Source organism: Phoenix dactylifera, chromosome 2, assembly GCF_051530095.1.
Source record: "Phoenix dactylifera cultivar Ajwa chromosome 2, Ajwa_hap1_PhDact_Kaust_v1.1, whole genome shotgun sequence".
NCBI classification, from domain to species: Eukaryota; Viridiplantae; Streptophyta; class Magnoliopsida; order Arecales; family Arecaceae; genus Phoenix; species Phoenix dactylifera.
The window spans coordinates 52,358,250-52,423,371 of NC_143191.1; the positions used below are offsets into that span (position 1 = coordinate 52,358,250).

The 65,122-nt window shown below is 43.4% G+C and overlaps 2 protein-coding genes across 4 annotated transcripts; one reads left to right on the forward strand and one right to left on the reverse strand.

Annotated features, from left to right (window-relative positions):
* Window positions 1-10,709: 10,709 nt before the first annotated feature.
* On the forward strand, window positions 10,710-21,326 carry LOC103723468 (ubiquitin-like-specific protease ESD4). Of its 2 annotated transcripts, XM_008814380.5 has the most exons (9): window positions 10,711-11,730; window positions 14,897-14,973; window positions 15,093-15,186; window positions 15,346-15,444; window positions 17,083-17,175; window positions 17,281-17,400; window positions 18,593-18,696; window positions 20,452-20,524; window positions 20,796-21,326. In XM_008814380.5, exons 1-9 carry the CDS (start codon window positions 10,840-10,842, stop codon window positions 20,856-20,858), a joined length of 1,614 nt encoding a protein of 537 aa, XP_008812602.3. In that variant the 5' UTR covers window positions 10,711-10,839; the 3' UTR covers window positions 20,859-21,326. The 2 variants fall into 2 exon arrangements, with proteins under 2 accessions (XP_026655903.3, XP_008812602.3); XM_026800102.3 differs by lacking the exon at window positions 17,083-17,175 and having other exon boundaries at window positions 10,710-11,730.
* Window positions 21,327-22,522: 1,196 nt separating this feature from the next.
* Window positions 22,523-44,807, reverse strand: LOC103723469 (kinesin-like protein KIN-13A). 2 transcript variants are annotated; one of them, XR_015975815.2, is made up of 13 exons: window positions 44,205-44,807; window positions 43,420-43,641; window positions 40,295-40,471; window positions 37,798-37,902; window positions 33,496-33,573; window positions 33,262-33,343; window positions 29,558-29,720; window positions 28,199-28,531; window positions 27,768-27,986; window positions 27,071-27,665; window positions 26,908-26,973; window positions 22,923-23,228; window positions 22,523-22,815 (listed from the first exon to the last, which is right to left on the reverse strand). XR_015975815.2 is itself a non-coding variant. In XM_088716954.2 (12 exons), exons 1-12 carry the CDS (start codon window positions 44,403-44,405, stop codon window positions 23,046-23,048), a joined length of 2,424 nt encoding a protein of 807 aa, XP_088573080.2. In that variant the 5' UTR covers window positions 44,406-44,807; the 3' UTR covers window positions 22,523-23,045. The 2 variants fall into 2 exon arrangements, 1 of the variants encoding a protein (XP_088573080.2); XM_088716954.2 differs by having other exon boundaries at window positions 22,523-23,228.
* Window positions 44,808-65,122: the final 20,315 nt, after the last annotated feature.

A 65,122-nucleotide genomic window follows, 5' to 3' on the forward strand; every position in this document is an offset into this window, starting at 1 on the left:
TGACTCATCTTGGCTGGTCACAGTAGTCAGTTGCACCGGGGGGTGGGACCTCTCTAATGGCATGAGATGTCGCGGGGTAAAGATGGGGTTGGACCCAATAACTGTCAGGTGAGGGACCTAATGACGACTTTGCTTTTGCGGGTATATGGTGGGTCTGACTTAACTAAGGAATGAGGCCAATAACTATCAGGTGAGGCTTCATGACTTAGAGACCAGGTATCGCTGCGATTTGTTTGAGAAGTATTGTACAAGAGTTGTACACTCATTGGTTTATGTATCGCCAATAACTGACAGGTGAGGTGGCATATAGACCAATGGGACCGCATCACCCCACTTGAAACCCTAGTCGCGAAAAAGGTTTCCGTTCTCCACCCAGGGAGTGTGAGAGTTTTGTAGAAATAGTGGGAGCATATTTGTTTTAAAAGTTCTTAAAACAAATTATATCAAGTACAAAAATTTAACTCGAATCTTTACTCTCTGCAGATCACAATGTCAGCTTCAAATTCTTTGATCCGTATTCTTGAGACCAACCGACTAACCGGTACAAATTACAAAGATTGGCTTAGGAACCTCAAAATCGTTCTAAATTGTGAGAAACTAGGCTACATACTCGAAAGAGATATCTTCAGACTACCAGCACGTCCTACTGATGATCAGCGTGAGACGCATCAAAAGTGAACGGATGATGACGTTAGAGTCAAGTGCTACATCATGGCATCCATGTCCAATGAACTTCAATGCCAGCATAAAAATATGAAGACTGGTAGGGAAGTATTAGCACACCTACAAGACTTGTACGGTGAGCAGAGTCGCACAACTCGTTTTGAAGTGTCCAAGAGACTCTTCAAAGCAAAAATGCGAGAGAGGCAATCTGTCCATGATCACGGTCTGACTATGATCAAGGATCTAAAGGAGCTTGAGAAGCTCGGTATGAACATGCACAAGGAATTGCAAGTAGATCTGATCCTGCAGTTCCTTTTCGATTCATTTGGACAGTTTATAGTAAACTACCACATGAATAAGATTGAATGCACTAAGATTGAACTATTAAATATGTTGGTAACAGCTGAGGGGGCCTTGAAAGGTTTAAGGGGCAATGTCCTTGCTGCTGAGTTGACTTCTGGTTCCAAGAAAAAGTCTACTTGGAAGAAAAAGAAGCCAGCGAAGAAGCAGAAGAAAGACAAGAAGCCAAAGAAGGAAGTTCAAAAGAAAAAGGCTAATGACAAAGAAAAATGTTTCCACTGCAATGTCGACGACTACTGGAAGAGGAACTGCCCTTCGTATCTCGAGAGCCTGAAGAACAAGAAGGTAGACACACCTTCAGAAGGTATGTCAGACTTGCTCGTAATTGAAACTAATCTTATGGTTCTTCTACTTTTATTTGGGTTATAGATTCTGATTCTAGTGCTCATTTGTACACTGCTATGCAGGGTCTAAAGAAAAGTAGAAGGCTGGCAAAAGGTGCGGTAAACCTTCGGGTTGGCAACGGGGCAAAGTGCTGTTGTGGCTGTGGGCACCTATCCTCTGCAACTACTGTCTGGTTTTAGTTTATTACTTAGAGACTGTTACTATGTACCTGCTGCTAGCAGAAATTTGATTTTTGTTTCGTGTCTAGCACAGGACGGTCATGTTTTTAAATTTGACAAAGACTGCTGTTCTATTTATTTCAGAAATAAATTAGTTACACGTGATTTTATGATTGACAGTCTCTATAATTTGTATATGGATGTATCTATAAATGTGTTTGAGCAAGAAGTGAGTGCCAAAGGATTCAAGAGATCCAGGGATGAGATAAACCAGAAGTATTTGTGGCACCTCAGCTTGGCCAAATTGGAGAGGACTGAATGAACAAAATGGAGAAAGATGGGCTTCTCGGCTCATTGACTTCCGAGTTATATCCAGTTTGTGAGTCCTGTCTTCAAGAAAAAATGGCTGATTGCCCTTTGTAGGACATGGGAAAAGGACCACTGAAATACTTATCCTGGTACACACTGACGTGTGTGGCCCATTTGATGTGCTTGCCGGGGGTCGTTATTCATACTTCATTACCTTTACCGATGACTATTCACGATATGGGTATGTGTATCTTATAAGACACAAATCTGAGTCTTTTGAAAAGTTCAAAGAGTTCAGAAATGAAGTAGAAAAACAAACTGGAAAACCCTTTAAGGCTCTTCGATCAGATCGAGGAGGAGAATACTTTAGTGAAAAATTTCGGAACTATCTCAAGAAGAATGGCATAGTCTCACAATGGACTCCTCTAGGTACACCTCAACTCAACGGAGTGTCAGAAAGGAGGAATCAGACTCTATTGGATATGGTCCGATCCATAATGAGCTTCACTGATTTACCTATATTTTTTTGGGGAGATGCCTTACTTACCGCAATTTATCTACTGAATAGAGTCTCCTTTAAATCCGTTCCTACCACACTGTATGAGATATGGCATGGTAAGAAGCCGAGTCTTGGTCATCTTAAGATTTGGGGATGTTCGGCCCACGTCAAGCGACTACAGGCGGACAAGTTAGAGACTAAGACCATAAGTGCTCATTTTATCGGATATCCTAAAGAGTCATTAGGATATAATTTTTACGTCTCAGAGGATCACAATGTGTTTGTAAGCCGACATGTCATCTTCTTGAAAAAATAGTTTATCCTTGATAGAGGCAGTGGGAGGAAAATTGACCTTGAAGAGAAAGTCTCTGAAAAGCAACGAGTCATGGATCTTATAGAATCCATTCATGCAGAGCCAGTACACGTTGTCCCTCCTCCACCTCGCAGATATAGTAGGATCTCCTATCCTTCTGATAGATACTTAGGTATGCTTGAAGAGGATACCAAAGAAATGTTCCTAATAAGAGATAGGGAACACATACAGGATCCCAAAACCTACGACGAGGCGATATCATATATCGATTCCGAGAAATGGCTGGAAGCTATGAAGTCAAAGTTAGACTCCATGCATTCCAACCAAGTCTGGACCTTAGTGGATCCACCAGAAGGAATTGTACCTATTGGATGCAAATGGATCTACAAAATGAAGATAGGTTCGGATGGAAAGGTAGAGACCTATAAGGCAAGACTAGTGGCAAAAGGGTATAGTCAGCGTGAAAATATTGACTATCAGGAAACCTTTTCACCTGTAGCCATGCTGAAATCCATCCGAACATTGCTTGCTATTGCAGCATTTCATGATTATGAAATTTGGCAGATGGATGTGAAGACTGCTTTTCTGAATGGATATCTTGATGAAAATATCTATATGGATGCCTTTGGGTTTTACTTCCAGTGATGGAGATTACAAAGTCTGTAAGCTGCAAAGGTCCATTTATGGACTAAAGCAAGCATCTCGGAGTTGGAACACTCGTTTCAATGATGCAATCAAAACGTTTGATTTCATAAAAAATGAAGAGGAACCGTGTGTTTACAAGAAGGTTAGTGGGAGTGCTGTCGTGTTTCTCGTACTGTATGTAGACGACATTCTCCTGATAGGGAATGATATTCCCATGCTAACCTCGGTCAAGGTCTGGTTGTCAAAAGAGTTCTCCATGAAAGACCTTGGGGAAGCATCCTATATTTTGGGGATTAAGGTCTATAGAGATAGATCTAAGAGGATGCTTGGTCTATCACAGAAGATGTACATAGAGGAGGTGCTGAAGAGGTTCAGCATGGAAAACTCCAAAAGGGGTCTTCTACCCCTTAGGCATGGAATTTATCTCTCCAAAAAGATGTGCCCCAATACATCTGAAGAGACTCAACGCATGAGCAAGATTCCATATGCTTCGGCAATAGGGAGCCTCATGTATGCCATGCTGTGTACACGCCCTGATATAGCCCTTGCAGTGAGTGTCACTAGCAGATATCAGTCAAATCCAGGCGAGTGGACACCTGTGAAGAACATTCTTAACTACTTGAAGAGCTAAGATTTGTTCTTGGTCTTTGGAGGAGCATCATAGTTAAAGATAGAAGGGTACACAGATTCAGACTTCATGACTGATATCGATGATAAAAAGTCTACATATGGATATGTGTTCTTGTGCAATGGTGGTACGTTAAATTGAAAAAGTTCTAAACAACCGATCATTGCTGATTCGACTATGGAAGCTGAATACATCGCCGCCTCTGAAGCTGCTAAGGAAGGCTTCTGGTTCAAAAAATTCATTGCAGAGTTGGATGTAATGTCATCAGATGCCATAACACTCTACTGCGATAATAATAGCGCCATAGCTCTTGCTAAGGAACCAAGGTCTCATCAGAAGTCCAAGCATATAGAGCGGCGTTTTCACCTCACACGCGACTACGTTAAGAAGAAATATGTCGAGGTACAGAGAGTAGACTCCGCGAACAACATGGTGGACCCGTTCACTAAGCAACTAAATCAGCAAAAGACTGAAACCCACCTTGAGATGATGGGACTTAAATATATGATTGATTAGCTTTAGTGTAAGTGGAAGATTGTTAGATGTATGCCCTAGAAGCCAATCTGGCTGGCACATTATTAATTCTGGAATATAATTTTGTACTTGACTTTATTATTATTGAATAACAAAAGGCATTTTTTTATTCATATTGTTTACGTGTCTATGAATCGTCCAAAGAATTAATAAGATGATAATGCATATTCTTAAGAGTTAAGAATTTGAGCCATGTATCATTGGTGATTAATTTCTAAATACTCCTGATCGATGGATCATCACGAGGACGATGATCGATCCGATAAGATCAGTGCACACATCACTTTCCTTATAGATGGACGAGTCTCGAGTCCACAGTGTGAGACACTAAAGTGATACTGCAGGTACTTGTTAAAGAACAAGGGTACTGAGCGTGACCAAGACAAGAAGTCGCTTGGATGTCTATCCACTCGTCAGTGACTTGCTTGATGTTGCAGTGGTGTGACTGGTCTTTTGACCTGCGGTGCTTCGGCTACTCACAGTAAGGTTATTGTAGTTTGACTGCACGCATACATGGTCTCTAGCCATATGGGTCCATGCAGTGTAGATTGGCTGCAGTAGGTTCACTGTATGAGTAGGATATGCACCTATAAGGAATCTATCAATCTTGATAGATAAGGAGAAGTTCTATGTGATTTATAAGACTAAGTTCATAAGACCTCGGCCGGGGCAGTAAAAGGAAAAGAGTTTTCCGCTTCCGAACTCAAGTCGAATAAATCTACACATATGACAGACTGTGAGGTTTGACGAGTTATCCATGACCTTAGTCTAGTCGGAACTTATGTATAGAGGGACTGTATTATACGATAACTGCACCTAGAGGTTCATTATTCTGTTCTACTGGGTTGCCACTATATACTTGTGAGACCCTGGAACTGGGCCTGGTCCACTTGACCGGCCCAGTCCCAAGTTTTGGCCTCACGTGCGGCGCACGTGAGGCAACGGGATGGAGGGATCCATCCCGAAGAAGAAGGAGCCCCTGTTTTAGGGCTCCTTCTCCTTCTCCTTCTTCTTCTCCTTCTCCTTTGAGTCCACCGAAGGAGACCGCCACACCCAAGGAAGAAAGGGGGAGGGTCTTCTTCGCGTTTCCGGAGAGAGAGGAAGAGGGAGAGCCGAGAACACGGATGACCCTTTTTCCTTCATTGAAGCCGGAAAGGAAAGTCGTCGGACCTGCGTCGGGGCTGAGGTAAGGCCTTCTCCTCTTCCTCTCTTGGTGATTAGCCATGGTGTATGGGGGTTTTGAGCCGGCCGATCGCCGGATTTTGGCCCAAAACGGGATGTTCTGCTTCGGCTGTATGCTTTAGCCGTCGGCATGTTCGCTACCAGGGGTGGTCGGGCTTGCTCCGCCGCCTCCTGCCGTCGTCGGGGCCGGCCACCATGGTTGCCCCGGAGTCTGACCGAGAGGGAAGAAGAAGAAGAAGGGGGGGTCACGGGACCCCCTGTTTCACCGAAGGAGAAGAGGGGGGAGTCGGGAGAGAAAAGAAGAAAGGAGAGAAAAAAAAAAGAAGGAAAAAGAAAAAGAAAAGAAGAAAAAGAAAAAAAATGAATAAGAGAGGGGGGTGGTTTACGGGTATGAACCCGCACTCGGGGTGCTAGGCACTCCTACAGGGCCACCCATGGGAGGATATTAAAAATTTAAGTCTTTGTATATATATATTGTGATGAATTTTAAAAGAAGAAAATGGTTTTTGAATATTAGGTTCTGCGAGGGATTTGCGGAATTAATTAGATTTATTGTGGATCGCGTTCGCAAGGTAAGTGATGTAACCTCTTTTCTAGATTTATCAGCAAACTATAAGTATGTTTTACGAATCGAATTATTCGTGATTTTGAATTTGATGTATGGATTATATGTATATTTTTAGAATATTGTATGACTCTGATTGAACGTATTTGCTTCTGATTTGAATTGTGTTTAATTGCTCTGACATTGTACTTTTCGGCTTGGAACACTGAACATAATGTAAAAAAAAAGATAAAGACGTGAAATAGATTCAGACTTGCAGTCGGCATAGTTTCTAGCTGTTGAGTTGAATCTGATAAATTGAAATAACATAAGATATGAACAATATTTGGTTTTGACACTGCATGTTTTCATGACTGAATTATAAAATAGAGAACTAATTGAACTTCGACCTGGCTATGTTGAGGACCCCGCCAATGGGGGCAGATACGTTGGCAATTGATTGTCCTGAAGGACTCACCGCAAGAAGAATAGTCGGTGTTGATGACCCTGCCACAGGGAACATGTGGTCATAGTTCAGGATTGACAAGAAGAATTGAATATGTGAAAGAATCTCGAAACCGTGAAAAGAATCTTATGAATTTAAGACATATTTGACTTGTACTTTGGAACTGCATTTATATTTATTTTTCATATATTACTGCTTGATTTATCTAGTTAGAGTGTTCATTACTTACTAGGCTGTCTACCTCATTATACCATCTCTTGTTGTTTTACAGATTCCGAGAACTAGACTATTGGGGATTCAAAATGGGAGGGCGACTAGAAGAATTATGGCCCAAATTATCTTAGATTAGGGTTATTTAAGTTGAATTGATTATTATGGACATTTATCATGATTATTGGACTTTGCAAGGTTTTGTCATTTTAAGAATTAGGTTCTGCATGTTGGCCAATTATTGTTTCGCTGCGTATTTAGAACTGTGAGACATTATGACTTGAATCAGTCAATGGAATAAGATTGCATTTATTCAGTTAAATCAATTCAGATTTATAAAATTGAGATGTTTGGTGAAGATGCCTTACATGCTCGTGGGGAGAGTTTCCTACGGGTGTGTGGCGGTTGGTGCGACCCCCCGGTTCGCAAATCTCGGGTCGGGGGCGTGACAATACTGCTAGGTGTCACTTGTGGATGTTGGAACTCACGAGCATTTACCTGATGATCGTTAAACCCTGATGAGTAGAACTGAAAGTGTTTCAGTCCACTGAAAGGTGTTTCAGTGATATTGAGATGGAGATCTCAATATGTCTCATTACTAGTCAGATTAGAACCTATGAGGTTACACACATTAAAGATTCTGATTATTAGGATTGTCGAATTGTGATTTGGAATCACAATGTCAATTGTCAATAAGATTGATGTTCGAAATAACCCACTAAGAGTTAGTGATTTAAATGGAAGAATTAAATAATTATAATTAGATTATAATTAAGTTTTTTTATTGCTGATTAATTGAGTCAAATTATGTTGGGTCTGACCCAACATAATTTGACTCAAATTCTAGTCAAGAGTTGGCTAGATCGAGTCCCCAAAAATTCTGCCTAATTCAGTCTTTTTCCCTGAATAGAGCCTCCCTCTTGATGCCTTATTTTGAGGAGTCAAAATAGGCAAGAGGGGGCAGCCAAGAGGGCAAGGAGGGGCGTGGCCCCCTCTCCTTCTTTGCTATGAGCCGACACCAAGAATCAAGGGGCCGGCCAATATAGGAAGGGCGCCAGGAAACCTAGTGGGACTAGGACTCCTGGTGCCTAGGGTTTTTGAGCCCTATATATGAAGCCCCATGCCCCAAGCCTTTAAGAGAGTTCTTTTTCCAGGCATGGGGTAGCAAGGAGGTATTTTTGGGGATTTTAATCAGCAAGAAAAAAGGAGAGAAGGGAATCAAAAACAGTGAAAGCGTTTCTTCTTCCCTTGAAGGCTGTACAAGGTGGGATCCTTGTGATTTCTTCTTCCTTCTTCTTCGATATCCAATGGAGGCTTTTGCAAGGAGCTAGCACCCCGGTGAAGCCCCATCTCTGATCTTCAGCAACCTCGTGTGGATACTTGTAGAGGCCAGACGTTTTTGCGGCTACAAGAAACCAAACCACGATCATCAGTTGCGGTGTTCTTCTACCCGCACAAAGGTGAAGATGAGAGCTTTATTTGAATTTTTAGATTTCTGATTTGCTGGTAGTTTAACAATTCATAATTAATTATTAGATCTTAGTTTAGTCCCCATCTGAATTCAAAAAGGTTATGAATCGTTCTGATTCAGAAAACTTTTGAAATCCACTCGATCCTGTTCCGGCGTATGCGATGCACCGAGCCCGGTATGCGGATTCCGCCGCGATCGTCGCGCCGCTGCGGGGCAATCCAAGAGTCGTGGCATCAGAGGCAGTGCCGTCGACTGCTCAAACGGCAACAGTGGCGACACCGAGATTTGGAGATGTCGGATAGCCTCCAAGACCTCCACGAGGTGGCCATCCATCATCGTTTCCAATCTCCGGAGATCATCCTGCAAGGTACTCATCTCTGCTTCCAACCGCTCAATCCTCTTCTTGTTCGACATAGCCTGGCTCTGATACCAGTGATAGGTCCCAGCCTATGAAGAAGGAGAAAAGAACGATAGAATAGAAATACTTTATTCAAGACCTCTCTTCGGGTAAGAGAAAACCCATGCAAGGAAATACTCTACTTCAGGTGAGAGTAACCTATGCTTCATACCAAAGAAAGAAAAGAAAATAATTCTACACCTCTCCCCTGGACCCCCCTCCTGGGCCATCACTCAACAATGCCCTTGTCTCACGTCCACTGCGGAGTTCCTCGAACCTGCGCTCCCCACGTCCACATGTAGTCCGGGCCATCACGCATCCTTGTTCCCCGTTCCGCGTCTTCTCTTCCCTCGTCCACATGACATCCGAGCTGTCGCTTATCACACCCCACTCCCACATTCATGCTTCAGAGAACCTATGCATGATAGAAACGTCGAGTTTCCTCCGCTCCCACAACATTTGGTTTTCTTCGTTTCCAGCCTCGTCTGTTTCCCCGGTGAGTCGGCAGCTCCATGGGAGACGTGGTCGATAACCACCAAGTAACGCGGGTCCGGCCTCCGAACCCGCTAGGGTCTGGTGCTCCCATCAAAATGAAACTAGAAACTTTTTGTAATTTCATACTCTAGCTGGGCATTATAGCAAAAAATACCATCTTTGTTTGAGCTAGGCCTGGTGCCCCATTTGTCGGGACTAGAACAAACTTAGACTATTTGTTTTTTCCCTCCTTTGTTTTTACGGAATGTCTTAAGACTAGTTATTTGAAAGTACATACTTTTCATCATCTTAACCATCCTGATTTCTCATAAGGATATACATGCAAAAAACTGAACAGAATAATTGATTGTTGCTAGAAATGCCAATAATTATTCATGCATGATAAAGACTAAAACCTAAATGATTGAAGATTTGAGAATTATGGATTGTAAAGAGCGATATTCATCCCTCTCATTTTTCACATTCATATATGTGTGCTTCACCTACCCTCATATTGGAATTTTTTCTAGCTATTATAATTTATAGGACTCCAATTTATTTTCTATAATTAAAATCCTCGTTCTAGTATATGTGTTCTCTTGCATAAGTGATTGGATTAGAGAATTCTATAAATACTTGCAATCTCCAACTCTCATAGGCCATCTGTATGGCTAGACTATTTGGTTTTAGGAAATATATCTATAGTAGAAATTCACTATTTCAAGAGGAGAAAGGAGAGGAAGTTAAAAGAATCATTGGAGCACTTCAGTTGTATAATTCTTATTTTTTATCAAAAGTAATGAAATATAATCAAATGATATTCTTCATTATTCTTGGAAACTTGAGATTGGAGGGTGAAGGTGTTCCATCAACCTCTCCCCCTCCTTCAATCTTTCTTCAAAAAAGGTTATCAAATAGACAAAGTTTCTGAGTACTAAGATATCCAATTCACCTCTTCAATTACATTTTGATATTCCTCTTTTCTCAGAATTTAAGTCCTCATAATAATCTTAGGAAACTGCTGTTTTGTGCAAACAAAAAAGTTTCTCTACCACTGGCATAAGAGTATTTGTATAATTTGCAAGTATCAATGAATGTGATGAGATATGTTTCCAAGCACGTCCCTTTCCCTGCTTTTCTTGCTGTAGGAGAAAAAAAATCCATATGACCTTTAATAAATGGCCTACAAGGGAGAAAGAATCACAGAAGAGTTCATGTGCAAAAAAATATACAAATATTTAGTAGTAATACGGGATCTCTTGGGGGGGTTATGTGCAAAAAATGCTCTCCTCCAAAGAAGGGACTCGGGTTGTAACCTTTGCGCGAAAGAAGGATTCATGTTCCTTCGCAAGACTTTACCGTTGGATCACCGATCGCACAGATCTCAAACCTAATATTGGATAATCCAACGATGGATTCGCCCGAAAGAAGGATACAACTCGAGTCCCCGAAGAAAACCTCTCCCTTTCAAATAAATAAATATAAGTAAATAAATAAAGTAAAACCCTCTCTTCCGTTCACATTCGCCCACCCGAAAAAATTCTAGGGCTCGTTACGTCCCCCCTCTCTCTCTAGGGTTTCTGCCCATGGAACACTAGCTCGTCGATGGAACCAGGCCCTCCGATCTGAATTCGGACCACCATGGGCGCCCTGACGGACACCCGCAAGCGCCGCTTCGTTGACCACCACCGCCTCCCCTTCTCCCCCCACGCCCTCTCCGATTCCTCCTTATCTTCCCCTCCCCCTCTTTCCAAGAAACCCAAGCTTTCGTCCCCGCCGCCTGCCCCCCAGCGCGTCCCTGAAGCACCGCCGCCGCCGCCTGACGCCGCCCGTCCCCCCACCCTCCGCCGCTTCCCCCCCGTCGCCCCCCTCAGCCGCCCCGTCCACGGCCCCCAGCGGATCCTCAGGGCCTTCGGCCTCGGCGCGGCCGGGTCGGTTCAACCCCGCTCGCTGGATCTCGTTCTAGGGAGAGAACCGGATATCGAGATGGGGGGTCTCGTGTCGCGGTACCTCCAGGCGAAGAAAGCTGCGTCTTTGTCTTCTTCAAGGCAGCGGCGGGAGAAGGGGGAGGTGTCGTTTGGTCATGGTAGGGTTCAGGGATTGGAGGACGATGGAAGTCATGAAGGGTTGGGATTGGAGCAGTACAAGAAGTTGGTGAGTAGCGTGAAGGAGGGGCATCCGGTGGTATCGGATTCACGGTTGGCGGAGGAGTTGGTCAAGTTAGGGTCCCGGCAGTCACCACCGGCGGTGTCGGATCTGACAGCCGTGGTGCAGAGGGCCGAGGAGCTATCTGGTTCGCCTGCCATGAACCGGAAGGTGGAGGATGCGAGTGTTGTGGAGCTGGAGTCCACGCCGGCGAGGGAGGAGAAGGTGTGGGTCAAGAAGAGCCCACTGTACAAGGAGCTGTATGAGGATTCTGTAAGGAAGCATGATTCGAAACTGAGTAGCTTGGAATTTGAAGTGAAGTTGGCCGAGAAGAAGATATCTTCCTTCCGCTTGGCTCATGAGGCGCTGAAAAAGAAACCCAAGGAGGTACTTCACTTTCCTTCTGTCTTCTCGATTTTTCTTTTCTTTTCTTTCATCTCAGAATTTAAATTTTATGAATGTTGAATAAGTGCATCGAGCAAAAGAGGAAGAATGTGTTTGGATTTTGGAAGAAACTAGAGGATACTACTAGGTAAACAAAAGAAGAGATCTTTGTAATCAAGGCATAATGTTAATGGAATTGAAATTACTTCTCGCATGATTGGCATCATAATGCCAGAAAATGCAGTATAAGTCGAGAACTGTGAGGAAAAGATGCAGAAGCTTAAAGAAACAAATTATTAGGAGATACTGGTTACTGTGATTTTGTAATTCAAGAAAATTGTAATGGTGAATACATATGCAACAACGGCCTTGCTTATCTCTGACAATATCCAACCCCCTCCTCACACTAGTTTCAAATAAATATTCTTGTGAGTAGAGCCTTTTCTTGACACAAGACTGACCACCACAAAACTATTCTTTTCCATTGTCACCTGCTTTAGTGGTGCAATTAAGCTTCTTATGACATCGTTATCTTTACCTTGGCCCTCCCGTTTTGTCATCTCAGCTTTAGGGATAGATATTTAAGTGAAATGGCAGGCTAATAGAGATAGATATTTGACCTTTGGAGTGGGGAAGACCTTCATAAATGCCATCTTAATATTCTTATGAAAATTCTGATCAAAAGGAGAGAAGGCGAGAAAGAAAAAAATGGCTATAATTGGTTATGTAAAGGAGTACAAGGACCGAGACACTTGGAACTTGGAAGTGGCTGGGTTGGAAGGAGATGAAAAGAAAAGGAAATAACTTAGATTGTCTACATGAATGAGAAAACACTAAGAAGAGTAATATGAGAGGTAGATGGAACAAATCTAACCTTTAGTTTCATATCCCCATTTCCTGTCCCTGCTTCTCTCTCTCACTCTGATGAAGTGGTTGATTCTACTTATATCTTGAGTTCAGGCTAAATGTACAACTTAAATAAGTATTGACTAGAAATCTGATAGATTTATTCTACAATATTATTATCGACAAAGTAAAATCCAAATTGTAATGCATAATTTTAATTCATATGATACAAAGATGATCAGATGGATGGAATTGCATTAGATAGGTTAAGATCCAATTTGATACTCTGTTTGGATCTGCAAAAAGAGAAAAGAAAAAGAAAGGGTTGGAGAGAAATAGGCAAGAAAGAAGATGCCTGATATTTAATAGCCTATTGATATGTTTTGGAAGTTGAGAAAGCTTGGAGAAAAACCTTGTTATCTGCTATAAGATGGAATATTATTTGCCACTTTGCATATTATTTGCAGGAAGACCTTAAAGGATTTCCAACATCAACTTGCTAATGACTTATAATAACCTTAAAAATGGTGTGGAAATGGAAATACCATCAAATTAACATTCTGAACATTCCACTGTAATGAGCTTAAGTGACTCCAGCTCTCTTTATGCATAGACTTGTTCTATATTGGACCCATGTTTTTAATGATTAACTTGTATCAGTTGCTATTGATCTGTAGATTCCTCCACAAGTTTGATGGCATGGATTTTACAACTATATTTTGATATTTCATTTGATTTAATTTCTTAGGTCCCTCCTTAATTTTGCATGCTTTATATGCTTTTATGCCATGTTAGTCTTGGCATCAACTTTATTACCGACAATTGTAATGAATGTTGTATCTTTATCTTCTTTTGCCTATGCTTACTTAAATTAGAAGATAGATACAAATTCATGTTTTTTTTGTACAGATGATCAAAAATTTTGAATCGTCTTGAATTGTGAGATTGTGCAAATGCACTCTAGGAACACTGCCTATGAATAAAACTGTTTAACAAAAGATGGGCATTCTTCTAGACTTGAATATTTGCACTGTGAGTTAACATGTCCCGTTATTGTATCCATATTCTGATCATCTGAAAAGGTGAAAATTAGATCACACAGAAGAATGAAGAATGGGACCTTACTTATTGCCTTTGAAGGAATGCATACTCATGAAAATTTTGTAATGCCTGCATCATGTGGAAAGGAAGGCATGAGTTTTGGGCTTTTTTTTCCAAAATGACGTTGCCCTCTGTGGGCCCACAACTGTCAAATTAAGATATAACCTTTATGAAAACTTTAAATGATGGCAATACTGAACAAGAGCAAATTATTCCTGATATATTTGCTTGAGGATATTTTTCTAAATGACTATGTAATGATTACATACCAAAGTTTGACAAAGTAATCAAGTTAATAATTACATACTGAAGTTTGACAAAGTAATCAATTCTGAAGTTTAAACATACTTGGCTCCTTTTCACTTTTCTCTTGATTTTTAAAGATCATTTTATAGAAAGAAAGATACATGAAGTTAGGCCTTGCCGCATTGATACATGGGAACTTTGCCAATAAAGACAGCTATCTATCAATTACCAATAACCAAATGATTTTTGTTACTTGTTTGCCATTACTGGAAAATTACTTTTGTTTGTTGCTCAACATAATTGATACATAACTGAGCTAGACTGATCATTATGCATCTGTGAGCAATCTAGTCTATATTTCTTGAGCGTTGCTCTAGAACAATGGTTTTTAAGAGAAAAATCATTTATTAGCTTTCAAAAAGTTTTCAACAAATCAAAGTTTTATGTGGATTCTAAATCACAAGATTTTTTAAATTGCTATGAATAATTCATTGGATATGATGATTAAAATTAATATTGCTAAATCATTTGCAGATATAGGTCCAGTTAATTTGCTAGTTGATAAAATTTATATAGGTATTGGTGCTGAGCAAAGGGTCATTTTGATTAATATATGCCAATCTGTTTAGCTTTTCTTATGTTACTAGACACCATAAGTCTGTAACAGATTGCTTTGTAACATGATTATATCGTGTTTCTCATAAGGGTCTATGATAGATAAGATTAGTTACACAGCCAACAACTGATAACTCAGCTGGTTGGAACCTATATCTCCAAGTGAGATGTCTCAGGTTCAAACATGAGTCCTGGTGAATAACCTACATATTTTCAGAGAGAGAGAGAGAGATTATTTATATAATATAGTCATTCAAATCAAATGATGAGATCTGAGTCATGTAAGATTTATAACTAAAATAAGCACGGCTTCTTTGTCCTTGATTTGTTATATATACTTAACAATTGAAAATTGTTACAGGACTTGGATGAACCTTTTGTCCCTCTTACAGATGAAGAAGAGGAGGACGTATACCTTGCTCTGCATGGTAGAAACAGGTATTGTTGGCTGTTGTATGTTAATTTATTCATATGATATGATTTTTATTTCTATGCTCTACGCAGATTATTTTAGTAGCTAGTAGGAAGAGTTTTAAACTAAGACTATTGCTTTGCAGTCGTGAAGTCCTTGTCATCCATGAACCTTCTAACATTGAAATAACAAGAGAGATCCTGCAGTGCTTGAGTTGTGGTGCTTGGCTAAATGATGAGGTGATTGTCCTTATGTTATTATGTCAAATGTCTTATTTTGTTAAATGATGAGGTGAACTTCTAATGCCATATACACAATATTAGAATGATAGCCAGCTGTAGTCTTTTAGCTAGTAGCTACAATTTTTCCCTAATGCACATGCTTTTCTTTGCTTGTAGGTCATAAATCTGTACCTTGAACTATTGAAGGAGAGAGAAAGAAGGGAACCAAAGAAGTTTTTGAAATGTCATTTCTTTAACACATTTTTCTTTAAGAAGGTTGGCTAATGTGCTCACTTAGTCAATTACGTTTCTAAACTGAAGATTTAAAACTCATTTTAAGACTTATTCATTTAATGTTCGGCTTGAGTCAAGAGTATTGAACTGTGAGTAATGGTAAATTCACATTTACTTAGTTCATGTTATGTGTTGCATTCTTTTTATGCACAAACTGTCCTTCTCTGTTGTTGTTTTTATGTGCTGTTTTTATTACTTTCTTTTTAAGTCATTTGATTTCCATAAAATTTGAAAATAAACTTCATTTATCTCCTTTCATTTGTTTCTTATATTTAAATAGTTATTCTACCATTATTTTTTACCTATGTACATTGCTATATGCTCACTCAATGGTGTTTGGTGTTAACCAGGAATTATGCATCAAAGTAGGTTGTCTACATGCCAGTGAACCTTGTCTATGCATAGGGTTCTAGCACTAATCATGGACTAAATTTCCTGTCAAGAGCTTCTTGTAAAGAAAATATGAATTGGATTATGCTTCTGTGTATGCTGTTTATTAAGGCTTGTTGGTTTTGGTTAGGGTTTTGGTTGATCCATTTTTTTCCTTTTATTCTTCCATGATTCTTTCGAAGTTTGATCGAAGTCAAGATTATATAATTGGAAGTGCTTAAATGATTAATGCATAAACAACATGGTGCTCTGCCTTGTGGCAAATGCTGATGCAAAAATGTAATCTAGCTATTCTGAGAGTTGGAGATTATATCTAAGGGAGGTATTGGTAATTGGATTCATATTGAGAAAATTGGTTGGGATGGAACTCAAGGATTATGTGAGTTTTTTTTAGTTAAATGCAGTGGTTGGTTAACTAGGGGATTAGCAGTTGGTAGCTTTGTCATAGACATTGCCTATAACTATTAGACTCTTTTTGTCGACTTTGAAGTGAAAAACAAAATATATTGCTGACCAACCACAATTACATTACAGAGCCTATAATGAAATATGAAGCCGTTTACTAGAAGAAAGGTATTTTGGTGTTACGAGTTAAAGATCTGTCAAAAAATTTGATCATCTTTGACCTTGTATGGAGCATTCATGGAGGGCCCTTGCAAATAGGATATAGATTTGGACAAAATAAAATGTAGTGATACAGAGATCAAAGTAAATTACAAATAGAAGTGCAATATACAATGAATTTCGTATCTGAACATGTAGCCTTGAAGCTTTCCTTGGAACCTGGATGCAAATACTAGAAAGAAGAGAATGATTGTTTTAGATTAATTACAAGGAAATTACAGGTACCATGGAGATAGGTGGCAAGTTAGCTAACATCTTACATTGCTACTAATTGCATACCACTGGAGGTCATGGTACTTGAAGATTTCAGAATCTTGCAAAGGCTAAGCCCCCCGATTGTTTTGTTGAATTTATGCAAGACTTAGCTGTAAATGCAATTGAATATATGATTTTTTTCATCAGTTATGTGTACTTGTTTGCTTGCTTGCAATTTAATTCAATTATTAGGTTTAACATCTTCATTTTTTATCATTTTTCCATAACTGGTGTACCTTGTTTTGATGCACCCTATCTTTGTTTTGTTTAATGAATATTCACATCTTAGATAATAATAGTAATGTCGAATCCAGGTTTTTGATTTTCTTTATTTTTTGGCTTACTGTTTAGCTTATTAGTGGGAGAAATGGTTATGAATTCAAGGCTGTAAAAAGGTGGACGACACAAAGGAAGATAGGGTACGGCCTTATTGAGTGTGACAAAGTAAAGTTGTTATGGCCTTTATTGTTCTTCTTCTAAGCACTTATCAAATTTATCCTTATTATTGCGTCTGTTTTCTCATGTCTGGTTTCACAATTTCTTGTGCAGATTTTTGTTCCAATACACAAAGAGATACACTGGTGTTTAGCAATTATCAATGTAAAGGATAAGAAGTTTCAGTATCTTGATTCACTTGGTGGAATGGACATGACGGTGTTGAGAGTATTGGTAAGCTAAGAAATAAGAATATACATTCTTCAAGCAAACAAAGTTATGAAGCATGCATTTGAATCCTATGCAGTTTGTTCTCCAAGTTGTTACGAGTGAAAAAACACAGTATTTGGAATATGAAAGAAAGAAATGCCATCACCATCCAGAAACACTTGGATGAAATATTTAAAGATGAAGTCTTATGGTACCAAGCAGAATTCTCATCTATTGTTCTTCGGTTCTTTTGATCCCTTTCTGATATTCCTTTTCTGTTGTCCTTTTTTTCCTTTTTTTTTAGAATTTAGTTTAGCAAAATAGTTGTTCTAGTGCTTTTAAGAAGCATTAACTATTAATTATTTTAAAAAAAATATCCAAAACTCCTTTGGCCCTCATAACATCAATTTATGTTTTCACAGTTCTGTTTTTCTTTTTTTAACTCAATTTTCAGTCTTGTACGTGGTTTTCCTTTTTCTTAAATGCTTAACAATATCCTTAAACAGTTTGCTGCAAGTTTTCTTCTAGTTGTGCCACTTTTGAACTTCCTTAACTCATGCTGGGATTATGCTTCATATTTCAGCATCACCTCATCTATCATTATGGCACTGGTTTATTCTTGTCATGCTCATATTATTGCGAGATTATGAACCAAATGACGTTGATGGTTGTATTTTGTTTCTCATAGAATGTCCCCTTAAAACTCACCAGCATTCTTTTTTTCTATAAGACATGTACGCTCATTTTATCCATTGCATATTTTTATATTAGATGTTTCAAGAACCAGTGCATTCAATATGTTTGATGGAGTTTATTTTAAAATTCCATGTCATTCTCTGAGAATCTAACTACTAAAGCTCTCTTTGGTTACTTAAGCTCTCATTGGTGTCAAATGGTACCAAGTCAATTCAAAACTTGGCCATTCTCTCCCATATCTAAATTATTATTTCCATGACTTCTATGGGTCTGATTAAGATACTAAGATACTAGTAGTGCTGGTAACAAACTTGCTGTTACTTAATATTGCACATTATTGATGGCATCAATATGGAGAATTGTGATATGGGGCCTGTCTCTACTTGATATTTTTGAGTATCATTAGGTTGCTTGTAATTCTGTTATGTTCTACTTAAAATTATTCACTCTTTTAAAAACATTTCAAATAATGTTGAATGTTAGATTATGATGGATTAGCACTTGATGTTTTAAATTTCAGGCGAGATATTTCATGGATGAAGTTAAGGACAAGAGTGGCAAAGAGTTGAGCACACAGTCTTGGAAGCAAGAAGCAGTTGATAACCTTCCTCTCCAGAAGAATGGGTATGTCATCTTGATTACTTAAATGGATCAGGCTATGCGTGACTTATTTTACATGTTAATCTAGCTCATCTTGTGAGTGTAACCTCTGCTTGAGTTGACCATGTACCTTCAGTCTAGGTACTCTTATGACATTGAAAAGACTTTTCCTTCTATTATATAGATATTCTGCTTGTAATTTGATACATTACTTCAATCAATAAAGTCTCCTGATGTCCTTGATTGGTGCAAGAAGGCTGATTGGATATTATCATCAAAGTCTTTTTATACAATACCATGTGGAAAAAAGTAAAAAAAAAAAAAAGATTCTTGGTCAATACTTTTTTTTTTCATCTTCTCTTAGTCATTTTGCATTGGATATCTGGACCATGATGCAAAACTTACTAAAACCTTTTTGTTTGTGTAATTACAAATTCATAAAATGCTGAAAATTATAAACTACTAAGAGTTGAAAGAAATTGGTTTGGAAGATTGATTCTCATGGGGTATCAAAATCAAAATTTAAAAGCTGTCTGTATTATTCAAAGTGAATTTGTCTTTATAGAGTTGTCTGTCACAGACATACCTACTAAATAACAAAATTTAACTTTAACTGTTCGGCATTGAGTACAAAATCCATTTGACTGTGTAATACCCAAGTGAAATTGGATAATGGAGAAAATGGAGCAAAACCAAAACCATGACTTGCTGCAAGCTTAGGGTCTTAGACTCTCAAAATGTGTCAGGCATCTTTCTTCCTACTGTACACATTGAACACATATACAGACAGTGAAATTGGTTCCGCCTTCTCCACCGCCTCCTCCGCGCGGCGGCTCGCCGGCCTCCACCTTTCTCTCTCCCTCCCTCTCCCGCTCTCTCTCTCTCTTCCTCTGCCCTTCTCCTTATCCCTCTTCGTCGCTGGTTCTTGATTTTGTGGACGGAACTGTCCCGATCCGCCGCCGGTACAGCTTGGGATGCTCCGAGCCGGACGGTTCGGGACGGTTCCGCCGATTATTGATCTAATAATGTTGCACTTAATTAGAAGACCCTAATGTAGTATTTGGTCTTTTATTGCTTGTTTTCTTTTTGATGTTTTATCCCGTATGCTTATGTACTTTTCGATGATTGTCCTTCCTAATGCTGCACACCCATCAATTTTTCGTTAGGTGTCCCTCCACCTTCAAGAGGGATTCTCGGTAACTGGGTGAAAATACCCTAGTTAGTGGAGTTCATTGCACAAGCATAGGAAAGCATGGAACAATTTTTTACGGAAGACCTTACATGAAATTTTTATCTTCTGAGGATTTTTACCACGTGCTTTAAAAATATGGTCATGATGAAATATTTCATGGCACACAATACGGGTCTGGGAAGCTTGTTGTGGTAAGGGTCTAGGAGACGGGGATAGATTATGGAACAGAGATCATCTTGAATGGCATGGAAATATTGAAATCAAACATTTACATCATAGTTAGTAATAAATTTTAAAGAACTATAACCATTGGGCACGGCACCTATTTGATTTCCTATTATGTCTCAAAATCTTAAAATTCAAGCATAATAGGTTGTTCCTTCAAATGCGCAGAATTCATATCCCTTCATTCGGTTACATGTTTAACTTGCTCATTTTGTTGTTTCTAAATTAGTTCTGTTAGCTGCTATTTTTTCCCCTTTTTTTTCTTGGCATTACTACTAGGTAGGGACAGCTATTTTGCTGCTTCTGCGTCTATTGATTTGTTCCTTTAAAACATTTGACCAGATAATTTTTGATTTTATCAGGTGGGACTGCGGGATGTTCATGCTAAAGTATGCAGACTTTTACAGTAGAGGTTTGGACCTCTGTTTTGGACAGGTGAATGGCTTTTGCGTTTTGGTGAATCATTGTTGTGCTGTATAAAAATAGCGTCTTTTAAATTTAGTGATACTCTACCAAAAGAAATGTTGTTGAGGGTTCTGTTGCTCTCTTAGCAGAACTCTTTTGTCTCATCAGGTTGATATAGGCTTTGCCTGATTAATGCATAGATAGAGTTTGCTATTTCTCCCATTACATGGTATTGGGATCGCTCTTTAGAAATGCTTAGCTAAAAGGTAGCACACTTGCTAAACCTGCTTTTCTTTTTCAGGAACACATGGCATATTTCAGGAAGAGGACAGCCAAGGAGATTCTGAGGCTGAGAGCTGAATGAATCAAAGCACACGTATGGGAATTTTTTAAACCCTCAACAGGTTGTCACAAACTGGAATTACAGTTTCATACTGATAAGCTACGTGAATGTGGTTCTTGGATATGCCTCTGGCCATCATTTGGTTGCAGAAGCAGCACTTGATTGAGGCATTAAGTGGAGCCTATGAACATTAGTTCCATCTGCATGCTCCAGTCAGAGTATACACAAGCATTTGTAAACCAATTAGTGGAAACCTTGATCGGTGAGAAACGGCAAGATATGTTTTTGTTTTAGAGTGCTCTCTTGGTTGAGTGCTATCATGCCCCTTTTTCATGTCTTTACCCCTTGAGAGCAGGGCCAATTATTTGCATGTTTGTAGTTCTACTTTTTGCCTTTATTTTTCCTATGTAGGGCATCAACTGTCATATAACTCAGATTTGTATGGATCATTGGTTTTTGATAGAGGATGAATCAGCAGGTCGTTTTCAATCTTGAAGCAGCCATTTGTTTTCTGCTGTGTAATTTAGCAGATTCATCAGGGCAATCAACTTATTTCTAGAACCGTATTGTCTTAATCGAATGCTGGGACTGCAACCAGCAGATGATATTTTTATGATTTGATGTTTGTTCATGAGTCGACCTAGAAAATTTTCTAAAGACCGTATCTTAAATGGTCATTTGTGCCCTCATTTTTGGAACGCTCATTTAAAATATTCTGATCTACCTTCTGTGACTTGAAGAGCTGTCCCAGGCTAATACAGAGACAAGATTATCATACTACCTTCCGGGACAATTTTGTTTTCCCAAACGGGGTGTTCTCAGAAAATGTTTTGTGCTTGTATGGAGCAACATGTTTTATGTTATTGGAATCTCGGTATATCATGATGCGAAAATCAACTTCAAGATGCTATTGTGGAAAATTGAATTGGATGTTATATGTATACATAGAAAGAGAACAATAAATCTGAGATTGCATACATAGATATATAGGATCCTTATCGTCCAATCAAGATTTGACCGGATCTCAATAGAGATCCACCCCGCATATCCTAATTTCTCTCTCTATGTATTCAGAAGGCCTTTTATCCCCTGCCGTATAGGACATGTCCCTGTCCCTGCTTCTGGCTCTACCCAATTTTCAGATGGCTTTCCATGAATGCACGGTAACAAGCGGTGGACTCTCTCCTGTGGCATGAGGGGGCCTTCCTTCCTGATCCCTAGCAGGCTGATACTAGGAGGGAGTTACTGCGGCTGCTTGAGGCTTATAGTTAAACGAGGGTGGCGAAGGCACCCAAGAGTGCTTACTGGTGGCCCATCTCTTCTTAAACAGGACTGAAGCATAGGAGTCCAGGTACCAATGCATACGTTACAGGACTGAAGCACAAGAGTCCAGGTACCAATGCATACACGTACCAATATATCTGCGCTCCATGGTACCTGTCCATGCACAATACAATAAATCTACAGATATCTTCATAGATGCTTAACACTCGAAGCTCATCAATTATGACAAACAAGCTGCCCATGCCTTCAGCGACATCGCATTCTAACTGTCCATGGTAATCATAAAGATTACACAATCATATTAAATTGTGAGAACAGATGGATCTTTTTTTGTTTTTAATGAAGAGATTTCATTGATAAATTCAGCCAACAATATGTTCCCTACTTAATGGTGATGAATCTTTTGCATCAACAATATATTAATTGCACACACTTTTTCCCAGGACCGGTCAGTTTAAATGAGTATATAGAAATAAAGAATACAACAATGATATAGAAAGGGTTACATACATCTCTGGAGATTCAATGCTTAAACTACCTAAAAATCGTTTCCTCCAATTCATTTTTCTTGTCACGGTCCTCCAGAAGCAAACCCATAATCTTGATAGCAGATACACGCTTCAAACAAACTGCAGGCTGACAATCTCACATGCATGCCCACACGACCTGGCCTTCACAGAGCAGACAGTCGCCCCTGCAAACAACGCAGATAACCAAACAAGGAAACTGAAACTAAGAGGGGAACCTCTAAAGTCACCTACATCTTCAACGCTACCAAAGCATATTCTTGAAGCCACTAACCTTTTCCAACTGACGATATGACTGAGACGTAGGAAGAATCAAAAAAATGGTTAACCTGAGTTTGGGGCACAAGTGCCTCCTGGCATCAGTGGAAAAACAACCCAAACTATCAGAACAAAGCAACTATCGTGGTGCTTTCTTACGGCTAAGGATCTCCTGCTCTTTTAGGCGATGCTGGAACCTTGCTAAACGGGCTTGAAGGCTCACCAGACCTGCAGCCTTGCGTGAGAGCACAAAGCTTAACTGTGTCACATAGTTGTCAATGCGGCTACCTGGTTGGTCAACCTCTGCCAATAAATTCATCTCCTGCATGGACAAAAGTACATGAGGACTCTTTCTCTTGAAGTACTTGTTCACCCAAATATTTAGTCAAAACTTATCCATACATAAAAATTATCATAAGTGAAACATCACACTAATATAAGAAAAGTCTGTACAAAACAAATTCAGGTTACTTGCAACTTGTAAGATCTAAACCAAGTTTTAGAAACCCGAATGGATCATCCACTAGTTAAAAAAAAACAAAGGAGGGGGGTTGCGTGTGAGAGCTGACCCAGCAGGCTATATGGTTTAACCATCCAAACTGATGCTTTGGATGGTTTCAACTTGGCAGTTCAAATAAAGGAAAAAAAATAAAAGAAGGGGTTGTCAATATAGAGTCCAGAGCCTTCTTCCCTGATCTCTTCCACCTGAGGTGTGGCTCTAGTTACCCATGGTTTGGCTTGACATGTAGTAAGATAATTAGAGGAGGAGCCATGTTCGTGGTTCATGGTGGGGGGGATTAATCACGAGAGAAAAAGAGGCTTCATTGTTGAAGGGGGAGAGGAGTGGTGATGAAGAACAGAGGAAGTTGCAATACTATTGATGGCAACTGGAGCTTGACGAATTGATGGCGGACTGCCAATTGCCAGAGCCACTAGCTGCGATCAGATCATGCGTTCTCTTTTTGTCAGCTCCATTATTGATGAGGTCAGGAAATACGATTGGAGACGAAGAAGGAAAATTTCAAAGAGAGACTTTGAGCCCTGCGGGAGAGGGGGGGGATGGGAGGTGGTGGTGGTGGTGTGGGTTCTTGAACTGCCAACCTGCAACCCAGCCAGAAAATGGGTTGGGCCAAGTCGAATAGGTTCTGAACACTGATCTTAACAAAGAATTAAATTAAATCTATGGCACCTAGATGATTTTAAGTGAGTGAGATACTACTACGTAACATGAATCATAGCTTTGAAAGATTTCTCCCTAAATAAAGATTCCTGATTTTAGATAATATTCATAGATTCATAAAAACCAAATCTAAATTCTTAGCTCTTCTAGTCCTGTTATATCTCTTACCTTGCTAAACAAAATAAAAGAGTTTATCAAAGAAATAAAATACGTACTAATGAATAGCAGTTTGAAAACCTGGTTTGGGATTGGATTGCAAATGCTAGGAAAGTAGACTCTATTGAGCCAACTTAGAAACATGTTTTGTCAAATAAACAGATAAATAATAAATAAGAGATACGTTAGAATCATTAATACCACCATTTAATCAGATGATTGATGTTTGATTACTATTATCTAATCATAGAAAACTCTTAGACACAAGGACCGCAATCTCGGTACCGGGTACCGTATCGGTATCTTATCGGTTTGATACGATACGGTACAGTATACTTCTGTGCTGCAATAGCTCTCTTACCCATTTTTTTAATTTTTATCTCGGTACGCCTCGGTATGGATCGGTACGCGCCTCGGTATAGATTAGTATATCTTCGTACAGGTCGGTATATTTCGGTACGAGGCGGTATGTCTTGGTATAGGCGGTATAGGGCTTGTACCAACTTGAATGTGTGTTTCGCACCAGTTTTCTTCCGGTACGGTACGTCGCATACCAGGCGGTACACCTTGTACCGGACAATACAAGGCGGTACGGCAAACCTTGCTTAGACATCCTTTTTTACTAAGTCCTCTTTTTACATATAAAAAAAGGAATTAAAATAAATTTATTTTAAGCACAATCCATATCTTCTAAATATGCAACATCATAAGTACAAAGAATATGTGGATTAAGGGCCTATGTGGCGTCACTTTTATTTCTTGTTTTTTATTTTTATAAATAGAATCATAGAAACCACGACAAAAAACATATTTGATGCTATTATTTTATTTTCTATTTTTCAAGTCATTTTCATCATTTCTATAACAAATAAAAGAAATTCTTGCTTTTACTATTTTCAAAAACAACAAACTCATGTCTTTTACCACTACCACCAAAACAATCTCTACCATACCACTATCGTCATCTCCAGCACCACCATCACCGTTGTTGCCATTACCATCATTTCTATTACTACCATCACCGCCGCCTCCGCCTCTACTACCACAACCGTCATGCCACCCCCTCTGCAATATCGTCGCCACCACCACGGTGTATGTGACGCCAATTACACACCACCACCACCATCATTGCACCACCACAACATTGTTTCTGCCCCCACCACTCATACCACCACTACCACCCCTACTGCCACTACCACCACCTTCACCACTATCGCCCTCAATGTTTTTACCACCATTATACTGCCTCGGCCACCATCATCATATTTATAATATTAAACATAATTGACCATACCACATTTATATTTTTAAAATTTAGAAATAAAATAAAAATAAAATCTCTTTTCTACTTCTGAAAAAATGAAAGAGATACCAAATGGCACCTAAATATAAAATTTTGGTATAACAATTTCATGAATGCATGTGAACTGTTTCTTGTGCGTAAGTGCTAGAGCAAAAGGCAATTGTAAGGGGCAAAACATCAAATGGTAGTGATCTTCAATGAATGTTGCTAGAAGTGATACAAGTGCTGACTTAACTATTATGACTTTAGGAACTGAAGGTTTAAAAGGTAAAACATTGCAAGTTGTGGCTCCGTGACTAATGCATGTAAATGAATATTGGGCTGGGAAAGTTGACAGATCCACTTATCCTCTAAAAGCACAAGAAATCCAACCCTAGATTGTGCAATCTTTTGTGGTCCAATTAATATAGATTTGTGGTAGTTTACAACCCAATTCAGCAAAATTTGACTCTAATCACTGAGTTAAAAAACCATGCATAAAACACCAGCAATTTGTAAATGAAATAAAAATGGCTCTGGATCGCATGTTTTTTTTTTCCTTGGGTAGGAGGGGTGCAGGTAGCATTCCCATCGAGAGCAATAGTAACACAAGTCAAATTGTTTCTAGATGCACTTATTCATGCACTTATTCAGCATCCCATCAAAAGGGACAGTAATTGACTGACATAAACACCACCATTTCATCAAATACTTCTGAGTGGCAATGTAATCATATGCATGACTGTGATGGCGAACATATATATGCCTTTTACCATTGCACCAAGCGATAACCCCATACTGATGATTAAGACTAAGTGGCACATATTATTATACGCATGCATGGCACATGAAATTGATATTAACTTAAGTGCAAAAAATTGTATGCATGTAGAGGGATATTGTCACATAACAGAGTGATGTTCATTCACATGCACAGTTGTCATAGATTAAGTCCTTAGCAGGAAGGACGTATCACAAGTAATCAAATGATCTGATATAGTAAGTGTGAGAAATAAGTGGAGTGAGAAGGAATAGACATTAGAGCATGTCCAACTGATGACAAAATCAAGCCCATGAAGACTGATCCAGTAAAGATATAGCATGCACGGGCATGAAGTTGCACATGTGATCAAGTGCATGAAGTTGCACATGTGATCAAGTGGAGAGGTAACAAGCAGGCACATTGGTCCGGCATGACTATTGATCTTATTAAATGCATGGACATTTCAATAACCTGGAGAGAAATCAAAAATTCATAAAAGCTGTTATGAGAAAGTTTGACAGATGGCAGTTACATCCGCAATACATGCCAAAGCTGGAAAGAGGAAGGTACAAAAGGACTTCAAAATGAAATACTAGATGGAAGTTGGACAGATGGCTTACTTCACGCACTATCTCCATTGTATTTTCAATTTCTTTTCTATGAGCTGCTATGAGAGCCTCTTCCTCCTGCACCAATCAAGAGGAGGAAAAAAAAGGTTAAAGACAGCAAATTTTATTAGTAGATAATAGAAGAGAAGGTACCAGCGAAGAACATGTTCACTACCTCAAGTAAGGCATCAATTTCCCCATCATTACGTGAAACTTCCAGTTCATATTGCTTTGACGCAATGTTAGAAGTAGAATCAAATGTATGTTGCTGCTTACGGCTGGCAGCAGGTAATTCTGGTGCACAGTCTTTTCTTGACCAATTGTTCACTTTTTCAGATTTTTCTTCCCTAGAAACTTTTCTACGAGGCGGGGAGACCTTTGGCACTTTTTCTTCATCCTGACTATCAAATGAGTTCTGAACAGAAGAATATAACTTGTTACCATAGCTGCTTTGACTGCTTTTCATGTCAACCCTCTCCATCTCCAATGAACCTAATGTTGTACCACTTTCTTCCCTTCCATTATGGGTGTAATTTGACATCATACTGGATGAATTCCTATCAAGCTCGGATGTGGAATTATATGAAAAACTTTCCATATTTTTCCTAGGCAGTTCTGCCACTTTCACTTCTTGGTTTTGCTCACGAAGATCCTCCGATTTGACCGAGAAAGGAAATGATGATGCTGAAGCTGATTCCTTGCTAGAAGGAACTAAAGATGCAGTAGTTGGATCTTTTCTAGGATTACCACTCTTGGAAAGACTTTTGACCCTGTTCAGATAACAATAAAACAGTCGCTAAATATCAAATAACAGCCCATCAATTCTTACTCAATTATATAGCTTATGTTCAATAAAATGCACCTAATCATACCTATCGGCATATCTTAAGGTATTAACGGTATGTTCACAAGAACCTGCATTTGGAGAAATGCAAGAAATCATAACCGTCCTTGAATTGCCGACAAAAGAGTCACGAAGCACCTCTGTCAGTTTGCTCCCACGGAATGGAATATGAATTTGATCGTTGTCTAGAGCACGGATACATTCCTTCAAAGCCAAAAGGCTCTTATTTATTTCTGCTCCCTCAATTCTGAAGTGAGAAATAGTACAAATATATCAATGAATACCACAAAACAGAATTTTGAAGAACGATGAAATCAATAGATCGCACCTAGTAAGGGTCACATGGAAAATAAAATTCAGACAATTGAATATAACAATTGCTTGCATGGCATGTAGTCACATCAAGATACAATATAAACAAATGAAAGTGCAAGAAAAAACTTTTGAGAAGATATAGACCGTGTCTGACGATCGTTATCTGTTGTATCAGCACCGCGCTCACTTCCAGCAAGATCAATAAAAGAGATCTTCCCAATAACTTTGCCTCCCTTGAAAGAGTCATTGCCATCTTTCTGCCTTCTGGTGTCAACTACCTCTTTGTGCTTCTTAATCGCAAGTTGCAAGATAGCATGAGATCTTGATGATTCTTCATTGGCTCCTGTAGAACCTGTACTTCGTGCAGCATTTCCTTTCTCAATAAAATCCACAACAATCTGAACATCTGACACTTCAAATTCCTGTAATCCAACAATGCAAACTTGTTGCCTTCCATCTTCCCTCATGCAGAGTTTCCTGATGGAAAACATTAGGTGGAAAGGATTATACTTGCGACAAAACGGAAATGCCAGAATACCTAGTTATCATACACATGCCCGCAATGTCTGTCCAAGTTGGGGACTATTTTCAATTGTTTAATTAAAAAATAAAAAACATGTCTCTAGTATGATGGCATCATGTATTTTGGGACTTGAAACATTCCACAATCCGACATTTTTATATAAAGCTATTCTTCATCATGAACTTACTAGAGAGCTTTGTCATAAAGCATTAAGATGAAACCTTGCACATGACTGAAGTAATATTCTGCACATCTATCAATCACATACTTAGTTACTTTTTCAATAACTACTTATCTAGCAAAATCCTACTGAGCAAATACTCGAAGAAGCAAAATCAGCAGAACCAATACCGGGATCCATAATGGTTGCCCCGCGGCATGGTACAGCACAGTACCGTGCCATGCCAACTCGTGGTGTACCAACAAAGAGGAGCCAAAGAGGAAAGGGGAGAGGCAGAAAGGAAGAGCAGAAAAGAGGGGGGGGGGGAGCCGAGAGAGGGAGAGAAAGAAAGGGCTTTCAAGCCGCCTCTCCTCCTATGCTGCGTAATAAGGGTGGGGCCCAGGGAGAGAGGTTTGAGCCTCCTCTCCTCCTATGCTGCATAATAAGGGCAAAGCACCCCCACACACACACACCCCTCTCTCTCTTCCTCTCTTCTCTCTCTCCCCCTCCCTTGCCAGTGTCTTGAATTAAGGGGCGGAACAGCTTGGTACGCCCCAAACCAGACGGTTCAGGGTGATACAGCAAATAATGCGAAGAAGATTAAACAACTCAGAATTTGAAGCCAGATATTGCATCCCTTTTGTATTTCCATGAGCTGTCAAAGAGAATCAAACAAAGATCTATTGATTTAGAAGCTACTACCTTTTCCATGGAAATTTGAAAACTTAGACACATGCAAGACAAGGAAAATATCATAAAGTTAAAATTCTTCAAAAAGGTGCATTAGTTATATGACATTAATAGATAGAGAGAAACCAACCGCCTGTCACAAAGAAGATCAAAAAGTTTGCCACCATATATCTCAAAATAGCTAAGCCACAATTTGAAATTTTGATTGCGGTAATATGGCTGACGCAACAACCGAACAATGTCTTCTGCAGCTCTGAGAGGCAAAGGTTTCATTGTGTATGTCTTCCCACTACCTGGAAAAATAAGTAAATCAAAGTGTTATAGTTATTTTGACGACTGACAAGTTGTAATGAAAATATGTGCACAAGATATAAACCTATAAAAATATAGGCTACCAATTATTTTTGTACACTAGATTTGTATTTGTTCTTAAAGGACTCTACACAGACATTAGTTTTAATTTTTAACCCATATGTTCTGCCCCATTTTTCATCCTTTCCATTCTTGATCTCTGAAGGAAGTTTACACATCATCAAACAAACTGGCATGAGCACTAAATGTGCAAGAACTTCAAGCACACACTAGCACAAATGCTTCCTTGTTGACAAAATTGGATGCCATGCAGAGAAGATATAAAATCACATTTAAGTAATAAAAAAATAGGCGCACAAATTGCATCCTTGGATATTAAAAGGTACTTCATTATGCAGGCCTCGAGGAGGCAAAGGCATCATCACAATTCTCTGATGCATCTCAATATCGACTGTATTTCAAGCAGCAAAAACATGAGAGCTTCACATCTCAACTAAATAAATCTTGTGATACAAATAATTCATACTAAAAAGGGAATTCAAGTTCTCAGCTGTCATGTGACATTTTTTTTGTCATCGGAGTTGTGACTATTATAAGGTGGCATTTTAACCCCTTAAAACATGTTGTAGCAAGCCTATCAGAAGAGGTAGGCCTGCAGTAATAAGGGTGTAACAGTTACCATCAAAACTTTACCACTTGCTGCTCAAGGCTTATCTTGCATACAAATTTTGGGTGTACCAGGTCCTACATCCACCAAGAACATTTCTTCTGTTATGTGTAAGTGTAAAACTGAAGATTGTGAGGCATTTCCACTACAATAATAAGAAACTAGAATTAGATCTTGGAAATGATCGACTACAATAGATGCTCATCGTAAGTTTTGATTTTTTTTCCTCCTATTCATATTGATCATAAGCATCCAGCAGTGCCACGCCAATATAAGGGTTAAGCTACTAAGTGTTGGAGAACTAGTTAGAAGCAATTTGCCACTTCCACCTCTCTAGGCTTCACATGAAAGACTTCTGAAGCTTTTAATTCTCGTGTCTAAACAGAGACTTCATTCAGTATTGGTTTACTGGATTCATCCAATAGATAGGGATTATGCAATACAATCCCATCACAAGTTGCAGATAACCCAAAGTGGATGATCCAGCCAACAGAAGCAGATTAATTAGTTTATGTAGATACTCTTAAGTCTGAGCAACACTATTGTCGTACCAGCACATTATAGCAATTTTGGTGTTGGATGATTTAGTCCTCACCTTTATATGGGTTATATCAGGGTATTTAGCGTGATCCAACAACTTTTAAAGCTTTATTTCCCATTCCTCTCATATTTTATAGCAGTTGGAAACTTCTGACTACAGAAATACACCTGCTTCAATATCTCTTTAGAAACACATTCTTGCAGCTACTTCTGCCACACCCACAATAGCTCCTACTTCAAGTAAGCTCTACAACATAGTTCCTACTTCTTTGGCTTATAATTTGTTCCTCAGAGAAAGTTACCAATATAAAACCTTGCACTCTTCCCTCTTCATCTAGCCACTTCTAGTTTCAAGGGTTGCTCTTTGGTTAGATAAGCATAAATTGCAATCAATTAGATAAGTCCACCAACATGCTAATTAAACTTTCAGGTACAAGGGCTCCAACCCAAGCAGGTTTAGCATGAACCAGGTCCAACCAAACTTGCAATTTTGATGGGCTTGGGCTGCTTTCAAGTAGAAAGCTTGGGCAACTCAACCGAGCCAAAGCCAAACTACCATGATAGACCTCCTAAAGTGACCAAACCTGAAGCTAACTTGCCTTAGGTGCTTCCAAACTAAACCCATAATTCCGCAATAAAGCTTTTAAGATAACCCAATTAGAAGCTTGCTCAAAATCAACCTGGCCTAACTCATTGTATTTCAGTTGAAACTTTTGGACTTGTTTCAACATGGGTTTGGGTCGTCAAGTTCATTTCTGGTTGAGCTGGGCTCCAATTGGCCCTTAACCTAATCCAACGAAGTTGCATCTCTATCAAGGTACCATGAAGGTTTCCCTTTGTCACCTATAGTTGCCTTGTCTAGGATCTTATCAAATTGTAGAGAACTTATGTAAGTTTGATAGTAAGTCATAAAAATATACTCAGCTTTCCCACAAAAGCCCCTACAATTTTTGCCCCATAGCCAACCACAAACTACTAAAAGGGTCTGGACCAAGGTATGCCATCTCGATACCGGTCCCCGTGCCGGTACGTCTGGTTCAGAGGCTGGTTTGGCGTACCAACACTTAGTACACCCCCTATACCATATATCAGAACCGAACCGGTATGGTACACCCCAAACTGCCCGATTCAGTACGGCATGATGTACCATGGTCTGGACAATCGTGATGATGATACAAAATACTGGTGAAACTTTGCCTTCAATTATCAATATTTGAACAAATAAGTATGACAAAGGGTTAAAAAGAAGCAAGGACAAAGACCAAAAGGAACGTGGACAGTAGTAGGGGTGGCAACCTGGGTGTGTCAGGTCAAATACGGCTCAAGTCGGATGCAAGCCGGTTCAAAAATTTGTGAACTCGAACCCACCTATTTATTAAACAAGTCAAAATTCAGATCTAAACCCAACCTATTTATTAAACAGGTAACCCGACCCAACCCGTTAACCTATTTAAATGGGTTAAACAGATCGGGTTAAATAGGATAGAAATGAGTTAAGTAGGTTTTAAACAGGTTATGGGTCAGGTCATGACGTGACCCAATTATTAAACGGGTCAAAACAGGTTAAACGGTTTAAAGGTCTAAGCTTGAAACCGACCCGTTTAATAAATAGGCCTAGGCAGGTTGATTCATTTATGACCCAAACCCATTTATGCCAAACACAAACTTACTTAAAATAAGTTGTTTATAGGTCGGGTCAAAAATTACCACCCCTAAATGGTAATAGTGAATAAAGATTTAAACAAAAAAATCTGCAAAGGACTTAGCCTCTAAAATGAATGAATGGGGAGAAAATATGAAAAAGCAGACCCTAAAAATAGATCTAATAAGCATGTTGAATATAATCGTGGTTATATAAACAATTTCACATGCTAGATCACGTAGATAAAAGATGCCCATCTAGAATCATCCTCATCCTATCAACTATTTCTACATTTGCTAGCTAGATTGGCTTGCATGTCTAAAACCAAACAACTTAATATAAACAAGCTTCAATATGAAACTTGAATGCTCCACCAGTATTTTTCATCTCAAGTAGCAGTTTCCAATCAAAATCACAAAGAGCTATTGACTTAAAGATAAATATGTTAACAATGCTTAACTTTTTCAGCATTGGAAGAAGGAACATGTTTCATTAACTACTACGGGGTTACAAAGTTTTAGGAAGACAAGCTGAACAAGCCTGAGCACAATAAGTATTTTAAAATAAATGAATTGGATTTCCATACATCAAGAAAGGAGCTCTGTATGAATAAACAAACTGCACATCTGAAATTACTATAGAGGTTGTTAATTTTGTCCATGGTTCAACACACCTGTTTGACCGTAAGCAAAGCACGTGGCTTTTGCCCGCTGAAAAATGGTTGGTATAATTGGTTCTACAGTCTCACGATATACCTGTTCAGGATAGTAATATTATAATCATACAAAGATACACATTGCTGATTGAAATGGCAGGTTAGTTCTCTGTGCAAACATATCAAAGTTATTTCAGAAGAGATTATTAAACTGACAAATTGTATGCGATATAGAATTTTGAGAGATCTTACCTCATCATTTGTAACATGCTCATCCAGAACAGCATCAAAACAAAATTCATGCTTCTCCACATATGCAGTCAAGTCCACCTATCATGTCAAGGTTACAAATCAGTTACTTCAGTAAGTACAAGATGCAAAAAGAGGATAGGCACTAAGCACTACAGGGTTGATATGCCACATGCCTCCAACAAAATTCAGCATAAATATTTGTTACCATATATGAGAGGAAAAGAAAAAATTATAAACTTTAGGGGAATGAAACATAATTATTCAAGATTCAATAAAGATACTAAACCAAGAGTACATTCACTGAAAAAACAATTGAAAAGATTAAGCATAGAAAATTACAAGAACCATCTTCCTATTAAACATGAGTGTGGCATTAGGGGATTGGTGAAATCTCACCGCAAGGGTCTAGGTTTTGGGCCCTCATCAACAAGCAAGTGATGAGCCTCATCAACAAACCAGCGTATTGACTTTCTAATAGTTATATTAATCACTAATTGTATCTTTCACTACCTAAAGAAACTCATGCAAACTCAACTACACTTTGTACAAGTCTTTCAGAACGTTCTAGAATCTACACCAACTAAAACAAGTGAAGAAACAAGGGTAGAGCCTAATATTAAGAGCGGCGATTAGCAAGGAAACACGTGCCACTGACCAAACCTGTTTTCAGCTAGGAAGCCATTGAATGTTTCAGCCATTCATTCTCACCCAAACTTCAAGAAATAAAATTCAGGTTGCATTAGGAAGCTTCTCACAATCCGTTGGGTTTGGACTCAGCTTCATGTTTGACATTGTTTTCATTTGGTATTACAACTTTCAGCTGCTGTTGACAAGATGCTTGATCTTGGCCCGAGTCATGGTCTATCCCACAACATCATGTGCTTCAGCTGTAGAATAGTTCAGCTCAAGTTCAACCTTTACACTAGCAGGACCCTAAAGCAACCAGAACCCAAAAAAGAAATTACAGATATTTGTAACATACTTGAACTTTGACGAACTACAACAATTTCTTCAGATTGATTAAAAGGAATGGTGAAGTCATCCACATTTAGGTCAGGCGCAACCAGCATATAAGGCATTTCTATATCGGCTCTTGGTTCGCAGGTTCATGGCTTGCTACAATTCTTTGATCATCAACTTCTAATGTAAAGACAAAAGGTTTGGACAATCAATGGAAGCACCTATCCTCAATCAAACTTCCTGCTTTCTCTTGATCCAACTAGATGAAAAGGATCAAAATGAGGATTTGGTTTGCCTGTCTCAGAAACAAGCATGCATTGAAGCCACGGAAAAAGGTTTATTTTAAGAGAAGTCAAGAACTATATATATTCAAATCTTTTCTAATAATGGCATACAGAAATGTTTTTCATATAATTAGAGCTGGAAGGATGAAAAGTCAACTCTATACTGATAAAAGAAAATCTCCTTTTAACCCCAAAAACCCAAACAAACCTACTAGCCTAAGTGTACTTTCAAATCTTGTAGAGTTCGAGAAAAAATCAGAATAGCAAACAATAGTAGGGCCTATAACAAAAAAGTGTCCACCACTAAGTACCTTCCCTATTTTCTTCATTCCAGGAACATCACTTTGATAACACCTTAAAACGAAAGTGAAGGTACAAGTTTTCCGATACAAGGCAATAGATCACAGTTCCTCCAAATGCAAAATTGCTTCAAATAGAAAAATCATTCAGGAGTTACTAATATAAAAAAGATTTCTCAGAACCCCATAGACCCTCAGATATAAGTCGAAACTTCGTAAGCTCTTGCATTACAAGAATTATAAATTTTAAGAATCATACTCCAAGGGTTCCCCACATATAACCAATTGCTTATAACAATGCAATCCTTTCTTCGAGTCAAAACGATGAGGCAGTAGGGGCAATAAAGAATCAACTTTCTGTTCTTTATAAATTAACTAAAGTATAAAAAGGCTAAGAAAATAAGCTAGGTTATTGCATCCTCTTGATTAAAGAACTTGGCATCTCACCACCAAGGACTCAAGATGCTGGTCTCAACAAAAGTTAAGAACCAAATATCCTGAAGAATTGTTTCTTAAAATAACAACTACAATTTTATTAAGCTTTTACAATAATAAAAAAAAATCTAATCCTTATTCATTACTATGAGAGCTTATAATGATGGAAACAAATTCCCTGGATAGCCATAACCCTTAATTTCCAAAAATAACTTTTAGTTCCTAAATGAAGCACAGGGAATTATGAGTTCACAAAACCTCCCACTCATAATCTCATTGCTAAGAATCTGATATTATTGATCCAAAGTTACCTCGACTTTGTGCTCGTTATAGACCTCAGTAGCAATTTTTTAAAAAGCTGAAGCTGAAGGCCAGGAAAGTTCAGCCTATAAAGACAAGGAACAATCCTTGGGGCAGTTCAGGGCATAAGCCTCAAGCACTCAACTCAAAAAATTGCACATACTGTCAACAATATGTTGAATCAGCCTTTGAGCTGCTGTGCATGCCTCTATCACAGTGTTAGCAAGCCAAAGGCTGAAAGAACAGGTTAGCAGCTATAAACTTTACCAAAGAAGAGCAAATAAATCAAATTAGTTTTTGATTTTCAAAGGTTATCATCATTCTAAAATCTATTTGTTTGTATGAAGGATTTAACTTTTTTTAGTTATAAAGGGAAATCATACGACCACACAATATCCACCTTTCCTCCACCTCAGAATAATTATAAAAGGTACATCTAACTTCACAAGAGTAAGCTGTAATCACCAATCCTGAAATAAAAACTCTAGGGCTAGATTTTTATAACCATGCACAGCCGATAATATGTTTCCACTAATTAAGCCTATATGAAGAGATAACAAATAGACCAGCCTAGAAGTCAAAGGTATGAATCTAAGTTATGGTGGCCCAAGGTCCGCTAAACCGGTACCGAACCGGTAGGGCGTGCCGGTCTGTGGCAAACTCTAATTTTTTTTTTGGGAGTTTTCAACAAAAAAAATAATTGGTAATGACTCTTTTCAAACTTTTTCTATGAATTTAAGTCTAATTTAACATTTTTTATATTTTTTTGATGTTTTTTTGATGTTTCTATGATCTCGATTTAACCTAAATGATACATCTGATTAATTTAAACTGATACAAATCATCATTTTTTTATTTTTTAATCTATAAACATAATTTTAATTTTTAAAAATTATATATAATTCAAAAATTAAAAAATTTTATGTCGGCGTATACATCGTCCATAAATCTACAACATATAAAAAAATTAAGCCCAAATCGAAATTTTTGGCATGACCTCCATTTATTTTATAATTGTTGAGCTATTTTTTCAAACCCTTCTCCCAAAAAAAGAAGGAAAGGAGATAGAAAAGAGGAAGCACACCTTATTTAGCCTTGGATCCTCCTTTTGATAGTTTGAATCGGTGTTATTTGTGATTTTTTTAGGAAGAAAAAGCGGTGGAGCTGCTTTGAAATAGTGTTGGGAAGGCCCGAGAGTGGCAATAATATCATATCCAATCGGTTCGAAATCGGGGTGACTTGTTGTGAACCGGCCGGTTCGCACCGAGTCGGCACCGAATCGACTGGTTTCGGCCGGTAAAGGACCGATTCCGGTCGATCCAATAGCAGTTTCGGGCGGAACTGAATAGAATAGCCGATCCGACCCAATTTCGCACCAGGTCAGCTTGGTGCTGCCGGAACCGGATGGTTCGGCCCGGTTCGGCAGACCCTGTGGTGGCTTGTTGAGAATATTTAAAGTTGCTATACTTATTAAAATTATTCTTTCGCATGTGGAGCCATACAGAAAATGCAAACAATTGGGTCATGTTGCTTCAAAGTCTGCATTTAATTAAATTGAATTGCCAGTATTTAGAAAAGACCAAATAGATATAAGCCCATTACTTGCAAATAAATAATGAATGCCAAACAGAAAAACACTTCACATGGTAACTTGCTGAAAAAAACCAACTGAATATTTATATAGGTGTTGAGAGATTGCATAATGCATGAGAAAAATTTGATACACTTATGAAGAACCATCTTATCCCTAAAAACCAAATAATAAAAATAACTCTGCAAAGACAATAGTTTATGAACATATAACAATCAATCATGTAATGGAAAAAAATGTCCTGGGTTGTAAATCATGCATACAAAGGTTTTGCAATATTAATTTACACTGCATGCTTAGCAACCGGTTGAACTCATTCAAAAACAAATACCTGAGAGTCGTGGTAAAGAAGATGATTAACATTTTTTTGGTAGGAAGAAGACAATCAAGATTAAGATTATATAACATTCTGCAGACAGAAAAGATAACAAACCTTTAACTTAGGCTCATGGACAGTTAAATATGCATTATTATGTACAGTGACGATATCATCCTCTTTTCGGGAAATCTCCTTCTTGTTCAAAGGCCTTTTACGTACCTGCAATGGTGGGAAAGGAGGGGGAGGAACCAGTTTATCAGACTTCTAAGCATATCTCAAAATCTACAGAAACAAATTAATAAATGTTTTAAGCAAGGTTTGCCGTTCCAACTGAACTAATCCAGAACCGCCCTAGTTTCAGTGGCATCAATCAGTTCTGAGCCAGCTTTGGCTAGTTTCAGCCAAGTAAATCAATCGAAAGGTATATTCAAAATTTTATCACTCTCCTTCATATTTGCTAACATAAAGCTTGCTCACAGGTGATGTATCAATTTCCTAGGGCGCATTTTTCCAACACCAACTCAAATATGCAAGGGATCTAAAAAAACAAAAAATAATTTAAAAAGTTAAAAGAAATGGATGTGAAAGAATGTTAAAGTTAAACTATTCTTTTAAATTGGTAAAAGTTAAATATGACTTTTCAGAGCTTACATTTCATGAAGGATCTCCAAATAACTTAAGTTTACAGATTTAAATATAAATATTGTAAATTGTAGAAAGCTTTTTTTAAGAATGCATAATTTCTAATATAGTCGATTTCCAACAAATAACATTTTTTATCTTAAAATGGTGCCTAGTCAAATTTATTACATAATATTTTTCTAATTATTATTCTTTTTTGAGAGTTCTCTGTACTTTTATCTCTGAACAATTTAAATATATTTTCGATCACTAAAACCAAAAATAATATTAGGTTCAAAATGATATAATATACATTATTGTCACGTTTCAGAACAATATAATCTACATTATTATCACATCTAATAAACATGGTTCATTTTATCTTTATGATTATAATTTTTTACAAAAAAAATATTTTTCAGCTGAAATTCAGAAACCCAAACATAAACTCATTTGGCCTGACCAGACCCAAAAACAAAATTCATAATTTCAACCTTAGGTATGAAGAGAACAGCTTGTACTACACTAAAGGGCAGTACAATGATTATTTCAGCAATACCAATAATAACAAGATTTGGATTGCTTGAAACCTGGGTGTGATGATAAATTCATCCAGAACTCACCTCTGGAGGATCTTAACATTATAATTCAATATCGAAGTACTTCAGATGCTGCACATTAAAGATAACAAAAAGGCATATCCCCTTATAACAGACTTCTTGAAAAAATTACACATCTGTCCTCGTATTTGGAACATGTGGAAGATATGTTAGTGCCTTTTCTAAACAAGACTATTTTGTTTGTGCTGTCCTTTTTGTTCTCTCCGAATCATATATATATCTTCAGTCTACATTCAATCTCTCAAGCTTAATTTGTTAGTCCTCCATGACCATAAAGGGCCAATTAAGTTATTGCTCACATCAACCTCAGTCATAAATGATTGGAGGGGCAACAGTCTTCTGCCAGAACCTATAAACTAAACAAATTATCCATAAAGACATTTAAGTATCTCCACTGGAAAGGAAACATTTGTCGACCAATCAAGCAGAACTGTGACCATAAAAACCCATAAACTGATACCAACAATAAAATAATTCAACCGGATGGTAGAATAAGGACTTGGTTGAGTACTACCCATATGGCAGGTAGAATGGTCCAGCCCACAAATGCAGGGAATTGATACCCTAGAGAGTTCTGATCTGTGCCACTTAGACTTGACAACTTCCAAGGGAACATACGTGAGGATGAAAATAAAAATATTGGTTGCAGGAATAGGAGATGCAAATCAGAACATTAGGGTTAAGATACTGAAAAACAGCCTGAATAGCAGCACTCTTACATTGACAAAGGTGGCATCTTGTTGCAGATAAAGGTATAATAAATTAATAAACTGTGCGCAAATGCATTTGCCTACTACTAAAAATTTCAGATATAGGAAAAATTTAAAAAAAATAAGCATGGACTGGGTGTTAATATGCCTTCCTCATAAAATTTCTTAATGTTTATGTGGTATATTATGCTCTTAATCTAGATAATCTTAGGTTTTTCTATGACCAACAAATCACTATGAATTTGGATTTTGTAGATGTGGGACTCTTATCATTGAAACATGCCCCATGGACCCCTTCTTGGAGTCCAGCAATGTTAAGATCCTTTTCTATAAAAGTTTAGCATGGTTCAAACTTCAAACATCTAAGGAAGAATCTCATTAGGGTTATTATGAGAAATGAAACTTTTGGAAAATATATCCACTTTTTTGTGGTGTTATGATAGGATTAGGGTATGAAGCCATTTTATAACTCAAGTATCTCAAACTCTTTCCCATGTATTTTGAAACCTAAGTGTATTAAAACAACTCTAATTTCGAATATAAGTATCCAGACTATCCATGTGCAATTTTCAAAACACAAAGGCATCAACAACGTGAAGCACCAGAATGCATTCTCACCCTATGACATAAAGCTTATATGATTATAGGGAGTTTACTTACCACAACTTTAATCTTGGCTACATTTGTCTCTTTTGAGCTAATTTCTCTTTCACTAACTGATTGTCTAATATTGCTGTCTGCTGGCCCTTGTTGCTTGCTAGGTACTGCATCATCATTATTATCAAAACCACTGGTAGGCATGAATGGTGATGGCTCAAATGGTTCTGACATTACATGCTGCAAGGAGAAAATGAAGCACAAATGGTGACTAGAGCTCAAAAAAAAGTGGAAACATAGCATGTGATATCAACATCATCCAAGGAAAAAATAACTTTTATTAAGTAATAATTTTCATCTACATTCATGATGAAAAGTAATCAACAGTGAAAGATTAAATTACAAGCTCTTCAACAGAACTGTATTACAGTTTGATCCCAGATAGACAATTCAATAGTCAAAAAACTTCATGGCATCATTTGTAGGTTTGCTAATAAAAGAACCTCATTCCTTCACTTTCTCTGTTGCTTTTGCATAATCAGCATCTCCCTGGCCAGCTTGTCAATGCTTAATAATCATACAAATGATGAAAAAGAGACAAACAAAATGAAGCCTACCACAGTCACAACACATTGAAGAAAAGTGATGGCATATATACCACCTTCCCCATTCCACAAGCTAATTATTCCCTTAAATTTTTATGCCTAAAATTAAGAATCAAAGTTTTTATATTAGTCAATATGAAATAACTCAAGAGGCTGGTTCAATCTTCAAAATTCATTAAAATGACTTTTTGTTTCTCCAAGTTCATTGTGTCAATTTTTTTCCCTGCTGAACACTTAGTTGATTCACCGAACAAGGCATACAAGGCTCCAACATATGTAACAGTTATATCTCATCTTCCTATGAATATTTAACTTCTTTAGACTATCTCATTGCCTTCCATACATACAATATTATATGAGTAATCGTATTGGCATTAAACTTTTGGTGCTTAATAGTCGATATTAGCTAGTGATTTAGAAATGATTCACAGCCTATAAGTATCAGATCTTCATCAGAAGAAACAAAGTAATGTAGCATCTAAAAGATTTCTCCGTACTCGTAAATTTTCTACTTTTTACTTGAATTTACTCCTTTTTTTATACAACAACTACTAATCAAGCTGAAGCCAAAACTAGTGAAATTACCATAATGTTTTCTTGGCCCTCGGGACAAAACCAAGTATTACACTTTAAAGTTGAATATTACATGTTCAGATAATATGAATTAGATCTAATTAGTTTACTGTCAATTTCATTAATTAAATCATAGTTGGAAATATAAATTTTATTGAATGATCAATACATCAATTGTTTAATCAGATTTATTGATCATGTATTCATCAAAGGATCTACATGATTGCACTTATACAATTAAATGAAACAGATTTCTCTTAAAAAATGAATAAGCATTTTCACTTTCAAAACATAAAACTCTCTTTGCATTCTCTACCAAATTTGACATGGTAAACAACTAAAATCTAGTTTCAAGGTGGCTCTGAACAAAGTAGCATGTTTATAGTTTTGCTCTAAGGATAAAGTAGACTACCTACATGCTGGTGGTCTCAATTGTGCATCTCCTTCAAAACAATAAATTTTTTCCTTCGGTTTTCATTTCATTTTCTCATTAGTTCTTTCACACACCACCAGCCAGTCAAAGCTATGAATGTTGGCACAATACATGGGAGGCTGATGTCAAAGTATTAAGAATAGCATTTTATTAATCCATTTATGGGGCCTTCTTTAAAATAGTGGAGGCATTTATTGCCTCCTAGTCAACCCTATATTTATAGGATAAAGCTTAGTTATCATTATTGTTATCATGTACCTTAGCATATTGCACTTACATGTGGATATGTCGGTATGTTGGTTAAAAGAGATTGATATGGGCTTATGTAGAAATGCACAAGATGCAGGGGTACGTACAACATCAGTTGGGAGGATGAAAACAGAACATACTATGAGAGAATTTCTTATTTCACAAAACTATATATTTGGAGAAAATCCCATAAACCATAAAGCATGCCTAGTCAAGAAAATAAAAATCAGTTGGTCATATCTCTTGACCTACATGAAAATTATGCAACTAATAATATGCTTCAATAATGCAGGTTTGTGCAAGACAGGAACCCCCACCCACAAAACAAAATAAGGGTTGAAGGGCATAAAAACATACTAGTTTTTAGCACATGCACTGCATGAGCAACTAATAGACCAGTTAAGCACATGGACAATTTAGATTAGAATCATTAGATGGAGAAAGAAGAAAAAGCATGGGAATTACATGTGAATTGATGTGACGAGCTTACAAACGACCAAGATCAATTAGACAGAGCAGGAAATCCAAGCACATTATGATGATAGTCGAATGTCAATGGAGACAATATGTAATTACGTTGTATGTTAGAAAATATTGATGATCAAATCAGGCATAAGCATGTCTTATACATACTTCCAACAAAAAAATTAAATAAAATAAAGATGGCTAGATCACAGTAGTTTGCATGCAAATAATGAGATGCAAGGATCTAGCTATGCACCAAAGTTCATGATGTGCTGTATGTGAATACCTTATTTATTAAAGATAAAATTTGTTAAGAGTTGCTATTCAAAAGCCCATTCCCATGTCATGATGATGACGGCCTCTCCCACCAAGCACAGGCATTTTCATTCTTTCCTAGTTCTCAAGTGCAGTCATTAACAGTTATGATATATTCTTATTTGCGCATGGCTTTAGAACAAGCATGACCAGATACTTCTTTTTTTTGGTACTAACCAGATACTTCTTTCAGGAAACTACAAAATGAAGTCTCATTGTTGTTTCTTTCTTCTGAAGCATCTCTCTATATCCTTCTTCAACATTAAACAAAATGATAAATGATTTCTAGGGGATATTGGTTTTTAAAGAGCATACTTCTAAATTATACCAATAAGGATATTTGTCAAGGAAAATGTTCAAGTAGCGAAGTTAATTAAGCTTCAAATAAACAAAGATATGAGTAACTTGCTATGAAGTGTAAACTTATGATGCCCTCTAAAATAAAATAGATACAATATAGAATGTTAATTGAAAAATGAAACACAGTGCAAGTTTCATGGAGGAATGGATTTACAAAATGGTTTTCTTGGCATTCATAAGGATCATACCTCAGAAAGAAGTTCAGTGTCATCCATAGCATGAAGATCCAAAAGACCAGCTCCGAACTCCCCTCTGAGTTCGGGTGAATAAAAGCCATCTGTTGCACCTGCCGCTCCCATGCTTTGGGCCGTTTGAGTGTATGGATCAGAACCAGACTCCCCATTAAAGTTCAGATTCCTTAAAACTTTAAAGAGTTTCTGCTTCTCCTCAACAGTCTGTGGCCCATAACCCTGTCTCCACAGCACCCAAAATAAAAGGATATTCTAAACTACAGGATCAGAGCCAATAAAAGCACCAGAAACAATGTCATTGTATATTCTTTAGATAACACCAATATTTGTAATGGCCAAAATTAATCCACAGTGAATGACACATCGCAAAAGAATACTCCAGCAACACAAGTAAACAAGCAGGATATAAACCAACATTTACATGCTTCGAAATTTGAGAACTTTTTATTTTTTTTAAAAAAAGGAACATTACTTTCCAGCATTACAAATATTCCCCGATCTTAACAAAATGAAGATTAACCCAGATCTTGAAAACGCAAGACTGCCCTATGTGAAACCAATAAAGCAAACAGGATCCAATTAAATCGCCATATTATAAAATTAGGATTAAATCCGAGAGAGGAAAGAAACAATCATCAAGTTTAATCATGACACGACGCAAAAAGGAGAGATCTGCCTCTAGTACCACTACGCGAGAGTCCATTAAACTTAAGTTTTTAATATAAAACATTACCAAAAAAAACAGAAGAAGAATCATCTCAGATTGAAGCAAGATCCAGTACCTGCATGAGGAGATTGGGGAGCATGCGCTGGTCAGCGGAAGCAAGCGGCGAGGCCAGGTGCTGGAGGCCGGCGGACTGGAGCCACCGAGCCATGACCGCATCCCCGGCGTCCCCGCCAGCCCCCGCCGCCCCGCCGGGGTGGTGGTCATACAGAGCCGCCGCCGCCGCCGCGGCGTTGCTCTGCTGCACCTGGCCACCCATGTGGCGCTGCGACCTGCGTTGGGGCGCCAACTTTCCGGCTCCCTATCAACCACCTCCTTCGATCTAAGGAACACGAGATTTACCGAGAACCCGATCCCTACGGAGACCCGCAGATCATCCAATCGAGGAGAATCTGGATGGATCGGAGGCGGAAATGCCAGGAATTGCAGCGTTTTTGGAGAATTAGGCACAATGGGGACTGGGATCGGGGAGGGAGAAACCCTAATTTTAGGACTGGGGGCGGAGCGGAGATTTGTGTCCTCGTTTCTCGCCTGTCCCTTTTAGTTAGGTGGGAGGGGGGTGCAGTTCCTTGCGAATGAAAGCGAGAGATGTTGGAGGTACTGCAGGGGCCCGTGGGAGGAGATGATGCATATAACAATGCTGTATGAGGTTTTTTCGTGTGCTTGATCACGGACAAGGGGAGGGATAGAAAGGGGGTGGATTTTTTTTCTTTTTTCCGTACAAAAGAGGGGGATTTTATTTTTGTTTTTGTTTTTGTTTTTCCATTGTTTTGTTTTATTTTTTTGCTTTTTTTTTTGTTTTTTTTACACCAACTCGTCACACCATATGCATATGAGTATAGTCAATAAAGTCAAAAAAAAAAAAAAAAAACTGGCGAAGAGAGTAAGAAACATCTGCCTGGTTCATCCAAAGAAAACCCCAGAGTAATGCCCCACGAAGGAGGCCACCCAATCGGCTGCGATGTTCGTCTTCCAATAATCATAAGTGGCCCTGAAGGAGCCACAATCCCCCGCCATCCTTCGAATATCGTGAAGCAGAAATTGTCCGTCCGTCGCGATGTGTCACCCTCGAATCTCCTCAATCACAGTAGCTGGGTCCCCCTCCAGGTGGATGCAATCTGCACCCAAAGCATGCCTCACATAGGATACGCCCTCCCATGCCGCCCTCAATTCTGCTCTAATGACAGAAGTGTCATAGATTCGTCGCCTGCCAGCCGCTACAAGTCTCGAGTGGCAGTCTCTGATAACAAAGCCTACTCCCTCCACTCACCTCTCTCAGCAGTATTGCCATCAAAATTTACCTTAAGAAAGCTAGGAGGTGGAGGCTCCTAGAAAACAAAGACGAGCCTGGTTGCTGACTCAGCTAAGTAGGAGTCCTAGATATCCCTAGCCGTCTTGGGGAAATAGGATGGTGTACTGCTAATGACCTCTGATGCATGAAGCAAGGCTCTAGTTGCCACCACCCTTGGATGGAGCCACTTGTCCTCAAAGATCCGAGCATTCCTATCCAGTCAAGTATGGTAGGCCAGATAGGCACATCAGACCTCCTACTCCACTATGTCTAGCCTCCTCGCAGACGCCCTCAAACGAGCGAGAAAATCCTCCGACGAGGACCTGTCTCGCCCGACGTCAAGAGAGATCCTTGAATCACCAAATCTAGGCTGCTCGCGGACAACAGAAGAGGACATGGCAGATGGTCTCCTCCGTCACTAGGTAGGCCCCACAAGCAGGAGGGACCCTCACTCCTCTCCTCGCCAGTACACCCCTAGTAGGTAAATACCACCAAGCCACCTTCTAGATGAATATGGCAATTCGAAGGTGGATGCGCAACCTCTAGATCTAGGTCCCATCTATCTATTGCGCCAAGGCCCTAGTCACCAGAACTCGGAGATCTTGGGCGCACACCCTCAGTCTCCCAGAGCTGCTCCAAACCCTCCTATCTGCCCTCTCCTCTGTGAGGACCGGCATAGCCAAGACTCTCTCAACCAGGGCCTCCCTGAAAGTACCTTGAATAAGGTCCTCGTCCCACCTCTGCTCACCCGAGATAAGAAGGTCACAGACTCTGCACCCAGCCAGCCACGCCGGATCGAGAAATGTGGGCCACCCACTCAGCGGCATCGTTGTCAGCCATCTGCCCTCAAGGATATCAATCGTCAGCCCATCGCCAACCTCCCACCTGATCACCTCAAGAATCTCCGGGCCCTGAGTACATATCTCTCTCCAGATGAAAGAGCTATGGCAATTAGTGTGGAAGGCCGATGCCCTGGCCGGAACCCCGTACTCGGCCCTCATTAAGGAGTCCCACAAACTATCTGGCTCGAGGAGGAACCTAGCTCCATATCTAATAGCAAGTACCTCTCACTGCTTAAGCAAAGAGTGGATCTCAAGGCCACCACCACTCGTCGACTGGCAGATCACATCCTAGGCAAGCAGATGCACACTTCTCTCTCCCCCACGATGGCTCCAGATGAAGCTCCTGAGTAGTCACTCCATGGCCCTCAGCGATGCAAGCGATACAATGGTATTGGAGAGCAAATATCTCAAAATCGAGCTAAGAATCGACCGTATCAAGGTAACTCTGCCCATCATGGAGAGGGAGCTAGCCTGCCACCCTTCCAGCTTGTGCCTGATAATATGCTCCTAGGATGCACACTCCCCTTTGCGAAGCCGTCGCCCAGTGACCGGCACCCCCAAGTACGTCAATGTACCCTCCTGCTCCCCTACACCCAAGATCTTTATAATGGAAGATTTCACCCTCGGCTTGATCTTCAAGCTAAATCGAACGGCCGATTGTCAAGTTGACCTGTTGCCCAAATGCCGCACAATACTCCCCAAAAATCCTCCGGATCGCCTGCACATAGAATCTTGTCGCCCGGGCCAGCAACATGCTGTCATCAATAAAAAGTAAGTGAGAAATCTGGGTTGCTCTTGGTGTTAGGCACTACGCCTCCATCGCCTGAGTCTTCGTGGCATGCCGGAGCGCTCTCGACAATGCATCCGCATAGATGATGAACAGTAGCAATGAAAGCGAACACCCCCGTCTCGACCCAACCGAGGACTCAAAGTAGCGAGTGGGGGAACCGTTCCCCATGATGGTGAATGATGGGGACTGAATACAACCCAAGATCCATCTAATCCACACCGGGTGAAAGCCAAAGGACTCAAGAAAGTGAACTATAAAACTCCACCTCATCCTGTCATAGGCTCTCTCCTTGTCTAGCTTGACTCCCATCAGACTCCTTCCTCCCGGAGCCCACTAGAGGCCAGCTTTAAACTCACGAGCAATCAATACGTTATCGGAGATGCAGCACACTCCAACAAAAGCTCCATGCTCCGAGCTAATGAGTCTAGGCAGGATACCCCTCAATCTGTGCACCAAGATCTTTCCAATGGCTTTATACAAGGTGTCACAAAGACTAATTGGCGGAAGTGACCTGGCTCCATAGGATCCTGCCTCTTCGGGATCAGTGTGATGAATGTCTGCTTCCAATCCCGTGGCATCATGGAGGTAGTGAAGAAGTACAAAACCGTCGCCGTCATGTCCTGCTTGATGATGTATCAGTACCTTTTAAAGAAAATAAGGGAGAACCCATCTGGCCCTGGGGCTTTGTCCTCACCCAAGGACCATAGGGACTCCAAACCTCTAGCGCAGATACTGAGCTAATCAAGGCTGCATTCTTCTCCCCCAAAACACCCACCTCAGGAGCTGGCCCACTCTCTACTCCTTCCATACCCCCTTGCTCTGTCCACTTGGATCGAAAGAACTGCTCCAATATCCTCCTAATAGCATCTGGATCCTTTGTCATCTTATCACTCTCATCTTTGCTGCTATTGATCCTGTTTCTCTGTCTCTGGATGATAGCCGACTGGAGATTTTGTTTCACCAAATGGAGAAGAGTTTGCCATAAAGTTTTCTTGATGGTTGTAATGGAAACTGTTACGGGGGGAACTAAGCCGCCATGCTCCACGTGACCGGCACGCGCGCCCATGAAGACTACGGCTGTCCTTTGATCCAGCAATCCGACCCCGAGTCGGACATCTTCGGCTCCACAGCCCGACCTCGAGTCGGCTGCCCTTCGATCCAGCAGTCCGGCCCCGAGTCGGACATCTTCGGCTCCACAGCCCGACCTCGAGTCGGCTGCCCTTCGATCCAGCAATCCGGCCCCGAGTCGGACATCTTCGGCTTCGCAGCCCGACCCCGAGTCGGCTGCCCCTTAATCTAGCAATCCGACCCCAAGTCGGATATCCTCAGCACCGCAGCCCGACCCCGAGTCGGCTGCCCCCTGATCCAGCGCTCCGACCCCGAGTCGGAGATCTCTTGATAACGACAGGCTGCTTCCCAGAGGCACGCCGAGGCCTCCTGCTCCACTACTCCCTGCAACGGCTGTATCCGATGCTGTTCCACGATCTCCTGTATCAGCCGTACAAAGCGGAACTCCACTACGCCCTGTCATGGCCGTACCCAGCGCTGCTCCACGACGCCCTGTAACGGCCATGTCAGTGGCCACTCCATCGCGCCCCACGATGACAAACCCCCCTGAGAGACCCCCCAGCCAGGTATATATGCGGCTGGGGGGAGAAGGGGGGGTAAGCAATATCTTCCAGAGCACTCTCTTGCTTGCTATTATCATCTCTCCTCCTCCTCCAATCTCCTCTGACTTGATCGTCGGAGGGCCCCCGCTACCCCAGTGGTGGTGCGAGGCTTGCTCGCAGGTTTCCCGGTGGAAGGTGGAGCGTAACCAACACCAACCAAGACAACTCAGACGGAACCCCGTTCACACCGCTGTGTCAATCGTTCTCGGTTTGGACCACCAGCAACAGTTGGCGCTAGAAGGAGGGCCTGATCTCAGAGCGATCGTAATGGCACGGCGAGGTGGTCGTGGAGCTTCCAATGCCTCCGGTCGCGGGGCCTCTCGCGCCTCCGGCCGGGAGGCCGCTGCGTCTCCAACACATTCTCAGCAACACTCCACCATTCCACCCCCCATTCAGATGGTCGAAGCCGCTCAGTTCGACCAGTTAGCCCAGCAGGTTCGCACCCTCGCGGAGGTAGTGCAGAACCTGCAGGGTGTGATGTCTCGAGCGCCACAGCGGGCCCAGGAGCCGCTGCCCCCCGAGCGCTCACCTGTCTTCCTCAACCCGCGCTCCTTCCTCTCCCATGGGGAGGAGCGCCGGCGCGAGGAAGGTTCTCGAGCACGGTCCATTCTGCCAGGACCTTCTCATCGAAGCTGCGCGGGGTACGAGAGGCGGACCCGGGCGCGTTCTCCGACCCCCCAGTCCTCGAGGGGCCCGCACTCCAGTCGGTCCCCCTCGCGCCGCTCCTTGTCTCCCACCCACCGGTCGCGCTCCCTGGACCGGCGGGTGGACGATCTCCACAGACAACTCCAGGTCCTGAAGGGCCACTCCAAAGATCTCTTCGCCGACTTGGAGATCTCCTCCCAACCGGCGCTTGCCTCGAGGATCCTGCGGACCCCAAATCCGCCGAGATTCAAAATGCCGGCGATCGAGCCCTATGACGGGGCGGCGGACCCGCGGGATCACGTGGAGAGTTTCAGGACTCTTATGCTCCTCCATGGAGCATCAGATCCCCTCCTCTGCAAGGCCTTCCCGGCGACCCTCCGTGGCCCAGCCAGGGCGTGGTTCGCCGGCCTGGAGGCTGACTCTATCCAGTCCTTTGACCAGTTCACTCGCCTCTTCATCAGCCATTTCGCCGTCAGTAGCCGGCGGCGATTGGTTTCCGACTCCCTCTTTGATGTCCGGCAAAACGAGGGAGAAAGCCTGCGGGATTACCTTACCCGCTTCAACAAGGCTACATTGGAGGTCCGGAACCTGAGCCAGGAGGTGGCTCTCTCAGCCCTGAAGCGTGGCTTCCGGAAGGGCAGACTCACCTTCTCCCTGGACAAACGCCTGCCGCGGAGCTTCCAGGAGCTGTTGTCTCGGGCGAACCAGTATGCAGACGCCGAGGAGGCAGCCGCCCACCGGAACAAGGAGGCCGCCGAGGCCCCTCTAAAGCTCGGGAAGAAAAGGCGAAAAGAGGCACCCCAGAGGAGGAGCCCGACGCCTCAACATCGGCGCAGAAGCCCATCACCGGCGAGGAACCACGGCGCCCCACGCCCTCGTTCTCCGCACCGATGCTTCAACCGGTACACCCCACTCCTGGCCCCCCGGGCCCAGATCCTTATGGAGGTCAAGGGGCGGGAGAACCTCCCGGTCCCGAGCCAGATGAAGAAAATCCCTGGGAGGAGGCCCTCTCGGGCGTACTGTGAGTACCACCGAGACCACGGCCACGACACCGAAGACTGCTTCCAGCTTCGGGACGAGATCGAGGCTTTCATCCGCCGAGGGCGTCTCGGTCGATATGTAAACGACCGACGTCCCCCCGCAGACCCGCGTCCGGCCGACCCGGCCCCTCAGGAGCCTCGGGAGCAGAATCGACCCGTCGCGGGCGTAATCCACACCATCACTGGGGGCTGCTCTCGGCCCGTGAGAAACGCAGGGGGCTCGGTGGAAGCATCAGGGGTGGCCGTCGCGAAGAGGCAGCGGGTCGGAAATGTAATCACCTTTTGTGATGAGGATGTAAAGGGGGTTCAGACCCCCCATGATGATGCCATGGTGATCTCCCTCACTATGGCGAACTATGATGTAAGGCGTGTTCTTGTGGATAGTGGAAGCTCAGCTGATATTTTGTTTTACGAGGCCTTCCAAAAGATGAGCTTGTCCCGACAAGTGTTGCACAAAACATCCACCCTCCTCATAGGATTCACTGGAGACGCTATCTCGGCCGAAGGTGTCATTGAGCTGCCTGTGACTGCGGGCGTTGCACCCGCAGAAGCCACGGTGCGGCTCGGGTTCTTGGTCGTCCGTGTTCCCTCGGCCTACAACGCTATCCTCGGACGACCCGGACTGAACGCCCTTCGCGCGGTAGTCTCTACATACCATTTGCTAATGCGGTTCCCCACGGCGGCCGGGATTGGAGAGGTCCGAGGTGACCAACCGACCGCACGGCAATGTTTCCTAGCAACTCTCAAAGAGAAGAAGCCCGTGGAGGCCCTAAGCGTCGAGTCCCTTGACGCCAGAGACGAGGTGGCTTTGCGGCACGGGGAGCCGGCCGAGGGTGTGATCAAAGTTCCCCTTGAAGAGGGTCGCCCGGACCGTACGGTCCGGGTCGGTGCCAACCTCGACTCGGAAGCTCGGCTCAGGTTAGTGGAATTCCTCCGAGCCAATGCTGATGTATTTGCCTGGTCGGCAGCCGATGTACCCGGGATCGACCCGGAGGTCATTTCTCACGCCCTCAACGTCGACCCGACCCACCGACCAGTAAAGCAGAAGAAGAGACACTGTGCCCCGGATCGGATCCGGGTGGTCGACCAGGAGGTAGACAAACTCTTGGATGCAGGCTTCATAAGGGAGGTGAGCTACCCCGAGTGGCTGGCAAACGTCGTACTTGTCCGGAAGGCGAGCGGAAAGTGGAGGATGTGCGTCGACTACACCGACCTGAACAAGGCGTGCCCCAAGGATAGCTTTCCGCTTCCACGGATAGACCAACTGGTCGACGCGACTTCCGGATATCAGCTGCTGTCTTTCATGGACGCCTTCTCCGGCTACAACCAAATAATGATGGCTCCACAGGACGAGGAGAAAACTGCCTTTATAACAGACCGGGGGCTGTACTGTTACAAGGTAATGCCCTTTGGTCTGAAGAATGCTGGCGCCACTTACCAGCACCTCGTCAATAAAATCTTCAAGGAGCAGATTGGCCGGAACATGGAGGTGTACGTGGACGATATGCTGGTGAAGAGTCGCCATGCAGACCAGCACATTGCGGATCTGGAGGAGACTTTCGCCACCTTGCGGAAGTTTCGCGTGAAGCTGAACCCAGCGAAGTGCGCCTTTGGTGCTTCGGCCGGGAGGTTCCTCGGTTTCATTGTCAACCAGCGGGGGATCGAGGCCAACCCGGACAAAATCAAGGCCATCCAAGATATGTCCCCTCCGACCAAAGTGAAGGAGGTTCAGGAGCTCGCTGGAAGGGTCGCCGCGCTCGGACGATTTGTGGCAAAATCGGCCGAACGCTGCCAACCGTTCTTCAAGGTGTTGAAGCGCCCGAAAGACTTCCTTTGGACGGCCGAATGTCAAGTGGCATTCGACCAACTCAAGGAGTACTTGGCGTCTCCTCCCCTGCTGTCCAAGCCGCAAGAGGGGGAGATGCTCTACCTCTATCTGGCGGTCTCCCCAACCGCAGTCAGCGAAGTACTGGTTCGGGAAGAGGCAAAGCTCCAGAAGCCTGTGTACTACATCAGCCGGGTCCTACGGGATGCCGAGACGCGGTATACGAAGGCGGAAAAGATCGCCTTCGCGCTGCTCACCGTGGCCAGGAGGCTTCGCCCCTATTTCCAGGCTCATCCTGTCACCCTCTTGACCGATCAACCACTGCGGCAGATCCTCAGCAATCCTGAGAATGCGGGACGGCTGGTGAAGTGGGCAGTAGAACTTGGTGAGTTCGACATCCGCTACCAGCCTCGACCCGCCATCAAGGCCCAGGTGCTCGCGGACTTCCTCGCTGAGTGCACTGTGCAGGAGGCGGAACCTAGGCCGCCGGAAACACCCAGCCTCGACCTCCCAATCTGGACGCTTCACATTGATGGGTCGTCGAACCCCGAAGGTGGAGGGGCCGGGCTGGTTCTTACCAGTCCCGATGGAGTGATAGCCGAGTATGCCTTGAGGTTCGAATTTCCAGTGACCAACAACGAGGCGGAATACGAGGCCCTAGTCACAGGACTCAAACTCACCAAGGAGCTCGGCATCCGGCGTCTGAAGGTCTTCACCGACTCCCAGCTGGTGGTCGGGCAGGTCCGAGGGGAGTTCGAGGCTCGGAGCCCGACCATGCAGAGCTATGTCTGGAAGGTGCAAGCACTCATTCCCGACCTCGGCAGTGTTGACATTCAGCAGGTCCCAAGAAGCGAAAATGCCAGGGCCGACAGGCTGTCCCGCTTGGTGGGCGCAGACGCGCACAACTTGTCGAGGGCGATCTACCTGGAGACCTTGGATGCCCCGAGCATCGGCGAGGCCGGAGCGGTGATGGCGATTGATCCGGAGCCATCTTGGATGGACCCGCTCGTCGCCTACCTCGCCGAAGGGATCCTCCCAGAGGACGAAAATCAAGCTCGGCGACTCGTCATGAAGTCCGCCCACTACGTACTCTATGAAGGGAGGCTGTATCGGACCTCGTTCACCGCCCCCCTCTTAAGGTGCCTCCGCCCCTCGGAAGCGGCCTACGCCCTCAGCGAAGTCCACGAAGGCATCTGCGGATCGCACCTGGGGGCTAGGTCCTTGGCGCATAAGATCATGAGGCAAGGCTATTATTGGCCTACCTTGTTGGAGGACTCAAAGGATCATGTGCGGAAATGCGACGCCTGCCAGCGCCACGCCAACGTCCAGAGAGTCCCTTCTGTCCCCTTGGCACCAATCACGGCACCCTGGCCCTTCGCCCAGTGGGGAATGGATATCCTTGGACCATTCCCCGTTGCTTCAGCTCAGCGGAAATTTTTGATTGTTGCAATCGACTACTTCACCAAGTGGGTGGAGGCAGAGCCGCTGGCCACTATCACGGAGGTGCAAGTCCGGAAGTTCGTGAAGAAGAACATCATTGTCCGATTTGGGGTACCTCGGGTCCTCATCTCGGATAATGGGCGACAGTTCGACAACAAGCATTTCCGTGACTTCTGCGAGGAGTTCGGGATCGAGCATCGGTTCACATCTGTGTCGCATCCCCAAACCAACGGCGAGGCCGAGGTCACAAATCGGACAATCCTCCAAGGAATCAAAGCGCGAATCGGTCAGACGGGGCAAGCTTGGGTCGAAGAACTCGAGAATGTCCTTTGGGCGTATCGGACCACGCATCGGACCCCTACCGGGGAGACGCCTTTCAGCCTAACCTATGGCACGGAAGCCGTTGTCCCCGTGGAGCTCGGACTCCCCTCACCTCGGGTGGCCGCGCACCGACCCGAGGCCAATTCGGAACAACTCCGAGGGAACCTGGATCTCTTGGAAGAAGCGAGGGAAATGGCGCAGGTTCGGATGGCGATGTATCAGCGGAGGGTGGCCCGATATTACAACTCCAAGGTCCGACCGAAGCTTTTCAGAATCGGAGATCTGGTGCTAAGGCGAGCTAAAGCATCTCGACCTGCGGAAGGTGGGAAGCTAGCGCCAAATTGGGAAGGCCCATATAAGGTTCGCTGGGTAAACCGACCTGGCTCCTACCAGTTGGAGGCCCTAGATGGTCGAGAAATTCTAAGGAGCTGGAATTCCGCTAACCTGCGGATGTATTACCAGTAGAACGACGATGCCAGAAAGACAGTTCAAAAATGTATAACACTTTGCATTTCAATAATTTCTGGTTACAACGGCGTGCTCGTGTGATTACAAGGAATTCCCAGAGGGGAATTAGGGTGTAAAGAAAGTAAAGAAGAGGTGGAGACTCCGAGGAGCTGAAGATCTGGGATCCCGAAACCTCCGTCTGAAGCTGTTGCAATCCCGTCGGAAGTGGGTGCTCCCAACCGGAGGCGCCATCGGCGTCTCACGAAAGAGATGAAGAGCCGGCGCGGATGAAGAAGAAGTGGACGAAGGAGAAGTCCACACTGCCTCCAACCGGAGGCGCCATCCACGCCCCACGAAGAGGATGAGGAGCCGCCGCAGACGAAGCTCCCGCTACCCCCAGGGGAACGCCGCCTCCAAAGGATATTCCGATCCTCCCCAGTGTCAGAGGAGAGAAGGAATACGAGGGAGAAGAGCATATGGAAGCGCGGTCCCGGATCGAGCGTCTGGTGCAGAGCTCAATCGGGAGGCTGAACTTCAAGAAGGGGAGATGTGATCCCGGATGAAACGCCTAGAGCGGAGTTCCGCCGGAGAGACCCTCCTTGCTGATCCCAGATGAAACGGCTAGTTGGCTGAAGTCGCGAGGGGCGCGCCTCCCGTTCCTTCGGCAGGAGTCTCTCAGCCATGCGCCAGAGAGAAGGTCCACGATCCATGGCAACTTGAACAGCTCCGGCTTGGCAAACTCCATCGCACCTGCACCTGTATTTATAGCCAAACTGCAGCCCCCCGGTCGTTCCGATGCGGGTGGCTCCCATAAATGCGGACGCATTGAATCCGGAGCCGTTCTGGCTCTCGAGGCGTATCTTCCCGTGATTTCCTAAGCGTCATTCTCCTTAATCGCATTCTTTGTGCAGGACACTCCGGGTGGCACGTACCCCTAGGTCCACATATCTCCGCTCGCGCCCAGGCCGCATCCGCCTCGAAGAACGCGCGCATCGCGGCCGCTTAACTGACACTCCTCGCAAGCAGCAACTGGCGATCTGATTTCCCAGGTAACGCATCAATTAGCGTTTAATGCCCTTCTGGTGTTCCCCAGGCAACGCTTGGAGAAGAGGAGAAACACGATCGCAGCTGGCCGCGGAGAAACCCCGTCGGGCTGCAAGCGACAGGCGCATGGCCAACGAGCGGAATTTCCCGAGGCACGGCCCTCGGATGCCAGGCTAACCCGATGATCATCCCGGGAGCAGACTAGCCTGAAGCCCCGACCGGTCGCCTCGGCTTGCGCCAGCCTTGGCCGACCAACGAGCGGAATCTCACGAGGCTCGGCCCTCGGATGCCAGGCTAACCCGATGATCATCCCGGGAGCAGACTAGCCTGAAGCCCCGACCGGTCGCCTTGGCTTGCGCCAGCGTTGGCCGACCAACGAGCGGAATCTCCCGAGGCTCGGCCCTCGGATGCCAGGCTAACCCGATGATCATCCCGGGAGCAGACTAGCCTGAAGCCCCGACCGGTCGCCTTGGCTTGCGCCAGCCTTGGCCGACCAACGAGCGGAATCTCCCGAGGCACGGCCCTCGGATGCCAGGCTAACCCGATGACCATCCCGGGACCAGACTAGCCTGAAGCCCCGACCGGTCGCCTTGGCTTGCGCCAGCCTTGGCCGACCAACGAGCGGAATCTCCCGAGGCTCGGCCCTCGGATGCCAGGCTAACCCGATGATCATCCCGGGAGCAGACTAGCCTGAAGCCCCGACCGGTCGCCTTGGCTTGCGCCAGCCTTGGCCGACCAACGAGCGGAATCTCCCGAGGCTCGGCCCTCGGATGCCAGGCTAACCCGATGACCATCCCGGGACCAGACTAGCCTGAAGCCCCGACCGGTCGCCTCGGCTTGCGCCAGCCTTGGCCGACCGACGAACGGAATTTCCTGAGGCCTAACCCTCGGATGCCTGGCTTAGTGCCGGAAGAATTTCCTGAGGCCTAACCCTCGGATGCCTGGCTTAGTGCCGGAAGAATTTCCTGAGGCCTAACCCTCGGATGCCTGGCTTAGTGCCGGAAGAATTTCCTGAGGCCTAACCCTCGGATGCCTGGCTTAGCGCCGGAAGAATTTCCTGAGGCCTAACCCTCGGATGCCTGGCTTAGTGCCGGAAGAATTTCCTGAGGCCTAACCCTCGGATGCCTGGCTTAGTGCCGGAAGAATTTCCTGAGGCCTAACCCTCGGATGCCTGGCTTAGCGCCGGAAGAATTTCCTGAGGCCTAACCCTCGGATGCCTGGCTTAGCGCCGGAAGAATTTCCTGAGGCCTAACCCTCGGATGCCTGGCTTAGTGCCGGAAGAATTTCCTGAGGCCTAACCCTCGGATGCCTGGCTTAGTGCCGGAAGAATTTCCTGAGGCCTAACCCTCGGATGCCTGGCTTAGTGCCGGAAGAATTTCCTGAGGCCTAACCCTCGGATGCCTGGCTTAGCGCCGGAAGAATTTCCTAAGGCCTAACCCTCGGATGCCTGGCTTAGCGCCGGAAGAATTTCCTGAGGCCTAACCCTCGGATGCCTGGCTTAGTGCCGGAAGAATTTCCTGAGGCCTAACCCTCGGATGCCTGGCTTAGTGCCGGAAGAATTTCCTGAGGCCTAACCCTCGGATGCCTGGCTTAGCGCCGGAAGAATTTCCTGAGGCCTAACCCTCGGACGCCTGGCTTAGTGCCGGAAGAATTTCCTGAGGCCTAACCCTCGGATGCCTGGCTTAGGGCCGGAAGAACTTCGAGAGTCAGGAGTCGGCAAGACGCTGCCAAGAGTTAAAAAGAAAAAAAAGAGGAGGACGAAAGCGAGATGAAGAAACATTCGACTTGTATTAATTTTCATTGTTTCAGGGCCAAGGCCCATACAATTTGGCAAAACGCCGACATACAAAAAAAGAGGACAACGAAAGGTACAAGAGGTCAGCTTGGAGGAACCCCCGGGTCGGGAGCGTCGGGCTCATCCGCAGGGGGTAGGGAGGCGGTAGGAGAATCAACAGGCGATGGCGCCGGAGAGGAGTCGAGAAGGGAAATCCCACTCAGGTCAACTTCGGGGTACTTAGCCGACACCCTTGCCAGGCCCTCCTCGAAGCCTAAGATGAAGGATTCGGACCCCGCATCCGACGCGTCACGGATGAACTCGTCAGACTGACGATAGGCCCGTACCGCCTCCGACATATCACGGGTGAACTCGGCGGACTGACGATAAGCCTGTACCGCCTAGCGCCCGATCTCCGCACTCTTCTCGGCCAGCGCCGCCTCTGCTCGCTCCGTAATCTGAGCCTTAGCCTCCAAGACCTTCGCCACAATCCGGTCTTCAGCCTCGGAGGAGACCCTCAGCAGATTAGCCTGAGCCTCCTTATGCTTCGCCTCGGCAGCAGTGCGAGCGGCTTCAGCTTCCTCCAGGCGCGAACGGAGCTCTTGGTCGTTCGCGCGGGACCTCTCCAAGGCTGACTCCAATTCGCCCAGTTTGGCTTCAAGAGACCGGGTTCGGTTGCGGGCGCTGTCGGCAGACCGCTGAGCCTTCTCCCACCTCTCTCGATAGTCCGCGACCTTCCGGGACTGCTTTTCAGCTCGTTCCTCCGCCTTCTTAACCCTGCTTTCGAGGCCCGAGGCGACTTTGAGTTGCTCCCGAGCTTCCAACAGTTGCTTCTCGAGGGCGGCGAAGCCGAGTGCCCGCTCTTCGGCCTCCCGGAGCCTCGCCTCGAGGTCCCCGGTCGTCCTGCCCGCCACAGCCTGGCCTCCCTCTTCCACTGCTTTCAGTCGGTCCTCGGCCTTCGCCAGAAGCCCCGCCTGTTCCTTGTAGCACTCCTCTAGACGGATCATGTACTGGGCGAGCTAAGAGATAGGAAAAGTGAGGGCGTCAGGCGGAGAACAACAGAGCTAATAAATGGTGAAAAGCGGCCAGAAGAACACTCACCGACATGAGACAGACGCAGCTGGCAGCCCCGACGTCAGAGACCCCCAACTCCCGGACCCGCCGACGGTCCTTCTCCAGCAGCACTGTTTCGATGAGGTTTCGGGCGCCATCGGTAGTGAAGGCCGACCCCGATTTCTCCCCGGAGCCGGATGGTGGTTCTGCAGCCTTACCCTTATCCATCGCCTGGGGAAGAGTCCTGCTGATTGTGCTCGGGGCGGGGGTCACTCCAGGAATTGATAGGGCCCCGCTCGGCCGGGGCCTCGGCGCGTCCCTCCTTGAATCATCAGGAGCCGACTGAGTCGAAGGCCGGGCCGGGGACCGATCACGTCCGACCCGTCCGTCTTGAGCGGGCTCGGATGATACCTCCGGAATAGCGGCAGTCTCACCACCGGAGGGCTGATACAGCGTCAGCTGCCGGTCCGTGCCCACGGCGTCTCCCTGATCGGTGGGCCCGGACTCGTCGGTCGGCGTCGGAGGCACCTCCTTGCGGGACTTCTTCGCCGGCGGGGCCCCGCTCGGAGGAGCTCGTTTCCTCCTCCGGACCGCTTCCAGTAGGGACGACCTACCAACAGCCGGTCCCTTGTCCGACCACATGACGTCGTCAATCTCTGCAACAAGAACGAGATGGTCGAGGGCTGAGAAACCGAAGGAAAGAACGAGACGAAAGAGGAGAAAAGAGTCAAAAAAGAAATGGTAGCGGGCTCACGGTCGGTGGGGACCGAGCTCAGACCGACATTCACCAAGGTATCCTCGGAAATAAGGCGGGCCACCGGGGGAGCTGGCCCTCGGCAACCAACCCCTTCAAGGCGGCCAAGCCATCGGATTCCTCCCTCGACAGTCTCGATAGGCCGATCGGGGACTTCATCGGCGTCTCCCAGGTCGCCCTGATTTCCCAAGAGGGATCTACATCGATGAAGAAGAAACGCTCCTTCCAGCCGTGAATGGAGGAAGGAGCCTCTTTGACGAGGCCGCACCCTCGCCGCGCCGCAAAGCACCACCACCCTTTGTCCTGGGGGTGGCCACTCAGGCTGTAGAACTCCCAAAAAACATTCAGAGTGGCGGGAATCTCGTGCATGCGGCAGAGAACCTGGAAGACCGTCAGGGCACGCCACGAGTTCGGCACCAGTTGCGTCGGCGCAACTCTTAAACCCCGGAGTACCTGCACGACTAAGTCCGAAGGGGGAAAGCGGAACCCGGCCTGGAGAATGCCCTCATTGATGGCGATCTTCCCTGGAGGAGGATGGGACATCCTCTCCTCAGGCCCCGGGAGCGTAACGTTGCAGGCCTCGGGAAGGTGGTACCGAGCCACGAGTTTGTCTAAGTCTTCGGCGACCAGCTCCGACTTAATGTGGTCTGCTCTCACTTCGCCCATTCCTAATGGCCAATAAACCTACGGTCAGGACGGGGACAAGAAGGGGGGAAAGACCGGGACGACTGGGGTACACTAGTACAAAAGGAGAAAGTATGGAGAGCCCTAAGTAGAAGAATGGGGTAACTCACCGGAAGAGAAGGAAGAACGGCTCCGAGAGCGTCAAAGGAGAAGCAAGCGAACAGTCCGACGGTAACAACGGCAGCGCAAAGGGGAAACTCGAAAATGTCTGTAAAGAGGAAGACGGACGGGGGAGGGCCCCCGGTTAAATAGGCGGAAAGGCGGGTGATGCCTCGATGACGCCAGAGGACGCCTGGCCGCCGAAGGGTCGCTCGCGCCCCAAAGGCGAATCGACACCATTAAGGAAGGATGTCCGCCGAAATCCTCAGACTGCCAGGTCAGCAACAACCGCCATACGCCATAAAGAAGGCGGGGAGCTCGAAGCGCGCGCGCCTCTCCGAGGGATGGCGGCAATCTCGAAGCATCACTCCCTTCACCCGTTCCCCTTCTGGTTCCAGGCTCGGAAGTGGGGGGCTACTGTTACGGGGGAACTAAGCTGCCATGCTCCACGTGACCGGCACGCGCGCCCATGAAGACTACGGCTGTCCTTTGATCCAGCAATCCGACCCCGAGTCGGACATCTTCGGCTCCACAGCCCGACCTCGAGTCGGCTGCCCTTCGATCCAGCAGTCCGGCCCCGAGTCGGACATCTTCGGCTCCACAGCCCGACCTCGAGTCGGCTGTCCTTCGATCCAGCAGTCCGGCCCCGAGTCGGACATCTTCGGCTTCGCAGCCCGACCCCGAGTCGGCTGCCCCTTAATCTAGCAATCCGACCCCAAGTCGGATATCCTCAGCACCGCAGCCCGACCCCGAGTCGGCTGCCCCCTGATCCAGCACTCCGACCCCGAGTCGGAGATCTCTTGATAACGACAGGCTGCTTCCCAGAGGCACTCCGAGGCCTCCTGCTCCACTACTCCCTGCAACGGCTGTATCCGATGCTGTTCCACGATCTCCTGTATCAGCCGTACAAAGCGGAACTCCACTACGCCCTGTCATGGCCGTACCCAGCGCTGCTCCACGACGCCCTGTAACGGCCATGTCAGTGGCCACTCCATCGCGCCCCACGATGACAAACCCCCCTGAGAGACCCCCCAGCCAGGTATATATGCGGCTGGGGGGAGAAGGGGGGGTAAGCAATATCTTCCAGAGCACTCTCTTGCTTGCTATTATCATCTCTCCTCCTCCTCCAATCTCCTCTGACTTGATCGTCGGAGGGCCCCCGCTACCCCAGTGGTGGTGCGAGGCTTGCTCGCAGGTTTCCCGGTGGAAGGTGGAGCGTAACCAACACCAACCAAGACAACTCAGACGGAACCCCGTTCACACCGCTGTGTCAATCGTTCTCGATTTGGACCACCAGCAACAGAAACCTAAGTTGGATTGGAGTAAGTTTAGGAGAGATATGGCTACTCATCTTTACTACCTACAAACTTTTCCTACTAAAAAAATAAAAAAAGAAAAAAATTTAAAAATAAATAAAAAAATATATGAAAAAATTGAAAAAATAATGAATAATCGTAATTTACCGGTTGCTAAGTGCTTGTGCATGCTTTGGAAATTGGTGATAGATATCATGTAGTCAAGGCATATTATAATTGAAGGTAGTTTTTGTAGGGAAAATTTTCCGAGTTGTCCGATAAAATCGGACGCCAGACATGAAAATCAGTTTTAAAATTTTATTTATAACAGTTATAAATATTAAGCATAACTTTTATGTAAAACATACCTCGATCCCGCAGCGAAAGTTGGTCGAGGTAGGGCAGATCTAGATCTTTGAACGTTACTTCGCGAGGCCTAGATCTGCAGGCCCTCTACTTCGCGCGCACGCCAAACTTCGTAGGAAGGTAGGATGGTGTCTATATTTTGCAAAACCAGTTTTGCAAAAGGATCCTAGAAGAAAACACTTTTCTTTCTTTTCCTTCTACTTCTTCCTTCTCTCCCGTATCTTCACTATACGCCCGAGAGCTCGGACGCCGATCACAGAGGAAAGGAAGAAGAGGACACGTCGCGGGATCTGGATGCTTACCACCGGAGAGAGGATTGAAAGAGAAAAACCACTTCTTCTCTCTTCTTCTTCTCCTACAGAACTTCCGTTTAAGCCTCTCTGTTTCGTGAGCTTTATACACAGACAAAGACTTCAATCTTCACTAATCCTCTCTAGTTTTTCTCTCCGATTCACTCACAATTCATCTGTAAATCGAGAGGAAACGGTGGCCTACTTATAGGCCAATGCTGAGAGGATTTAATCGGAGTAATTGACTGCCTTTACGAATCCATACATTATGAATTCATAACATTCGTTTCAAAAACAAACATGGGGAAAAATAGTAAATCCATCCGATAACAGCCGGATTTCAAAAATCAAATTGAACCGGAATGTAGCCGGTTCAAAAACTGGACATTCCGGTCCAGACGGTAAGTCGAACGGAGTTCGGATGGTGACGTGGTGTGGAGACGAAGCCGGGAGGAAGAAGGCTCTGTTTTCTCCTCCCAGGCTTTTCTCCATCGCGGCTCACAAGAAACCTTAAGGGTCCATAGGAAAAGAGAGTTAAAGGTCCATGTGAGCTTTGGTCCACAGGTCCATAGGTCCACGGGTTATTAAAAGTTGGATTGGGTCAACCGGTTCAATTAAATGGGTTAGCCTAATTGATTCACTTGGTTCTAAACCAAATTGATGGCCCAATTGAATGATTTTTTTGACCCAAAAAAATTCCACATGAGTCCGACTCATGGGAGGTTCAATTGGGTCCAGTCTCGGCTCGATCCAATTTCGACTTAGATCAAAACAAATACGAAATTAAATCCCAATTAAATCATGAACGAGCCCAATTATACTAATTGAGATCCAATCAAACCCAATCTCAAAAATTGAGTCCTGATCATGTTTAATTATATTAATTGAAATTTGATCGACCCTGAATACAGACTTAATTAGTTGTTCATCCATGAAATTTAGCATGTACCTCATGTTCAGTGCTAGATGAATATAGACAGGACCAAATTTCAAATAACCTACAATTTTAATTATTAATTAAATTGGGTCAAGTCCTTCTTACTTAGCTTGACTAATGTGCGTGACTCCGATAGGTTCGAACACTAAGCCGGTAGTCCATGGACTAGTCCATGCACTAATCGAGGTGACCATCTAGCAATGAAACCTGACGTCCGAATAGGTCGAATATGCAAAGCAACATTCAAGAACCTAGACATATGGTTACTGTATAATTCATTCCTATGACCATCGATGCTCAAGATGACCTCAGAGTGGACTGTCGACCTCTGGATTCGTTCATCCATAGTATATTTCAAGTAATCAGATCAAGTGACCTATCACTTGGTTTACCCTAGCCAAGGTTTTACCGAATTGAAACACAGCGAGACATCAACTCCTATAATCTGGAGTGGTCAATCCCTTCTTGACTCATACACAGACTTCGTGAGTACTTGACTGTACCCAGCATCCTTCTGACCCCGAATTAAAAATTCAGGTCGTCTAGTGCCTAAGTACAGTGAGTTGCTTGCAAGTTACTGTGATAGTCTCAGGTCTAAGGGGTACTTATGCCCATACGCTTTGCGAGCTAACTCCCGACAGTGGAGTGCTCCGCAGGTGAGTCACTGTTCAACGATGATGTACTCCTACATCTCACCTGTATGCCATACAGTGTCTCCAGACTTTTTGGTTAAGAGAACAACCAACTAAATGGCACACAACGACCTATACTTGACATAGCTATCGTCCAATTGATAGCTCATCATTTGGTCGTGAACTGGTTTAAGGACTAAATGATAAAAACCTTCTTTATCCATTAAATTAGTCCTAATGACTTTATCACAATACACAGGAGTTCAAATTGAAGATGAAACACTTGTGATAAATGAAAAAATGCCAGAATAAATTTTATTCATTTTAATTAAACATATACAAACTCCAATTTCTTACAATTAACAAAAAATTGGCTTTAGGACACAATTCCCAACAGTATTTATTAGGATCGTCAAGTAGAGGGACAATATTTTTCTGTGAAGCTTTCTTTTTTGTAGAATTGATTGGTAAACTTTGTATGCTTGAAATGAATGCAATAGCATTTGGTCTATAAGAATGAAAATCAATTTTTTTAGACATTTTTTGTCACATATGAAGGAAACAATTAATTCAATTAGTTGCTTGTTGTGAGTTTGTTAAGGCTGCAATATCTTGTATTTTAAAGTACTGCTATGTTTTTGTGAAAAAACAAAAGAGAGTTATTGCTCGTCTTTTAAGAAAGACAATTCAAATCTTTAAGTAAAAATGGTCTGTAATCACTAATCAATTTATGGTATTTGCTTCGCCAGTTTTTGCCAAGAAATCCTCAATACATCACAAATAGCATAATATCTGTCACGCCCCGGACCCGGATCCGTGACACGGCCGTGCTATTGCCGACTACCGCCCATAATAGCACGCAGCCTCATACCTGGGTAACAGGGTAGTCAAACCAACCGAATCTTTTCATGCGAAAGCATTCTTAGTACAACCTGCTGGTCAGTACCCAAATACAGAGCTTCTATGTAGTTTATGTACATAATAGTATACTTGCTTTACCCCAAAAGAAAGAAGCCCTGATACCAAATTAACGTGTCTCTGGCAGCTATCAGTGGTAAGGATCTGAAAGAAAAAGTAAATGAACGGATATGAGCTACACGGCTCAGTAAGTAATCATACATAATCTTACCGGATCGAACATAACGGTAACCATATTTATGCAGGGTTTGAGAAGCTGACATGCATATTTATCTAATCATCATCATGGCATAATATGTATGCAATTTAAAGGAGATAGCTGTTATAGCAAAATACAACATTGCATAAGGATATATTCAAAAAACCCGTTGTAAAACAATGTATGCTTTGGCCATGCACGTTCATAGATGTCACGGCCCGCCTGCGCAGGGCATGTGACTATCGGGCCCACATGAGGGGGAAACACGGGGCTCCCCTGCCAGATGTTGGCCGGTTCCGGGGCTTCACGCAAGCGTCCTTCACCCCTCACCGATTATGCTTCTCCCCAAAAACACATCTGCAGGATTTGGAAGCACCCGCCTCATATACCCAGGCTCTGAAATGAGCCTCATGATCATGCTTCAAATATCATTTTCATAAAGTATGCATATGAAACCGTGCCCCCGGCATGCCGTGGTCGTGCTCTCAAATGCTACTGCGAAGTCATTCTTGGCCACTGGCGGGACCGGCTCAGTTATTAGGCGGCCACTGGCGGGGCTGGCTCAGTCATTCTCGGCCACTGGCAAGGCCGGCTCAGTTACATTGGGTCAGTAGCTCTTA

Coding starts and splice junctions, on each gene's coding strand:
- LOC103723469 (XM_088716954.2), bottom strand. CDS start 44,405: ATGGGTGGCCAGGTGCAGCAGAGCAACGCCGCGGCGGCGGCGGCGGCT. Junction 27,666..27,767: donor ACCTTAAGATATGCCGATAG/GTATGATTAGGT, acceptor TTATCTGAACAG/GGTCAAAAGTCTTTCCAAGA. Junction 23,229..26,907: donor CAATGGAGATAGTGCGTGAA/GTAAGCCATCTG, acceptor TTGTCCATGCAG/GAGATGAATTTATTGGCAGA.
- LOC103723468 (XM_008814380.5), top strand. CDS start 10,840: ATGGGCGCCCTGACGGACACCCGCAAGCGCCGCTTCGTTGACCACCAC. Junction 17,176..17,280: donor GCCTTATTGAGTGTGACAAA/GTAAAGTTGTTA, acceptor TTTCTTGTGCAG/ATTTTTGTTCCAATACACAA. Junction 18,697..20,451: donor CTTCCTCTCCAGAAGAATGG/GTATGTCATCTT, acceptor TGATTTTATCAG/GTGGGACTGCGGGATGTTCA.